This window comes from Myzus persicae, unplaced genomic scaffold, assembly GCF_001856785.1.
Source record: "Myzus persicae strain clone G006 unplaced genomic scaffold, MPER_G0061.0, whole genome shotgun sequence".
NCBI lineage: Eukaryota > Metazoa > Arthropoda > Insecta > Hemiptera > Aphididae > Myzus > Myzus persicae.
In genome coordinates, this window is record NW_019102287.1 from 262,703 (window position 1) to 334,791 (window position 72,089).

Consider the following 72,089-nt stretch of genomic DNA (forward strand, 5'->3'; position numbering starts at 1 on the left):
ATTTGTTAGAAAAAAAAAAAAATTTTAATCCTAGACGAGTCTATTATGTAAATAATAATAACGTATAAATTATGTTGAAAAATGCTATTTAAATACAATACGAAATATTAGACATTAAGTAGGCGATAAAACAATTTGGGTTAGTGTAGATGAAAGAACAGATGTTGTTTATGTATAAATATATAAATATAAATAAATATATAAATATTTATGTAGTAAATATCGTTATTGGTATCCTGGAAGCAGAAAATTTAGGAAAAATATTTTTGTTATATTCTGATGTCTTGGGAAAAACAAATCATTCAACCATTGCAAAAGCGTTCGATAAAGCCATGTTTACATTATAGCCTTAAAGAATAAAACACTATAATGTCCTCATTTTTGTATCTGATGCTGCCCCATATATGGTAAAAGCAGGAAGAGCCATTAGCACTTTTTATTCTTAAATGGTGCATGTTACTTGTGTGGCGCATGCAATTCATAGATTTGCGGAAGAAATTAGATCAAATGTTCAAGATGTCAATAAACTTATAAGTTGCGTAAAAAAAATATTTTATATACACAAATTGGTACACTAATGTTTAAAATTCTTGCTTCAGGAATTCCATTGTCACCCGAACCCACAATCACGCGATGGGGAACCTGGCTAAATGCTGTAAATTACTATTGTGAGAATTTTTCTTATGTAAAAAAAGTTTTGCTTGAATTAAATCTATACAATTTAATATATTAAGTTAATAATAGTAAATATATTTTCTTAGATGATAAATTATCATAATAATAATGTTATTTTTATATACAAATTATCTATTTAACCAAACATATTATACTAAAGAAATCAAAACGTAATTCTTATATAAACGTGTTGTAATTCACAACTGCAATATTATGCGTAGGTGTATACATATATATAATATTATGGGCACTAATTTACAATTGAAGAATATGTTATTCATTGGGTTGCAGTTTGCACACGATTTTCTGGCTGTACATTAAATTATTAAAATATAATAAATATTGTTATTTTGAGTGCAATTTACATTACATGATTATTGATTTTTGTTCGTTGGCTGCTATTGCAGTGCATGTACCTATGTAAATTACAATTATATCGTTATGTTATTATTGTAAATTATAATTAGTTTTACAAAATGAACAACAGCAACTGCATATACTCATGGCATAATTTTTAATTTTTAATATGATTGTATTTTACTAAAATTTAACGAACTCGCAGACTTAAATTACAAGGAGCTAGTATAGTGGAAGTGGCTATAGCACTGTGTAACTATATATATGCATAGGAACATTAAATACAAGTTGTATACATTACCAAGATCAATAATATATTTATATATAAGTGAAGAAAATGGAGGCATCCAAGTTAGGTCCTTAATTCATACTACGATTAAATGTCTCGTCACTCAAATGATCGGTAAGGAAGGAGGAAGGGTACAACATTTAGGGTAGGGCGCCCGGAGACTCTTAAATTAATGTGTTGAAGGAATGATGGACAATCAGTTTTACCAAAGAGGTGATATTATATCAAACGAAGGATATAATATCATAACACATAAGCAAGTAGCAATAGTTGTTGTTCCTCTAATTACTATAGGATATTCATATTATAGGGAGCGCTGTAGGTCTATTATAGTCGTTGGGAATGTGAGGGATGTTTAGCTTGAATATCAAATCTCAATAGAACTTAAAAAATATAGATTGAATACAATTTCAAATGGAAAAAAAATGTTTACTTTATGATGTTAGAATAACAAAACTCTTATACAGGTAATTTACTAAGATTAAACTATGACATCGCTATGAGAAATCAAACTCTAAAACTACAAGTACAGATACAAGATCATCATGATTCATGGAGTCACGGTTTTGCAAAGTCTGCAGTGTGAGTGAGTTGAAACCTATACTGTTTAAAGCACCCTAAATGTATTTGCAAGAAGTAACAGTAGGTATTATCCCTCTTTCCATCTACTGAACGGAATAAGCCATTGTTGTTTTTAAACTAAAATTGAATTTAAAGAGGGCATCATAATAACATTTAAAACAAGTCACTAAAATGTTATTGACTGCAGGTATTAAGTAGGATTTTTAGAAGTTCTCAGCGTTAAGTTAGTTAGTACGGATATAAATAGTAATGATATGAGTGATTTTCGAAATTTCCTAAAAAAAATTCTTCTAAGAGTTACCGAACATTTTTTTTGTAAAAAACAAAACTATTAACACTAGAGTTCAATTATGTTATTCATGTGTTAATTAATCAAATACCTAATTTCGGAAACTTGATTATTATCAACCGTTAAATTTTGATTTGTACTGAAACTTGCTTTCAAAATTTCAGATGCTAACATAATGATACAAAAACAATACTTACTGAACTCAGCACAACAACAAAAACAACATCGATCGTGTCAAAAACTGTTATTGTGTAAATATTCTCATCTATTTAGAAAATTACCAGGCATTTTTTAGTTGTAATAAAAAAACAAGATATAATATAGTTAGGTACCTAATAACAATGTTCGTATGTTTAGTGTTTAATATAACTATGGTGTAGGTGAAATTATTATATGGTTATATATATATATTTATATATTATATATTATACACCTATTATAACTAAATAATTTATCTAGTAATATTAATATAATACAATAAACATATACATAAAATAATATTAGACATTCATAAAATAATGAAGTTGATAACTATAAAGATTAATGAAACACATATCATGTTTTAATGAACTTATTATTGATATACAGGTATACTTATACCGCAGAACGCGTTTAATTCGTACCTAACGCTATAACATGCATGGTACGAGATCCGTGCTCTAACGTTGTAGACGACTGGTAATAATTATTTCAAATTACAAATCACATCAAATAGGTATAATAACAAAGCTTTAAAAACTTAAAAGATTTTCAAGGGAGGAATTTGAAGTGTATCGATACTTATCTGGTCAATTTTGAGCGTTCAATAAGTACAATATACAAGCGATACGTACCACCCCGCGTATCGGACTCAGACTTCGATAAGAGTCGGTATGTAACAAATACTAACAACTATTCTCTGTCGGTACGCCGTATCGAGTTTTTCTTATCCTAAATCTTGTTTTATAAAATATGCAAATATATATAAGCTATTCTAACTATCACTGAGTATAGGTACGGTATAGATGCATTATTATAATACTCCAGCTTTATTGAAACTATCTATTTTAATGTTAAAAGTTGAAATCAACATTTTATTACATTAAATCATTAAAAAAAAAAAAATGTAATGAGAAGAGATTTCAGACCTTCAGATTTAACAATGTTGGATGTGATATTTAGGTACAGATTTTTCCACGAGGGTTCAGGGTTGAAGGTAGAATTTAATTTTAATTTGTTTACTATTATATATTTCTTATAAGACATTCATAAGACTTTCATGTTTATTAATATACCCAATAACCGGTCAGATGTGGTGTGAGGTGTGGTGTGCTGCAGTTCGTTATTAGGACGTAAATTGCAAAATGTCCTGTCATGTTGTCAAAATATAATTTATGTAGGTCCTATACAATATAAGAGGATATAGGTTGTAGTGGTTGTACTGTGTAATAAGATATTTATGACATGTGTTTCGTATACTTTGTAGTAGGCACCTATAGGTACTAATAACCGCCAAAAAGCCATTGAAAACACTCAACAACACATATTGCCGATTATCCGTTCGGATGACAACATACACATAATATATGAATGTTAAAGTACATATTATGTAGAATTCAAAAAACTAGTCTCGTAAATATACACTTGAACAAAAATTTAGCAAAAGAAGAGTGGAGCAGGGATGTGTATTATATTTGGTCGAGAATTATTCAGTACGTTGTTTTGGTATGGACCAATTAAAATTTTCACCGGGCATCACATGCGTTATAAAGCGCGTAAAAACTCAACATGACGTGAATAATACTTATATATAAACACACGTTCAAGAGGTACACGTTTGTAGGACGAAAAGGGATTATAAATGGACGTGTCGCGCGAGTTCGCGTTAAGCCGAATTATTATGTCGGTACATAAAACACCACTCTCGCGGTCTAGTGGCGGCATCGACCAGTGGCGTTCGAGTATAGCGTCCCCTGACGCAATAATATTTACAGGCATTATTATACTATCATAGAAACCACGAGAACAAAATACAAGCATCACATTTACAATATTTAGTATATTATTAGGTACCTACTTATGTACACATATATATGATCCAAACAATTCGAGGAGAGGCGTTTTTATTGTTGGTCACAAACGATGCCTTCTCTGGATATTACAATATTATATTTAATATATAATATTTATATGTATAATATACTCGTATATAGAGAGAAAGAGATAGTGAGAGGGGAAGGGAGAGGGAGAGAGAACACCACTGCAATGCAATAATAATAATATAATAGCTGGTAATATACGTCTTGTGTAGTTGTGTTATACACCATAATATTATGCCCCCGCCTGCAGCGAAGTCGGCTGCAGCAACACGACCGGGTACAACACGATTTGAGTGTGATCGACTGTATATGTGCGACCAGAGCTATTTTGTTGCGTCGAATATTTCATTATTATTATTATGTACACACACATACACACACCGTTAGTCGCTCAGTCGCGTCGTATATAGTGCCATGTCGTGTGTGTGTGTGTGTGTGTGTGTATGTGTGTGTGGGACCAAACAATAACATCTCATTTAAACATTACACGCTAGTAAATAAATAAGAGGGACGCCACGTCGTCGTCATCGTCTCTCTACTCTCTCACTCTGTCTCACTCTCTTGCCGTTACCACACCACTACCACCACCCCGACCGCGGTGGGCCCTCGGGGGCATTTAGGGTTTTGAAAAGAACATTTATCGAATTATACCCGGAGACCCGTTGACGGCGGGGCGATAGTTAGGTGTGACGCACGGGTTGGGGTGGAGCGCGCACAAGTGGCCCGTTTATTCGAAAGCCGCGGCGGTTCGGGGTAACGACTCCGGGCGGGGAGGGGCGCCTGGTGCCTCGTCATTGGTCCGCGGTGGCCGCGCCTCCCACCCCGCCGGCGTAACGCGCTGTGGGTCTCGCGCGACCGGCACACCGCCGCTGAACAGTCGTGGGACTCCGGTTCTTGTCGTCTCGTCGTCTACACGGTTACTGCATCAGCTCCGCCCGCGAGCTCAATCTGCGCCGCACACACGCACTTAGTGACGCGGTACAACATAATATCAACAATAATAATAATATTATGCACATCTCTTCTACACGTTAAAATAATATCGTCGTTATCTCCGCGAGTGGGTTTCGTGATAACTACATCGATCGATATTGGTTTTATTTTCAACTTGTCTTTTCGTCGCGTTCTGTCCGTCAATTTTCGCTGCCCAGCCAAACGCGAGCAACGTCCCAAGAACAAAACGTAATAACAACATCTCAATATATATAGTCACAACAATATCATATTATATAAATTCACACCTGTCGAGCCGCTTCGCCGTTTCAAACACACGCCGTTGGGTGTCGGGCTTATCGTTATCGTCATCGTCGTCGACATGGAGACGGATAGCAACAGCGACGGCGAAATGATGCCGGCCGCCGCGCAGATGCCACCCTACAGCCGGGCTAACATCGAGCTACTAATTAGGAGACACCAGGCCGCTGTCACAGCGCTCGGGTTGGCATTCAACGGCCCACCTCACCATCACAGGCCGATGATGGCAAACGCGGCCACTTCAGTGCCAGCGCCCAAGCACCATACAATCGACGCCATTCTCGGACTCAAACGCAACGACCATAAAGACCAGGAGTCCGGAGGCAAGTATACATACCATATTATGTTCTATGAAGTTATTACATTGATAAAACGTGAACGCCATAACAATAATATAATAATATAATACAGTTAACCTACCTCCACATGACAATATATACTTACATTAAAATTATATAGGTATTTGTAATCTTATTTCTATTGAAATCATAATTTCTTGAATACCTATGCTTACGTTTTTTAAGCACCATAATATTATTATATATTAAATATTGATTAAAATGAATGGACATGAAGATCTTATATATATATCGATATTTCTATTATAGTCCTATAGATATTTATCGTTTAACATTTAGAATTTAATAAATTAGTAATTTAGTAATTTGTATTATTATAGACAGACTAGACAAATAAATTCAGTACCTAGCTGTATAAAGTACAAATAGTACAATATAATATATTTTATTTTATTACGATGTATACATATATCAGTAATATAATGTTCTGGGTGTACTTGTGATTCTCATTACAATATTTAATGCTAGTAAATAATTGATAATGGTCTTTCAAAATTTCAAAAACTGTGCGCTCTAAAATTTCTATGCGTGTGGGGATCGCATAAACTGCGTTTTGGAACCATTGAAATCCGAATACGATGTTCGTTAAAAAATAGAATCTAAAATTCCAAACACCCTACTTATGTCTGCAATCGTCTTATGAGTGATGTTATAATATTTAAAAAAAAATCAACCGTATATAAACAATTGTAATAATATAAATGTATAATGTTAATGTAATTACGTACAGCAAATATCCCATACTAGCGTTTCCCATGACCAATTAAACGACTGTATATTTACCTTTTCTTAAACTACTTTTAATGTAAGTTATATAGATTTCAACACAGTGATTTGATCGAGTTGAACAATAAGTATAAGTAAAAGTAAAATAAAAAAAGAAGAATAAAAGTAAAGTACAGGTCTAAAATAGTATATATACAATTATAATAACTATTTTATTTTCTGCAACAAATGGCAACCCTACACCTATAATCAAAAAAATATTTAATTTTCGTGATCTGACAGATTTCTGTATAAGCTCCTGTTTAAAGTGCAAAAATTACAAATTTGGCTTCGAAGTACACATCCTTAGTTATTTATTATCTATATGTACCAAATTTCAGAATCATGAGTCACACACAAACTTAACCTTTTATTAGTTCAGCATAATATACATCTATTCTACAACATAATGTTTTATATAGTTGTATATTATCATAAAATTGGTCTTGAGATGATGATTCCTCCGTATGTATTATAACTGTTTACATTATGTTTATTTACCTATCAACTACATACAATATAAATTTATTGTTTTTGTGTCATACAATACATAAATAGTATATAGGTTTATATATGCAACTCTAATATAATATACACATATTATTTATTGGTCTTATAGGTATATCCATATCAGCCTTCTCATATTTATTTATTTTTTTATATATAAGGGCCTTTAGATAACATATTATTATAGTATACAGTATTCAGTATATAGTCACATAATAAATAATTATTCATTATACATAGACTCAATAAGTGAAAGAATAAGAAAATAGTTATTAGAGGTAAATATTTAAAATTTTAAAACGAGATCGAAGGATCCAGATTGACTTTAATAGACGCATTTGACTATATTAACTCGTGTATAAAGGTTCATTGGACATATTATATAGTTGGTTGAGCATATCAGATTGAAGAAATATCGGGAGGAACTTAAAAGTTAATTATAGATAAAAGCTTTAGGGAGTCAATAGATCCATTAAGAAATCCAGCGAGAGATTTTAATTTTGCATTATGCTTTCGATCCAGAAGGGAATATATTCTTAACAATATGTTTGTGTGTGTATAATATTGTGCTATATGCTATATAGGTACCTACACCTATGTTCGAGCTGGTGGCGCGGATATTAGCTACAAGTACATTATTCATATATATCATATGTTTATAAAATTATATATATCTGTAGCAGCCGCGTCGTATATACTCCTTCCTAACCTAACCGTCTTAGGTCGCGCGGGAAAAATCAGTCGCTGATGACGACGACCGCGACGTAGTGGTAATTGTTTCGGTAAACCGCCGGTGGGGGAAATACGTTTTCAAGCCCATTTGTTTTTAATCACTTTTCTCGTTCCACGGGCTCTCCGCTATTCCCCGGCCGCCGCGCTCGTTTTTGTTTCAATACTTTAAAAAGTTCAAATGCCGTATAAAATACGTGAAATGCTGTCCCAATTACCGCCGTTATTTCCCCTTTTTGTACGCGCTTTATAATATTATCGTACCTACGCAGTTGTTTCACTATATATAAACCCGTCTGTATAAACATGTGCAATATTTATGTATATATATTATAGTCGAACGCATTGCCGTCCCGCCGCGCGCTGTCGCTCGAGCTGCTTAATTGAGACCGAATAACGCGCTCGCGGATATAATAAATATTATATATATATATATATATGCACCTACCTATGTACGATAACTTTATGTATAATATACACGTTTATGATGTGTATATAAACTCTACAAAAATAAATTACTTTTGTCTCTCTCTCTCACCCTCTCTCCCTCCATCTTTCTTGCAAACCGTCTACGAAAGTTTCAAAGCCGATTTCGATATACGCGCGTGCCACGGACCCATAATAAGGCAATTTCAATTTCGGAATGGTAAATCGTATAAATAATTCAGACGTGTTTTTTTCCCTCCGTTTATATGATGTATATATATAATAATATAATAAATTTACTAATTTGCCTAGAATATAAAGATAAGTGGAAAACTGCATATTATTACTATATTTAGGTAGACAAACGTGTGCATCTATATAATAATTTTTTCATCCCCACCTGCAAATGCACAACGACGATATCTGTTGTCCCGGTGGAATTAATTAATCAATTATGTAGTGGACGTACATACACACACACTCACACATTGGGTGATGTGCCGATGTGCGTCATTTTTTCGTGATGTCATATACGATGTCTATATATTATACGTACCTATACATACATATAAATGTATATATACCTACCTACCCTATGTGTAGATATTATAGGTTTATGTACAAAAAAAGTTAAAAAATATAACAAATATAGGGAAAACGAAAGTGTGTGCATGCGTGCGTGTGTGTGTGTGTGTGTGTGTCTCTGCACGCGTTTGTATTATTAAAGGGGAGAAAAAAATACGAATATATAATACCTATACCACGCATTATATATGTATATATGTCTGTGTGTAGCGAAAAGCCTAATTCGTGCGCTATCAACGCTGTTATCGGCTCGCGTGTCGTTTACTCATAATAATATTATAATTACAAACAATTAAATTGATTAAAACATAATATTTTAATCAGACGTCTTATCGCCGCCGTTCCAATTATTAATTAAAATATCAAATGAATGCGCAATTTTTTTCCAGTACCTGCAGCTTACTTCTGCTGTTGCTGTTGCAAATGATATGGCACGTATAACGATGTATATAATATTACATAATAGTAAAATACATATTATACTAACTGTTCTGACTGTGCAGCGTCTGCCCCATGTGATTATCGCATCAAGTGTCATATTTAATATATTCTGTTTTGCGTAATAGTACCTATTTTAATATACCTATTTAGGTACCACATTTCATACCGGTACACGTGGGTATATTTATATTATATAGTTTATGCTTTACACTTGTAGCTACCTCTCATAATATATTATAAACCAAATAATAATCACAATAATGATGACGTCTCATCGTGGTATCGTTTATACTTTATACAATAAACCTAGTAACAACTTATGACGAGAATACGAGATAAATAAAACCTAATTAAATGCATTAAAATGCAGAAACATATAAATAAGCAGATTTAGAAGTCAAAATATGAAATAATATATAACAAGTGTGCTTTTTAAACAGATTGGTGTCACTGATCACAGATTTTAGGTATATATGCTATTAATTATTATATTTATTATATACCTCTATATAATAGCTTTTAAATATGATATAGGCAAAAAGATGATACTATATTGAATAAATAAAAACTTTTAATCAATCATGGAATGAATATAATGTAATTCGATATGTATGAGTATTGAGTATACCTCCTAAAAATCATTTTGTTGATTTGGTATAATTATAAAATGAAACTCTTTCGGAGTGGTGTATATAAAGTACAACATCTAGTACAAATGCAGCATTTGATGTTTAAAATTGAAAAACGACACAGTTTATTATTTATACATATTACATAACAGAACAAGACCAATTATTGATTTAGATATACCTACATAATTATAGTTAACAACGCATGAATATATAACACAGATCCACAATGTATTGATCTGCTCCTACAATATTCTAGATTATTTTTTTTTAATTACAAACTTTGTAGATAAGATAATGTTTTATAAGAAATATTTGTAGACATAATAGTCTCATTGTTGATGTTATAAATTAAGACTCGTGAAATTGTTTTCCAAATTAAACTTAATATGTCTTTCTCAAAAAAAAATGTATTTACATATATAGGTATCTATTGAGTTTCACTATCTTGAATACATACCGTAGGTATATTATTGTCTGCACAGTTCCGATGACTATTCGTTAAAAAAAAAAAAACAATTATAATCAATAACCTTATAAATTATAATTATCGGCGTCACACGATGCACCGCGTGAATTTATAATAACTTGAAAAGTTTGAAATTATTTCAGCTGCTAACAGTTGCCTTGGATTCATCGATCACTCGCATGAAGTAGTGAGTCGTGGGGTACGTGTCAATGTTCCCACTTCCCATGTATAAGTGTAGAACCTTATTATATGTATATTATGTACTATGTTTATAACGCGTCTTTTGTTCGCGTATACCTGTAATAATTAGCTGGTGTTTCACACATCAAATAATGCCATAGTCCATAATATCATTATAAGTTGCAAATCCTGCAAAGTGGCTATATAGAATATTATACTATAGTATGAGCATAAAGTTGCAGATTGATTGTTTATCAAGTGTGGGTGTGGGTTCACTGAATTTGGTACATTGTGGTACATTTCTCCTGTGGTTATTGTGGTATTAAAATGACGGGGGTTAACCACGTTTTCCAATCCCGAAGTAGGGAGCTCGTACATCGCAACTACTATGTTTGCATTAAACCAAAACTATAAGGATCGAATTATTGATGTAAATATACAAACGAACATTTAATATGTATAATACACAACTTGAACGTGAAAATGTGAAATACTATATAAATCGGCCAAAAAGCTGCCAATATATAAATAAATGTAAAATGACTAATATTATGCCAAGGTTAAATGTATAATAAGTAATAATACCTTAAAATAATATAATATATATATACATCTAAGTATTCAAATTTTTAAGTTCAATCTGTTTACTGAGCTACAGTTATAATATTATATTAAATAATAATTTATTTCATTATTATCATTATAATATCATTATTCTGAACACTTATAATATTCTAAACTATATAACTGGAAATTATGGATTTAATTTCATTGTTATGCAGTTTTTTCAAACAAACACAATCGTCAATGTAATTTATTTTATATTATATAACTCAATTAGATATCTTCAATAATTTATACTTGGAAATTATCAAACCACCTTGAATGTAGATTTATTATTTAAGTCTTTCTGCTACAAGTAGGTGTTAATAATTCGGAGTATTGAAAAATTATGAAATCATGAATTATATATTGAGTTGGTATTTGCAAATACTTAAATAATGTAACTATAATATATAATCACTATGATATAGAAATCCCTTAAACTATATATTATATTCAAAAAGTATTAATCAATATTTTAGTTAATACATTTTTACTGGTATGCCTAATAGTATAATAGGTGCCTTGCATGTTTAAATTCATATTTTAATTTTTAATGTTATTATTTTATACCTATGTAATACTTGAATTAATTAAAATAATCCTTTGTTGCTTTATGGAATAATATTTTAAATATTTCGAAGGCTATAATAAAGTGTTTACTGATTAGGTTATATACCTACTTAAACTATATAATACGTATACAGTATATAACGGGTATACCTACCTACTTGTACTTAAAGTATTAAATTATTCATAAGCAAACTAAAATATTTTTATTTAATGATCGAAGTTTCTTTTAACGTACGTAACACAAGGGAAAGAGTATAAGAGAAGTTAATTTGTTCATTAAGGTAAGTTTATAAAAAAAATTTGCGAACAATCAAAGTTTTTGTTCCTGTTTCGCTTATTTATTTTACCGTTATTATGATTAACGTTAACTAGGTTAATTAATTATTTTCTTAAACTTCATACATTCTCCTAACTAAATTGAACATTTTTAAATGTGTTGATGAATTCTTGTATACCTAACACTGTCTTTAGTAACTACCAATATTAACGAAAAATCCTAACTTAACCTAGGTAATTGGTATTTAATTTTTTTACCTATGTAATAATTGAACATATATAATTATATTTTACAATATATTTTATAATATATTCGTGATGGAGTGATTTAAGTGTTTTGAAGTGGAGATTGATATGCGAAGACGATATTATATTTTTTTTTTCATATGGGTACCAGGCATGTGCAGGAAATGCCTGGTATTGGTATATTCGCAAATTTATTGACGAATAATAATTCGCGCTAGACACGTATACTTATATAGGTACCAACTTACTTTACCCAGTCCATTATGGTCCCACGGTACCTAAATCTTTCCATAGGAGGAAGGTTTTATTTTGTAGAGTTTTATGTTAAACACGATAAATCTAATCTGGATTTGTTCTATTTATTTGGTATTCTTATTATTTATACGCATTTCAATTTCGTATTCATCCAATTGCCGTTTCTACTACGCTCCGAACCCGAACCCGGACTTAGAAAAATGTCAGCTTTTGGCCAGCTCTAGCGACCTTTATTTAATAATACACATTTATATAATATATATAATATATGGCAGTGGGCACGCATCATCCGGTCCCAAATCCAAATCCCACCGGTGAGTTCCGTACACGAGTAATGAATACAATATATATAAATAATAAGTCTGTGTGTGTGTACTCATCGCGTTTTATTCACAACAACGTTATTACTGCTGTGGCTCAAGCCGTTGTTATCGTAATTGGTCGCGTATACACACACACACACACACACACACACATATATATATATTGTATTATAAGTATAAACCACCGCCGCCGGTCGCCACTGCTCCGTAGGGGTTTGTGCGTCAGTGGCGCTAAGCCGATTTCCCAGATCCTTTTACAGCGGGTACACGCGATCGCCAATGTCATGCCATGTTCGATATATTATACTTTATATATATTATATATACTTAGGTACAGTATGTGAGCTGCCCAGAATTTATTATCGAATATATGCTTATTGTCGTATACTGCAACAGTCCGCATCACAAAACCCTTATTAAACTAACTATATAATTATAATACGTAAACCTTATTATTACTTGTATTATTATTGTTATCGTTATAATTTTTTTTTCATATAACCGCGTTACATTGGTTTTTATTAATTTCTTCGACGTAAGCTACATTATTTTATCACAATTATTTCGCCCTAACGTTAGGGGTTAGCCCGTAGGTAATAATAATAAAATATCTTAAAATCTAAACGATCATTTACAACGGTTGATAGTGATTATAATAGTAATAATAATAATTATTATTATTATTATCACGGTACACAGCTATTTGTTGTTCATACTCAATATTATACTCATTTAAAATTTTAATAATGTGAATATCTATATCATACAATCAAACTTATTTTTTAAATTAAATTTCTAATTAATTTGGTATAAATTGACTTATAAACGTAAGTGCGTTGTTGTTTGAATAATATGTGTAACAGACATTCTTTCTTTTATTTTCTCGCGTGTCACAGTACAATCTATTTTATTGCTCATTTATTAAAAACATATTTGAAGAAGTTAAACCTCGAATATAAAATGTTAACATTATAAATCTTTTGTATTTAATTTTTGAACAACAACTATTGTCCATAGTTTGTCCTCGTGCGTTGTTTTAAGCAATTTACTTACAGGCTACCAGACTGCTGCAGTCCTAAATACTACATTATAATATTATAATATTTTATTTTATTTTAAAAATCCGTTAATGATACATAAGTAAGAGGGCTCGCTTTTATATAGGTTAGTGGTGTATAGCGTATTATTAATTATTATTACTTTTTTATATACAATAATAAATCATTGTATTTGATTAATACAAAAATGTTATAAAATATTAATCAGATCACAAACATAATTTTTGCACACTATTGCACAGAGGGAATTTATCAGAACTCAAATTACTATAACTTATGATTATAAAATCAAATTTATTTAATATTCAACAATGTTACTTTTCATTGAAATTCTAAGGTATTATTTTCAAGTAATTCGAACTAGGAGTATTTATTTTATAAACTCAATTTTTTTTTTTTTTATGACAACCTACATCTTTAATTTCATGTTACTGTGTTTAAAATATTTCTAAAAATATAAATACATAAAAATCGAATTTCGATTAGTTGTAATTTTATTAATATTATAGGGTAGGTATTTCGTATTTACAAATTACAGTACCTATCTATAAAGACCAACATTTGGCCAAGGGTAACAAATTCTAGACTGTTATTGTTTAATACTGACTAATATAGTAGAGAAATTTAAATATTATTTGAAAATATAGTTTTTAAGTATGTTGAAAAATTCCAAATATCAGAATTTGAACAAATCCACTATAATAAAAAAAAATGGATATGAGCATGCTTCGTGAACCCAAAAATATATAAAATAATTTAAAAAAATTTACAATAATTTATAAACTACACACAGTTGAACATATAAAATATATACTTATAGTTGGTAGAACTGTGTATAATATTACAGAGAATTGCAGTAAATAACAATCTGTTAAATTGGGCTTATCATAATTTTAGGTATTGGGTTACATGTAATATTATCTGTTTTCATTTTTATAACCTAATTATTTATTTGTAATTATATTATTCTTAAAAGATCTCTAAAATTTAAATTCCATAGATATAATTTTTGTAAACTATAAAAAGTACTTTTCAAACAAACGAACATTTATTTTTATGCGAAAAAAGATACGATTAAAAACTAAGTTGTTTATTATAACGATGCTTATTTATCTTATTAATAATGTTTTACGAAATTCATCAAATCGAATCATTGCATTTACAGTCCGTGCTCATCTTAACTGTATGAAATCTGTGTATAATGCATATACCTAGTGATATAATGAAAACACTGGTAAACATATTTTAGTCAGACTAAAAAGCAAAATGTTATTCTTATTCATAAAACTTCCGAATACATCTCATCATTAGCTATATGAAGTTCATAAATATGAAAAGCTTTCTACCGGCATCAATATTGAGAACGGATAGAACGATTTGGCTGAATTTTTTTTTTATGCTCGTGTTACTTCAAATAAGGTTTTTATAGAAATTCAGAAAAATTATAAAGGCATTTTTTGAACGAGATTTGTTATATAAATGGTTGCCATTAGTTACATATTATAATATAACTAGTAATAGAAGTAAATTAGTAGAAATTAGTAGTTATATGGTTGCTACGGGTGACATAAAATATAATTGATCTGGTATAATAATTTTAACATATAATTTTGAAATTTGGTCACCATATTCTTAACCCGTGTTAGTTTATCCGAAGTTACTAAACTCAAAAACTATACTGGACCGTTTTAAATGAATGTTATACCAATAGATTCCTTTAGACTTCCAGGATTTGTATAGCTTTTTTTTTAACCACTACAGGTAAGTTAAAGGGTAGCTCACAATTGAATTTTCTTTAAATTTATGTGGTTGCCATTGGTTATATTATATTTTATTACTATTATAATTAGTAGAAATATGGTATATACATTTTTTTTTACAAATGAAAAAAAGAAATACTTTCCACGGGCAACGTCGGGTGAGACAACTAATATACCATACAAAATATAAATAATAAATATGAAACAATTGCAATATAGTTTGGATAATAAATATGATTATTAATCATAAATATAAAGAAATATAGAGTGCATGGTTTTATTATTTGAAATAATGCAATATTATAAGAACATCTAAATAATTTATGTTTAAAAACTGTACCAGTTTTGCTCCACAAAAATTAAAAGACTAGCATACTTTTTATCATATAGATTTATTTTGTATGTAAGTACTTATATGCATAAATATTGAATATAACGTAAGTATTAATTAAAATCAATATGTACATATCATATTAAACGCATCATTTTTTTATAGGTAAACTTGTACCGTACAAATATGCTACTACAGAACTACTTAAACACCTGTTAACATAACAATAAATAAAAATGTGCATTAAAGCAACTGTCTACAATATTTATAAACATATTGAGTATCATAAAAATAATAATAATCATTATTATCCCAACTAGGTTATTAAAATGTAATACTTTTGAAAGCTTTATAGTATAGCACCTACCTACATAATATGATAATGTATAAGTGAGCATCTCCAGATTCCATAAGTCTACTGCTTTCTGCAGAAATCTGTGTTAAATTATGACCAGAAACTATTTTCAATCTAAGTTAAAAAAGAAAAAAGAAAAGAAAAGTAGGGGGGGAATTTTGGAAATTATAATGTGATACCTATATAATATTATGTCACTATTTATGATTTATAAAAGAAACTTTAAATAGTTGCATTTTAAAAAACAATTTATAGCTGATCATGAGTTAAATTTGTTATTTATTTTGAACACTTATCATATGTTATATAATTTACTGATGAGCTCTAAAAATAACCCATACAAAATACCACCAACATTGTAAAATTATGTAAAAATATAATATGTATCTATTGGCCAGTTATTATACCTCGTAAAATTAAATATTATATTCTGTAATTCAGATAAATATAATTGCCTGTTCCCTTGTTTCCTATACATAAATATATAAGACACGTTGACGCGTTTAAACTTCAAAATAATATTGATGATTACAAATCATGAATGTTTTTTTCTGTTTTTGAAAACTCTCCGATAACACCGTAATGTAATATTATTGTATGGAAACATTGGTGATTTACTACTGTTTCGGTAGACCGTGTGAACAGAAACTCATGTCAGCGCCGACCATTTGTCACAAAAATAATAGAATGAAAAAATCACCCCACACCTCTCCCGATCTCTTCCGCCGGCACTATACATTATACCATCATAATATATATATTTATACTAAACTCGCTTGTGTGTGTATTCTCGTAATAATGATTCAACACGTTATCAGACGTCATAAAACGCCAATAACAATCGTAATAATAATGAAGATACAATGCGAGGCCGTGCAAAAGGGGATCGACGAAAATATACGCCACTGTAGCAGTGCAGCGCGGGGGTGGAAAACCGAAATAAAAACGTGTACATTTCAAACGCGTCGACCCTACCGCACTCGAGCGTAACGCATGTATATATCTGTGTTTATATTATGTTTGTGTGTGTGTGTGTGTGTGTGTGTGCGTGTGTGTGTGTGTGTGTGTGTCTATATACAATATAACATCGGGTACATACATGTACATAATATGTATAAATATATTTGTGTGGTTTTTTTAAGCCTCGCTGCAGGCGTATACGAGTGTGTACGAATAACAGTGCGGTAATCCATAATGAAGCCGTTTTATTCCGTCGTTTCAGTCCACGTAGTAAATTAACGTGACATTTATTATCGAGATTACAGATTTTGCACCCTAAATAATAAAAATAACAATAAAACAAAAATTATTATTCGTTAAAAAACCACATTCGATTATGATTTCATCCGACGGACGCGTATTCACAATCGACGTGTCTGCAGATAAGCCCGTCGGATATATTAAAATGCAATAACCTACTGTATACACACACACACACACACACACACACACACACACACACACACACACACACACACACACACACACACACACACTAACTCTGCGTACTTAGCTTTGGTTGACGTGTGCCGCAAGCGACAGTTTCTAAGGCGGTGAAATAGTTGGCTATCCATAATATTATAGGTATACCTGCCTAATATATAGTTACGCCGTCGGTCTGAAAATGTAACATTATCGTATTAAAGTACAGCGTTCGGTGTATCGCTTTCGAGTGGTTTTTCGTTTAATGTAATATTATTTTCATATTATAGTATAATAGTAGACACATTACACATTACAGACTTCAGCTGAAGGTGTGAACGATTTTTAATAACAATAGTGCAATAATTTCACTGATAAACTTGACGTATCCATAAGTACCTACTAGTTGCCAAACGCAGTTCTTATATACAGTAACACCTTTATAGGAACAATATTGGATATGATTCAGTAAATTATTGTGATTTGTTATGGTAACGATTCTATAAATGTATGAAATATCATGATGATGCGGATACTTCTCTACCAAGGTTCTAACAATAATAAAAATGTTTATACACAATATACGTTATAAGGATTTGAAAAATTCTTGGAATATTTCATCTAGGTATGTGAAAAATAAAAATAAACCTTAAATTAAAAAAAAAAAATGTTTTAATATCTCTAGATAGACATATATAATATACTTAGAGACAAGAGAATATTTTTAAAAGTTTGTATTTTTATTGTATGTTAAACAAAGGTAAACTGTTCACAACAATGTGGAACTTGCTTTATAGGTCCTACATCTATATGAAATAACAATTTATAAACATATCATACCAGATAGTTCATAGTTACTACATAATCTCATATAGATATTAGATATACAGTCATAACTCATCACAAGTCATAAATTCATATTCAAAAGTTATAACTCATAACATGTTTAAACCAAAAAAGAATACTGTTTGACGTTATTATAAAATAATTTCAAAAATGTATTTTATATGTTTGCAATGTAATGCATATAAGGTAATCATATCGAGGTCCTACATTTTTGGGTGCCAAGAGCTTGTGGGACATTGCACTTTCTTAAATCTTAAAGACTGGCGATGAACGGTTGTAATATTAGTTAACAATATTATTATTCTACAATAATATTATACATACTACTCAAATATAGTCACCACGGTTGAGCCGCCTACAAGGCCTGTTATACAAGTATTTGGCGCTTTAAGTTTTCAAAATCCGACAACTACCTCACCACCACCGATATCCTGTATTTTACGCCTGTACGAGTGTGTCGTATATGTGCAGTAATAACTTAAAACACATATGTATTTATATAATTTATATAATTGTTGAACCGATATAAAACAAAAGCCACCTAAAAAAATAATAATATCGCAATAATAATAGTACTTTTTATAGTATAGGTAATATTTATACCGGTGGTGGTCGTTATAATATATAAACCATAAATTATGTTATATTATAATGTGATCGCGTTACCGCGCGCACAAACAGCACACACACTAACTGCGTTCGAATTGAATTAGTAGAAAATCAGCTATCTGTCAGCGAATCTGCCGATAAGGGCACGAACTAAAAAAAAACGGGGTGAAAAAAAATTATAATAAACATAGACCAATTTTGCCGTCGTGCTGCACGGGGGCGCCGTCCAATTAAACGTAATTCGGATTATTATTAAAACGAGATCGCGTGTCGAATTATATGTCTGCGCAGCAGTAGTCTGTATATAAAATAATAATAATAATAATAACGACGACGACGACGACGACGACGGTTTATTATGAAAAAAAGTTTTCGGTCTACGGCGAGAGGGTGAAAATTAAACTGTACATGCGTATACATTGTAGTCACAGCCTTCGTAGCATATTCGTGTGCTAGACGCGAGTAGTGCTGACTGCTGAGTACACGCTGCAAGCGTTATAGGTGCATTATAATGTTATAATATGGGTAGGTAACAGTTTTAATACAGTCGCTCCGCATATATATATATATATAGGGCAACAGTTGCGGCATACTGCATATACTGTGCGACATAGGTGTATTGTATAATATGTGTGTATACGGAATGATTTATTTTTACACTCGTACCCATACGTTTTATGATTTTTAACAATAGCAACAATGATTTTTTTTTTTTTTTTATTTGTATTTTAGCTCAAAGATTTGTTTACCCAATTTTAAATGTAATTTCTAGTCTTTTTTAATTGCTTTATCTACATTTTTGATTTGTAACTCATAATTTGTTGTAATTATAAGCATTTAATGTGGGCATATAAAATATTATTGTTTATAGATATAAATGTGGAATATCAGAAGACATCCTGAAAAATATCGTGGTGCACTACTATGATAACTTATACTTTAAATACTTATAAATAATAAACAATTATTACCTATAGTCCAATGTATCGTAGCATAATAATATGATGCTTATAAAAATAAGGGACATGTTAATTTAAAAACTTGAATAAAGTAGTACTCCATTATAAGAAACTACATTATATTGTTATTTTTTCAAACATATTAACATATTATGTACCTACTTAAAATTGTGTAAAACAGATTACAGATTTACTGCAGATTTATCAATAATATTATTATGGTGTTAAAAAATATCACCCTGTATACCGATACATACAATAGCTATTAACTTTATTTAATGTGTATATAATATAATATTATACCAGGTATGTATTATTATCATTATTATTATTATTATTATTATTATGGTGTGTATAATATACCGGCGGTGGTGGCGGTGGCGTCTGATTCCGCTAACGAGGGTATCGCGTGCCTAGTCCGGATATATGCCAGGTTTATAGGTATACCTAGGTATATATAGGTAAATGTTGTTTTTTTGACAAACAGGCGGGAAGGCAGTGGTGGTGGTAGTGGTGGCGGCAGCGGCACCGCCGGAACGTTAATCTGATTAGTGCAAAAGAATTTAAAAAAAAAAATTAAAAACTTTCGTATTTTTTTCTTTTACGACGATAATGTGTAAGTATATATACACGATGCTCAAGGCAATAAAAAATGTTCGTTTCAGAATCGTTAAGCTCTCTCACGAGCGAAAAACAATATATATATATATATATTATATTTGCATCATACGCTTGGTTAAGGGCGTTTAAACTTATATATAATACGTATCATATACTTTTACCCAGACTGGAACAATAAAGGTAACTGGCGAAACGTTTAATTATACCGCGGTGGTGAACCGACGTCGGTCGTTATAATAATTTAATACATATATATAAATTGGTTAAAGTATACCTACTAAAGTAATTTAAAAAGGAAAACTGGAAAAATGACTACAGTCGTCCGGTTTAGATAATCGGTATAATAAAGGTATATTGTTGTGTAGATGTGTAGCACATACTATGTACATTTCAGTAGAAAAAAAAATAGAGGGTTGATTTTTCTTCTAATTCGCCAATTGCACATCTCGGCAGTTAATTAATGCGGTCCAATATTGAAAAAATACTATTTGTTTAACGTGTACTGCGCAATAAATTAGAATGTTGTGATATTGTTTCATTTCCATACAACCACAGAACAATAGCATAACTGTCGAGTGTTGATTATAGTGCATGAAAAGCGCAGATAAAGTAATTATTGTAAAACAATTGATTTCTAATTTTATAATCTGTAAATTAATGTTTAAAATAATATAATTCATCCATGCATTAATGTAACTTCATAGTTCATGATGTGAGAAATCAGTCTATTATACAATATTCTCTATTCTGCAGATATCAGATCTCTAAGCATAAGTTTATTTTTTTTAGTAGTTTGTTATTTGTTTGACATTTTTAATGTTTGGACCCTTTAAGTTAGTAGTTAATTGTTTTTTCGTATCAAAATCACAAAATAAATTCTGATGAATTTTGATTGTACAGTTTCTGAGATTTTAAATTATTTTTTTTATCCATCACACTTTATTTTATACGACTTCAACTCTTATTGGCCTCAAAATCACTGCCTTAAGAAATATTATTCCCATACGATAACTATAATAATAAGAGTAATTCAAAAATATGTTGTATAAAGAAAAATGTTAACTGCGAACACAGAATACGTATCAAAATTTAATGAATTTGATGATCTTGACAAATTATTCGTTCATTCAAGTAAATAATGTATTATATTTATGCTTGCCAGATATTGAACTATTTCGTTTTACTTACCATTCAACCTGCTACGGCATGGTGTCAATAGAAGTATCTTAAAAACTTACTTCATCTTCGGACGCTCGATCTTGTGTTTTTTACATGACCGGTATTTTATTTTCCTTTCGCCTGTATAACATTTTTTTTTGCCGTATTAAATTATGTTTTAATGATATTATTAAAGATACTATCTATACAATAATATATACACATACCTGTACGGCTATATCATTTTTATAAACCTCGCTGCAGCACAGTCGCATGATATAATATATACAGACAACAGCGAGTCTCTGTCGATCTCGTCCATCCGGCTGTTGTATATCTTGACTCATATTATATATAATATATATACACACATATAAGTACGGTTAACTCGGGTCCTCTAAACACACCGGTCCGTTCATAAAAATATAATGTTTTCGATTTAATCGACCGACTATAGTTCTCGTTATGTGCGATTAGTGGCGACAGTCAGAAGCCGCTTCCACATTTACGCCCAGCCTAGGCTATCGATTAACTTGTCAAAATCGTCAAAATGAAACTAAAATATTACCATGCACGACAATGGCATGTATTGAACAGTAATTATATACATTTATATAAAAAAAAAAAAATACAAAGTCATTGGTCCATTTACAAAACACTTTTACTACAACAAAACGATAATATCAAGCAATATTCTACGCACGCACACACATTACATATACCTATATAGGTATTTTATAATATTAACACCGGTCTCAGGTCTGTGTGCCTCGCTCTTCGATCAAAATCCTTCTTCTTCTTTCCACCGTTTGATTTATACATTATAATTTATTATTATTATTATTATTATTATCACTATTTTAGTTACCGCTGTGTGTTTCTCAATCGTGATATTATTATTATTATTATTATTATTATTATATGCTACTGCCACCGCCGACTGCGACGTGACGTTCGGTCGTTATCTTCGAGTGCACCTACATAATAATATTATATGTATACGTTCGGCGGTAGCGTTTTTTGACGGCCGATTATTATGGTAATATTTTTTTTTTTATGCTCGTCAGTGTGGGGATAATATTATAACATTATAACATTTGCCTATACCTACCGTGGCCGATAAACATCTGGTTAATGCGATGCGGTCCGAATTAAAAGGTTTCCGAATGAAATCACTTTATGCGTGATGGAATTTTTATTTCGTGGGTGGAGTCCGCGTAAATTAAGTGGTTATTTAAATCCAATACGACTGTCGATTATATTTTTTATTTTTATTCTCAGTAGGAGTATATGTGTATCTATTGTGTGTACACGTCGTGTGTATGACCTCCCGTGTTAGGTTTTATTAAATTAAAATAGAGCGAAAAAATGCGGTTGAAAACTTGTACTGTTGGGCGTGTTAATTCAATAAAAGTTCGATTGTTTTGCATGATGTCATGTTCTTATGATACATATATTCGAATATACGAACGTTATATGCAGGTAGGTATTTTAATAATATATTTTAATCTGTTTTGATTTAATTTATTATTCATTTAATACATTTAAACAGGAAATATGGTAGAATAAAAAAACAGTTTGAGTCAACATGTGTCTGTTACACAAGAAAACGTTTACTTGCCAGAGGGTTCTTGACTACTTGTATAATAATATGGTTGTACTCAAAAAAACACTTAGGAGACAACAACAATCGAAATCCTATAAAAACTTCGTTTTTATATTTGCAATTTCAACAAAAAGAGTAAAATACCTACTACATTCTATTTTGTAGGAAACGTAATACACTTTCCCCCTTACAAATGTACAATTAATTTGTTGAAAATGTAAAATTCAACAATTAGGTGACTAAATCGTATACATTAATAATTATCTTATTAGTATGTGCGCACATCCTATAATGTATTATACACAAGTTCTCATCTTGTTTATTGTTGTTTCATACTTTTATTATTAACTATTAAAAGTCGTTTGATGACTTTTAAAATAAACATAATTATATTTCCTCTAAATACATTAAATCCTCAATTTTAAAAGCGAAATAACAGGAACAAAGTATAATTGTAATAGTATCTACTTTTTAATTAAATTCCCTTTTTATTGCGTGTTATAATTGTACTATGACATTCAAAAGATCACTTTAAAAACATTGATAATACTTTAATTCATAAATGAATACTTAGATTTTCATGATTATTTATTAACTTCTTTCATTTAAAATGCACATTTATTTAAATGTACCTATATTACTGCGAAAAGTAGAAAACTTTTCAGTTTGATTAAGTAGATAGTATTAATGTATATAATATAATAATGGGTAGTGAACGATTAATAAATAATGCTAAAGAATGTTCTCTTCAATGTCGACAAAAAACATTGAAAAATTAAAACACTTACACTAAATTCAACAATTTTGAGTAAACAAAAATATTATTATATATTTTCATTTAGCCACTGAAAATATGTCTCAGTAGTGGATGATTTATTTTTTTCCTGATTTTCGAAGCAAGAGAGCAATATTTCTTTATGGCAGTATATTTATTTTAATTTATCCAATTAATCGCCAGAGTCAAAATTCATGACTGCTTTATTTTGCTTTGTGGCGTTCTTTCACTGAATACAAATTAATTATAGTGTGATATGTTGAGTGTCAAAACGCAATATTTAGAAATTCAATATTGTTATATTTTAGTATATTATATGGCTGTCTTAAAATCAATTTTGTATGCAATCAGGTTTTGCATTTACTTAAAAAATTGTGAAAGGCCAAAAGTCTAACTTTTCGGGTTTAAAGGAGTGTTTTATAATATTTGAAAATGTTATATTATAACCTATAGTATGTTTGCAAGTATTTAAGTTTTTAGTTTAGGTAAAAACTCTTTAAAATATCTCAAGTTCAAACTTAAAATCGATTTTTTTTTTAACTTTACATTTTAACAGTTTCTATTCTAAGGGCTCGAGTTTTATATAGCTATATTCATGTATACATTATTATTTATTATACTATGTACCATATACACGTCTTATCAAATATAGATTTATTAATTATTAATGTTAACGAGTTAATACGTATACCACGTAATTGTGTAATAATAGGTACTTGTGGCACAATATCCGTTCAAATATAGACTTGTTTGAGCGATTATTGATTATACCTAGTAATAAAATTAACTTAGAGCATACTTTTTTTTAGGAGAAAACAGCTGCAATTCTAGTGACACTGAACAAAACCGTCATCAGCTCTTGACGTCCGACCAACATAACATAATGCGCAGTGGCGGCTGCGGAGGGGTTGGTGGTGGTTGTGGTGGAGGAAGCGCCGGCGGAGATGGAGGAGTAGGAGGTGGAATAGGAGGTGGTGGTGGAGGAGGAGGCCCGCCACAACAGCGTCGGTCAGCCGACATGGACGACATGAGCGGCGGTGGGTGCGGCGACAGCAGCGACGGCGAACCGGACGATGAACAACTATCCGGCGGCCGGGCGAGCGCGTCACCCGCGGCAGCGGCCGGTGGTATGTCACCCCCCGACAAGAAAAAACACCGCCGGAATCGCACCACGTTCACCACCTATCAGCTGCACGAGCTGGAGCGAGCGTTCGAGAAGTCGCACTACCCGGACGTGTACAGCCGAGAAGAGTTGGCCATGAAGGTCAACTTGCCGGAAGTCAGGGTCCAGGTGAGTTATCCTTTTATTTTGGTTTACACTGCAACCGTACTATATTCACAGCCAATTATAGTGTAACTATTATAGTGTACGTAACCCCCGACCCCGATGCGCCTGTTTGAAATCTTCCTATACCTAGGCTAAATAAGAGGCAAAGAAATCCCGATTCTAAGGGCCATCTAACCTAATCTATTTTCTATGCAGTATGCCATAATATTATTTATTATTATATAACTGTTTATACCACAATACCTACACTCTGTATAGGCATTTCTTAGTTCCCCAAAGTTCGAAAACGACTGCAATTCGTAAATTATTTTCAGGGTTTTTTTTTTTATTATTATTAGTTTCGGTTGGACTTTCAAAAGGTTAACGTCGGAAATGTCAATATGGTAAAGTCGTCGTTATCTGCGTATTATATTGTAACATTTGTTATTAAGGATATTGTTGACAGAATGCTTATCTGAAATGCGTGGATCCATGAGTAGCAAACATTCTTAAACTTTTTGTCGCGTGTGTGTGCAGTTTAACTACTTATAAGTTACATCCAACATTTCCAGCATCACTATGACACTATATTATTATAATAATTTATGAACATTTTGTACCGTGGTATACATCCTCTACTAGTGCATCGATACCTGGTATACCGATATAATTTTACTATGAGTACTTGAGTACCTACTACACTATCTAGTATCTACACTACAACTATATTACTGTTTATAAATATATATATATTACTACAACATAGTTTTACGTATAATGTCCTAGAACTTAGAAATAATTAATAAAACAACAAATGCTATGATTTTTAGTTCCCAAAACGTATTCACAGTGAAATAAATTGTCAAAATTGTTATGCATTATGATTTACAAAGATTGGTTTGGTATTGAAATACGATTAATGTGAGAAATGCATTGCCAATATTGGTGCAATTTGGTTTAACATTTTAATATGAAGAAGGTGAACGTGGTATGTATATATATAATGTATTATACAAATAATAAATTAATAACAGTTAGTCGTTTTATGTTTCACTTGGCTTTATGTTGTGCAAACACTAAACAATGTATACGTTTTAATACGAGTAATTAATAAATAATAATTATGATTATTACGCGACTCCCTTTTATTTTTTTCATAAATTCTTATTGTAATTCCATAATCGTCAATAATATGACTATAGAGTATAGACAATAGACTTTTATATTAACTTACTACTGACAATATTAAATTATTTTTTTATCATTATCTTCGTTATCAAAAAAGTATTAAATACCACTTAATTGAATAGTTACAATACGTCTTGTAATGATACTGTTAGATTACTATTAAACTATTTACATTTCTATTCGTGTATGTAATAGTACAATTTTCTGACGTTATTCTCTGTAACATTCAATGTTTAACTAAATTAATTATGTACGATTGGACGAAATTCTATGAAAATTCTATTCTGTTATAACTCTTAATTATTAAACGAATTCTATGAATTATTTGAACCAAGTGAGTAGAAGAGTATTCATAATATCTAATAATTTACATATAAAATATATTTTATACAGTAATTTATTGTTAAGTGTATTTTGATGAATCAAGAGATCCAATTTTCATCATGAAATCCCTATTTATTTTTAGCCAAATAATGCAATTAATAAGGTTAGTTTCACCTAAAAAAATTATACTTATGAAATTATTCGGTAAACTTTGGTATCCACATAAATGTATTTATTTAGGGTTAATAATGTTTTAATCCTAATATATATGGGCATATTTCTATTATCTAATTCAATACTACAATATGTTTGTAAACTGTAACACAAATTGTATTAAAATAATACAAAAAATAACATCATCATATAATTTAAATAATTTAGAGATATTTAATTATAATATTTTATAACTATAAAAAACCTTTTTAAAACAATTTTTAAGCTTTTTGAATCATTTAATTTGTGTTAAATTGTTAGACATCATTATAAGACTAACAGGAGTCAAAAGTATTGAGATTATAGTAAACAATAAGCATGATTGTCACAATACAAAATATCAGGTTCCACATTTATTGAATTTCTATATTTTATAATTTAAAAACAAACATAATATAGGTAGTAGATACATAAATATATTTTAGTATGTTCTAATAATTCACTTGCAATAAATTATTATTAGTATTTTAATATCACAGAATCATGGTAGGTAAATCAATTACAAATTATAGATAGGTACCATACTACAATTTAATAAATTTGATTTTCTTATCCTACGAATTATAAAGAATTATACAAGATGATCCATTTAAGTGTTTACTTATAACTGTATAAGTAATAACTAAATAGTTATAAGTATTTATCTATTTGTTTAAAACTGTGTGTTCGATGTTAGATAAATTGAAAACTTAATAGGTACTCCGAAAAACATTGTGTCGTTAAAAATAAGAATTAAAAAAGACACGTAACGGTAAAAAAATACAATTTTTTCAAAAACATTGTTGTGCAAACTCATTAAATTATGTGTAAATAATATTTTCAAAAAACTTAAACCTTTTAGAAATAATGAGTGTAGACATACTTACGTGGACCGACCTGTATCATTCTCATCATAATGTAAAAAAAACAAAAAAGTCGATTCTATAGACGAAAACAGGTGTATCCAATTTATATTCATTGAAATACAAAATAACTAATAAATTACAGTCAACAAAAGATCATATTTTTAAGTTAAAAAATAAGTAGGTATAAAAGTGCGTTGGCAAGTGCGCCTATTCAGTTTTGTTTTATAATGAATATAACTGCTAACCAAATAACAAGTTATAAACTGCAGTGATTTGAATGAACCATAAAATGTTTCTGATTGCTATCTAAAATCGAATTTTGTTATTCAATTATCTCTGCTTAATTGGTACTGTGATTAAATTATAGTTTGATTAGTTGAATATAGTTAACGTAGATTCAGAATTTCCACTGAGTAGACAAATATATGTTATATGTGTGTGCGTATGCGCAAACATATACGTGTGTGCGTGTGTGCGCGATACCTCCTCAAGAGTCTTTAGTTAAATTATATAATGGATGTGACTATACGTTTGTCATTTAAATGCATCCACAAATAATATTCCTACTCTCTCTATTTACGTTCATCGTACGAAATTAGTATCGTAACCAAGTTTTTTGTTCTGATACTGCTACAACCAAGTATACAATTTTTATTTTTATAAGTTGTATTATGTGTGCATTAGCTAATATATAATTGAATAAAAAATTAAAAACAGTAGGTACCGTGCCGGTTCTTGTAGCTAAGTGAGAAAGAAATCATTATATAAATAAAAATACGTGCCACTATTACGTGTACCTTTCGGCATCAGTGTTGTATCTTGTATAGTGTTCGTATAAAAAAGAAAACCGCGGGCTGCAATATTTACATCACATAAATTAATTTTAGAACGCAGTTTTAACTAATTCCGTTTTCACTCGAGGATCAACAATAAAACTTTTAAACGACAAAGACAATCTAATTAATTTTATAATGTTTTAATAAAATATGATGATATTATTATAGAAAAGTTCAATTAATAGTATTGAGATGAATAATGTAATAATCACTGTTTGAATTAAATGCAAATATAGCGTTTAATTTTAATCTCAGTACTCAACCGTTATTACTTAATAAAAACCAAAATTTTAATTATAATAACGTTTAAATTAAAAATCTTTTTATCGCGTTTTTACATTATCCTGATCACACAAAACCTGTGCTTAATGTATACATAAAGACCTACACCAACAAAATATTAAACAGGTGTCTCCGGATCGCATATTATGCAAAACATTGAGAATCAGTTCTAATCTATAGGTTATAACTTATAATAGCTTATTATAGCTAGACGTCTGGAATGATCAGTAATCACATAAATAGCAATATCAAATTCGGAGGAGAGCTTGTGGATTAAGCAGTTTCGCAGATGAATTAAATATTGTGTGATGTGTGTAACATCATAGAATATAAACTCAACATTTTGAATTAGACAACCCACCCAAAATAGATTTTTGATTTCACTTAATGACACCTCAAGTTCTCATTCCCAAAGTTTAATCAAACAATCCGGGAAGCCTTTACAATTCCCATGTGGCTTGCAGTTAGTCTTCATAAAAAACTAGGCATTATACACAGGTACTTCATTGTCTGCGGTGTAGGTAGGAAATTGTTTTGAAAAAATGTAATATTACCCGGTTGAGTGAGTAAAAGGGATTTCGACTACGGTGCATGACCTATACATTGCATTATATTTATAGGTATAAGTTGAGGTGAGTTAGTTAGGTTAAAGTAGGTAAGTTAGGTTATATAGACGAGTATATATTGTTTTCGAAAAGATCTTTTCTTGCTCGGCGTTTTTCCAGGTCGCGTATCGTTATTGTCTCTGAGGGAGAGGAAGGGTGGTTATAGAGGGTGCGGGTTTAGTGTGATGACGATGGCGGGGTGGGGAGTGAAAATTGCCGTTAATCGTATCATATTTACTCGGCCGCGTCGACGCGTTCGCTCGAGACGGGCGGGGGAAAAAAACAATCGCATTTTCCGGTGCGCCGCACCGCCGTCGCCGCCACCGCTGCCACACCGTATGTATAATATGTATCCATTATATATCCTGCTGCCCGGCACACTTGACTCGTTTCCCACAAGAATGTTTTCAGTCCGCCGCCGCTCCACTACTATTTGTTACGACCAACATTATATTCGCAGGCAGTTTGTGTGTGTGTGTGTGTGTGTGTGTGTGTGAGCTATGTTGTGTATATGTACTAAACCTACAAGGTTGTTGTTTTTCCCGGTGTAATAAACGTGATATGGCGGTCGCTGAGAGATCGGCAAATGAAACGAGACAACGTCTCTTTATATAATATATTATAATCGCTTGCGGCCGGGCTTCATTCTCATATTTTAATAGAGTGATTCGTGTGATACACAACGTCATTATACGGGAAATTTATAATTTTGAAAATATTTTTTCCTATAATATAAAATCGGTCATTTCAAACAACGTAAAAAATAGGATTTTACCATTTTTTAAATTACTCACTTTTTAATGGTAACATATATACTTACATTTTTAATTTAAAATTCCAAAGCAGAATATTTCTTACAAAGATTTAATAGCAATAACTGATTAACAATTTTTAGTTAGGTGAGGACGCACATAAATGTAAGAGAGATAGTGAGACAGCAGCTACCAGCACACCACCTGCTAACTATAGAAAAAAATACATCTCTATCCATGATGATAATATTATTTTTCGATTCCTGGAGATTAAGGCTTTGTGCTGCCCTTCGTAAAAACACTTTAGAGGATTTTCAGTCTTCACGTAAAATGTCTATCAAGTTTTTTCTCAATTTTCCACGAATTTTGTGATGGCAATCGCCGCAAAATCGGAAAAATAATATTCGACAACGAGAGATGCATCCTCCCGAAGTAATCGCTATAAAGGGCTGAATCGATTGGGAATCACGTGCTTCCATACCTTATAAGTTTTAATATATAATATTGTATATACCTAATAGTTTATTATTACATTATTTTTTATGTATTTTGTGATTTGTGTTTCATAAAAATAGCCCAAAAACGTTTGTGGTACAAATTATTGTACAGTGCGCATGTTTTAGAGCAGTCAAAATGAAGGTTATTCAACTTTAAGTGTGGTTTCTGGTTAAAAGCTATATATATCTAATTGGTGTTTTATAGTTCTAAAAGAAAAAATTCCAAGTACTTTTAAAAACAGCCCAGGGGAAAATTAAAAAAATTGACTATCAATTATCTACTTCAAAACTTACTATACAGCAGGGTGACTCCCCGGTTTTTTACATTATATTTCATAATATTCATAAGAAATTATTATGCAATATTCTTATTCTATCATTACTCATCAAAAAATAGTGTATGTAATATGTATGTATATTAAATTAAAATTAGATCAACATACCTACATTGTAAGATTTTTCTAAAGCCTAAATCACTAATAGTAAGTTAATAATTATTTATAGACTGTGGGGCCTTGAATTAATAAGGGTACTTACTTACAATTCAGTTACAACAATATGAATATGAAATACATGTCAAACATTTCATTTTCAATTTTATCGTTCTTTCAAAGGTTCGTTCATACTATTTTAATTTAGTTAATATTTAACCCCATTCTTTAAAAAAATTGATCTGTAAAAAGTATTTACCATTATTTTTAATTTTATTTCGTTTGAAAAATGGAAAAGTGTGTTCAGTTAATATATTTATTATGTTATTATGTCTGATAAAATTTCTATGTTTTTGTATATAAAATCATTGAATAAATAGTATTTATTTATTTTTGTTTTTTTTTCTTTAGTATTTATTATCAATGATAATATATACCGAGAGTCTCGACACAAATTAAAATGTTAATGTTTGGATTACCTATATTATTATGTTTTATATTATAATCATTTTATTAACGATATTATCTTTTGACACTGAAGCTATTACAATATTATACCATTACAAACTGTTACGCCATGCAAATGGAACTTTTCTCTATGTTTTTAATAATTATTTCGTGGAACCCAAAACAATATTGTGTTTATAAACGCATAATATAGAGAGAGAAATAATTATCATGAAAATTCGAGCTCTTTACATTTCACTCGCGGCACGTTTAAAACCTCCCTTAAAATAGTCTTACTTCATCACCTCCGGTCGTAGACTGTAAGTTAATTAAGTTCCCCTTCAAAACCTACACCACAGGGTGATTTTGAAAGGTCTTTAAACCTGAAACGTGCAAAAACTGTATCGAATGTTGCAGCTCATTGCCGTTATATTCTTCGTCGCGATATAATATTATTGCTTTGTGATTGTCGAACTATAATATTGTACGCTGAAAATTCTAAAATAAAATAAAAATTATTATTGCTTCTTCAGTTCTTCATAATATAACCACTCGTTATTACTATTTATTAGATATACAAATCATTGCAGGTGCCCATATATACCGACATAGTAATATTATACAACACTGAATAACGTAAGCCTTTATGCATACTATAGGCTTAATAATACATGGGAATATGGCAGACTTCTATGATGGGTAGGTCGTATAGATATTAGAAAATATATAGTACAGATATCTGTGTTTACTGCTTACACTTGGTGAATATAGTGATGCATAATGTCTATGACGAATTAAATCATTATGTTAAAGTCACGTAATAATTGAAATGGACGGCAACAATGATCAAAAGCTAGTTCGAAAATGCATTTTCCGCGTTTGAAAGTCGATTTGTTGTTAATAATAAATATTATAAAAAGGTATATTATAAAACCCGGGGTAATTCAAAATACTTCCCTCTAATCGAATGGCGAATATTTTATAACCAGCTATTAAAGTGATGTTAAATAATTCATAAAAGGAAATCACAATAAACTTTTATCAACCAAATAATAATCTTATATTATAGTCATAAACTCAATAGGTATTTGTTTTGTATATTAAATATAAAGCAATGAACTTGATAAAATGTAAAATATTTAAAGTTGGATCTACACGTGGGGCATTCTTATAGAAAGTGTATAATATAATATAAAAAGAACTGTTTTGATTCGATTCATATTATATTATGGATCATGATTTATTTGAATTTCATATAGTATATATTAAACACAGAGCAAAAAATCCAGTTTAACTGTATAAGTATTCATTAATATATATACTAAACAGTAAACAGGTTGAATAAACAAACTGTTAAAATTAAACCATATTTGAATTTTGTTTGTTGAATAAATACTTGCCTATATTATATGCCATATAATATTTTAACAAACCGATTGTTTAAAATTATTTTGACGATTTTTCAGAATTTAAACCTTAAAATATGGTGTTTTGTGGAAAAAAACAATAAAATATTTTATACCAATATGGTCGAAAGACATTTAACACAATATAGTGGGTATAGACTATATATAGTATATAGGCAGTAAATGAAGTATAAATATTTATTATTATTTAGTTTAAAAAAAGCCTATTTTCAATCTATCTTATTATAGCTGTTTGGTAACGCTGGGTCGTTCAATACTTCAATCCCAAGTATAATAATACCTGTTTTAAATTTATCAGTCATATTTCATTTATGAAATCAATTAGATATTAGGTTTCGTTTTGTAATTTTGGAAAGATTGTCTTAGTCCGCTTAAACCTATTATAATAATTTATTGATCTATACTCAACTGCAACCAAAGCGCATTGTAGAATTATTTAAAACCAATCGAGATTAATGTACCTATAATATATTTATAGTTAAGTTATAACCGATTAAATAGATTACGGATCTGACCAAATGAGTGCAGTCTGTGAGTGGTGAGTGGTCCTTAATGCAATTATACCCCGCATACGACCATGCACTTTGTATGTATAATATATACACTGCGATGATGACGTAACGGAATTCTATTTATTCGCGAAAAGCGATTTACCGATTTCGAGACGACTATAAATTATAATAATAATAGTCATGCACCGCTATATAGTTATACAAAAGGACAGCAGCAGGAAGTCTACTCCGGACCGTTTGACGCCGAGGTAGGACGCTCCTATATATACCTACCCTATAAAATATATATATGTGGACTGCGCGAAATGCCGAGAGATGCGGAAACGGAGCGGCAGCGGCGGCGGCGGCGACGATGCTGAAAATGGCGACTCAAAGCACCCCCCCGATCGACCGCCATTACATTCGCTCCTGCGCCTGCACAGTGTTTATACCGCTCTTCTCGCAGCGGCGGGAGCGGTGTATGTCCTGCTCTTTCGCGCGCACCGGAGATGTTCTCCTCTCGCCTATACCTCTTTGCGAGCGTGTGCACACACACACACACACACACACACACACACACACACACACACACACCCAACGCACGCGCACGCGTAGCCACCCTTACTCGCCGACGCCGCGGGTGGACTTTGCGAAATTTAATGAATTTAACACTCGATTTAGCCATCATTAATCCAAGGTTTATAATTAAGCTCAGTTTATAATGTAGGCGGAACTAACGCGTATACATTCGCAGCCGCGGCTGAGTCTCGATCCCGTTCGGGTGGTTTGGGGTTGTTGGCGGGGCAGGGGTTAGGTAAGAGTGATGGTCTTCGTACGATGGAGGGGAGGTGTACGCAAAAGGGTTTGCATGCGATGAATTGCTGCGAGCTGGCTGGCGGGGAAGGGGGTATTGAAACGGCCGTTGGTCGATAATTAAGTTTGTCTTGGCGCATATACCAATAATATATTAAATACACTATATCTGCAGCAGTATATAATAATTAATAAACATGTCACGTTATTTATATTTGTGACCCTCGTCTAAGGCTGCATAGTGCACATGTATAATATAATTTATTTTATATATTGTAGAATAATAACAGTAATATTAAATATTAAATTAGGTCCTAATAGTACTTATAGTTTTTTGCAAACATTTAATACCTACCTGATTAGTTTAAAATGAATCGCCCTTATTCAGAATTTGTTTGATATACCGGTTCGCCGGAGAAATCGATTTTCAGTGTAATGGTCTGGAGAAACGTATACTAATAAGTAATAATATGTATGTATACCTTGTATTGAACTGAATAACATAGATCCGTCTACACATCCGTTTATTAAGGGGTCTGATATAGGCAATTTTAATGACATTTTAAATCTTAAGTATATGTGTTTAAGTATTTAATTCAAAGTAACTTACAAGTGGTGATGGTTCTGTGTCAGTATACCTTAATTGCATAATAATTTATAACGAGATGGTTTGAAAAATCGGTTTTGCGTTGGAAAAATTGAGAACGCTCTCTAAAGTTGTAGGTACCTACATAGTTAAATGAAATCAAATTTTCTCAATCAAAAAAAAAAAAATAAAAACTGTGTGTGCAATACTGTTTTTCTATTTATGGTATCACTTTTCAAAAAAATAAAATAGGTATTTGTATATGTTACATACAATACGTATAAAATACTACATTTTACGAACTTCTATCAAAATTACTGTGTATGGTCGTATAGATAAATTAAGTATATTATGATATAATTATCCATATCATTGGTGGACGAATATTTTTAATTTTTGAAGGATTTTGGGTTAAAACTTCTAAATATTTCACTAATTTTACCTTACTAATTTTGTTTAGTTTTTCAATTTAGTCTTGACCATCCAAGAAAAGAAATTTTACCAATATAAGACCAACATTTTACTGATGAATTATGATTAAGTAACAATTATATCTAGATAATTGGGGTTTTAATGCCCCTATGTTCACCCTAATGACCACTTATGCCTGTATACTATCGATCAGTAGGTCCCCTTTGTTTTGATACGTGCGACAAATATTTTATTATATTATTTAACTATATACCTAACAATAACAAATAAAATAGTATTTAGACATTTATAAGCATCGATTTATTTATGATAGATATATTTATTATATATTGTAAAGTGTAATATAACTATACGGAGATTTGTTCTTACGCAAGAAACGTGTACAATAAATGTGTGTGTGCCATATGCTCGCGAGGTGTATTGTACGGTCAGGGCTGCTTTTAAGTTTAAACTAACCGTGCAGTGCAAATAAAATACTTATACCTACCTATACTAATACATAGCTAATATACTATATAGGTTGTAGATTGTACAACCATTTGATTACGTTCGTTTTTAAAACGATATATTACTACACCTATAATAAAATGTACCCATTATAAACAAAGAGGGGAGACGGGGAACGACAGAACCGGAAAGCGACCGAAGTATAGAACATAATTCAAAAAAAAAAAATTCCGAAAAGTGCTTGCATGTATCTATTATATTTATATACACAATAATAACAACGATGACAACAACTGCCATAATATATAAACGCACATATTATTTGTGTGTGTGTGTGTGTGTGTGTGTGTGTGTGTGTGTGTGTGTGTGTGAGCAGTGAGTAGTATAACTGTCGTCGCGCGCGTTGAATGGGAATCGTTATACGCGGACGTTAAACTCGTACGATAGAGCTGTTGACGACGCGGGGTGCAGGTCGAGGGATGACGGGGGTAAGGGGTTTAAGAGCGGGGAGGGAGTTCGGAGACTGAGATGAGGGATGGATATATCCTGGGGGAGGATCCGAATTGCATTTCCCGGGACATGAATGGCAGATTAACAAGCAATTTGCGTTTGTGGGCAACGGGCGGCAGTGGGGGAAAAACAACCTCCGGCGCGCACACAGACGCCCCGCGGGGACCCGAGTGAAAACTGTGGAGCAGCACCCCTACCACGTTCGATCTACCCCCTCTCAAACACACACACACACACTAACCCGTCCGTCCACCCACCCCTCCCGGGCATACACCCCTTCCCCTTGGTTTGTTGAGACACACACGCTGGATCATAATATTATATAATATATTATGTACCAGGTAACTACTGAATTTCGTGTAGTTTTTCTTCATCCCGTCTCTATCATCCCCATCACTTCCCCATACAGCACTACCACTGTCTACACGGATATACAATTTTATATAGGTATAATACATATATACGTATAAATATTTTACATCGTTAGTCGTTACGTTACATGTTAATTCGATTTTGCGTATGTTATAATTGCCTTTGTTCGTAGGCCGCAATCGTTGTATATATTAATTATGTGTATGGTTTTTGTTGTAATAGCGTTGTGACCATTTTTTAAAAATATAATATATAGGTACATTTTCAGAAATTCGTTTATCGCCTATAAACAGTAAAATGGATTTATTGACCCTTTTTGACTGGCATAAATTGAATTTACATTTTACTCCGTTATTATAACACGTAACGAGTGTATTTATAGGCATACCTATACAACCGTATATATTTTATACAATATGAAAGCTCGTTTGTAGTGTTATTAAATTGTATTAGTATTCGGTCAACACAATTTAACATCAATATACCCAAATATAATATGCAATGTGTATTTTAATGAAATGTTCATTTCTCCGAAGGAGTAACAATTATTATTAATTAGAAATAATTTATCAATTCAACCGAACAAACTACCATTTATTTTATGACAATATCTAATAAAATTTAATTTTGAAATACTATATTATACAACAATACGTCATGTATAGTATAATATATACGCCTTATTAACTTTTTTTAAATATAATTAATTTAAACATAAAAAATCCAAGAATTTATTAATATGGTTTATTTGATTATGTATATGGTATAGACAATTATGATAAGCTAAAGCGATAATAATCAAATGGTTGGTCATCCATCACATTAGTGATTACTAGTTTATAGTCATTTTATCTTATAGATAGACGATAGTGCACGATTTTAAACAGAAGCAATAAATATTAAATTGTGCTTCAAAGAAATACTGAATAGTGAATTATAATAATAATAACCCATTTTTTTATTACCGACATATTATCTTTGTTCTGGAGTAGCTTGAAATGTATATATGCATTGTACTAACATCAGTAATACGGATTGTTCAAACCAAAATGCAATTAAAATGACAACGATTTGAATAGGTACCTAATCTTTTATAGCAAAGATTTTTTTTCTGTCAAATAAAACTATACACCAGACAAATTAATTTGCTTATATTTTTGGTATACATATTATACATACGTGAGTACTTACTTTTACAAATAAATATAAGGGTGCATGGACACTTACAAAATGCTTAAATATTTAATATAAAATAATCAATAATAATAATTTGCACTTTCACAATGATACATTGATAGATGTTATAAAAAACACAAAATTTAATTTAATATAGCCAACAATTATTGCAATATACTATATTCATTATGATACATAAATATATCTTAGTATTTAATCTAAAACTGCGATTGTTTGTCTTCTCTTTTTTATATTTTAAGTAATTTGTATACAAATGTAAATATGTAATGCTAATAAGTAATAACCTTAGCTTAAGTATAGTCGACGCAAATATTTTTTTTAAATTTCAAGACCTATACATTAAAAAAATAAAACAACAACAAAGAAGAATTTAAACTATGACAACTTACTTTAATACGTCCATAATAATAATATATTACGGCATGATGTTTATTGTGCATAATATAATGACATAATAATAATAATAATAATAATAATAATAATAATATGATTATCAAAAGTAAACACGACGTACGGCGTTTGATCGAAATCAAATAACGTTCGCTCGAGTAATATAATTCCAACTTAATTTATATAATATAAACACGCGTCTCGGCGGATACAATATTACGTTAATTAAACGCACTGCAGTCCACAATAATAATTGCGCGTGGCCCTATAGTAGGGCGGCGGTGGGGCTTCGGCGTAAAAACGATATAATATTATTATATTAAAACGGACGGCGGTCGGTCGCAGTGATTTTCGTCCGGCGGCTGACTGTATACATCATATTCTATAAGTACACCCATTATACCTACCCAATATCATTGACTATATATATAATATATGTAGTATACGAAGCAACTATGTCTGCAATCAATGGAAATACTTTGTACACTCGCGTATCGCGTCTACATTATATTAGTTATAATGCATATATATATATATATATGTATACATTGTTTTGGTGTTTATTTTACGCGTGTGACGAAGGGGGACGTGAACGAGAAAAAAAAACAGAAAACATCTGACGTACTCGTGTGACAGTACACATATTATATGTTGTATGTATACTATACGTTTATATATATTAAATTGAGTCCCGGTGTCGGATAAATCGGTGGGGTGAGTGAAAGATTTGTCGTATGATGTATGGGGATCAGTCTCATACTCTTTTCGAGTGGAATATTCGGGGTATATTACATACCAACTCCAAGTGTTGTACTATTTAAGCAATATATACTAAATGTATAGGTAGTAAAATTAAATACTACTCTAATGACCTATTCCTTTTTTTAGTATTCCAAATATTTTAAAATACCCCTAGTATGCATATGTATATAATATGTATATGCATATATTATAAAGTTATAATTTATATTTTGAATAATATTTCTTTAAATCGTATCTTGTAAAAATGTTCGAATTGCAAACGTCAATAGACATAGTCGTCAACGAGTTATTACAAATCATTATAAAAATATAATATTATAGATGTTATTATTGGATGTTTGATACCTATATGATATTGAACTATTGTTTCGGTCAGTGGTATTTAGGGTGTGCCAACGAGAGGCCATTGCACTCAAATCTTTAAGATGCCGATATCTCATTGCTTGAACACTCTACCATGCTGTCCAGGAGCTTCCATTTTAAGCCCCCCCCTCCTGTACTAATTCGCTTTGGGCGGTTTCAAAAACGATAGTCTTTCCTATTCTGTTCGGGACCGTTGGTCTACGCGCAGACAACGTTTTAAACTGTATATTAGGTTTAATTTACAATGGGTATTTACTTTCGATTATTATTCACAAACTTCAAGCGAAATTATTACACAATATAATTAATATGCATTATGAGAGTTTGGAAAATCAAATTTGAAAAATATTAATCATCGCGTAAAACCTCATCGACTGGGACGCCCTGCAGCCGTGTAATATACTATGCGAATACGATGCAGCGACGACGAGGGACATCATAATAGGCGACGCCAAAATAATAATAATAATAATAATAACGCTGCAGCGGAGCCGTTTTCGACGTCGTCGGCCAAAATCGCCTCGGGGCTGCTGGCGCGCGCGCGCGACAAACATCACAGCCATTGCCCCTGGCGTCCATGGGATTTGACATTATTATTATATTACTACTTTATACTGCGTGCTTGTACCATTATATTATATATATATATATAAAACATTATTTCGTGCTATTTGTCACTCGCCAACGTCACCGCTCTCGCCCACTATTTGGGTCGCGGGTGTGTGCGAATGGGCGAGTGTGTGCGAACGGCACGTGCGGCGGCGGCGGCGGCTCCGCTCTTATTGCAGTTATTAAGTTGACATAAACAAACAAGAAACAAACTAATTCCCATTATATTAGACTGGTCCGCCGCCACCGCGGGGGGGTCGCAGCGTGGCGGTTGTAGATTATAATATATTATTATTATTATTATTATTAGGTACATAGTATAATATTATAATTTAGTATTATATAGGAAGTAGTAGTCGCCGGGCGGAAGTGGGCTCAGCGATCTCTCAGCTGAACTTTGACGGCGGCGTTCGCGTTTGTATACAAATATTATACTACAGTATCATATACCCACATAATATTATGAAATATGCTGAACGTAGAGTTGTAAGAACTAAGAAATAACACAACTATAAGATTTTCGATAAAAATCTGAAATCGTTTATTTTAAAATAATAAATAATCCGCTTAATCGAACGCTTGATATCGTGCAAACTCATAATTATTATACGACTCATTAGTTACTAAGCCATATAGTTATGCAATTATTAATTTGTACTTTATATTATATTGTTATTCATTATTTTATTATACATAATATATGCATATGTGAGAACCAGTCACTTTGTATTACTACATAAATTTGGTCTACCTCTTTTTGTTTCTCTTGGATCGTGCTATGAGAACTATGACTTATTTGAAACTAATTTATTTGTGTAATACAATATATTTACGGTATAATTAATAATATTCAAAAATGAAAACTCAATTCATCGTGAGTCTTCGATCCGCTCGTGTAAAAAGCTTATATTTTAATAACCGATGTTGCTTTAATAATATCTATTAATAGATATTGACAAATTTAAACTGACTAAACCTAAGATCGATTTTATTATTTATTTTAGTTTAATTGTGACATGTCTATTTTAAAACACCGAGCATAACGTTTAAGACAAAGAAGATAAAATTCAATTTTTTTGTAATAATTATTAAATTGTTATGTGTTCAAATTCTGGCGCTTAAATATTATACACAAAGAACCAATGAATTTAATTGCAGTAAAAGCATAAATAATTATAAATCATAATATATTTACAGTATAGGCTATTTCTTCGGCGCCCAAGTCCGTAAATCGTTTTTTTTTTTTTAGACTATTATCCCCCAAATTCGTTTCCGTTCTTATATATTATTATATAAATTGTGTGGCGTACATTAGAATGATTATTGCATATTATAAATCACTGTTTTTTTTTAAATGTTAACAGTTGTTTGTCTCCGTTATACAGGACCAAACTCTGTTATATTTTTTAGCAGTTATTTATTGTGCCGAGTTGACATTCCAATTTTTCGATCAAATTCTCTGATAGATGTCAGCTGTGTCCCGTTGAATGCTGCGAACTTTATACAGGGACACCAGGGTCAATATCGAATATAATTCATAAGCGTATGCAAAACTTCATATTATATCTGCAGTCGTTTTAATATATAGTTCATTAGTTCAATATACGTAAGCAACTGCCTATATATGTTTACATATATATTATATATTTACCAACCTATATAGTCCGTGGAATACAGTTCGTGTGTAGGTACAAAGACAAACGTAAAAGTTTGCTCGTAAAATAAATTAAATATGCCTTTAATATTGTGTGTAATATGCATTTTCACTATATACTATATCATCATAATACTGTAACTAAAACAATATATACAGGAATAAAATAATGAACAAATGCTCCGACGTTAAATTAATATTTTATTATTATTACTATTTTTCCCCTCGGCTTTATTGCATTATAAATGAAAATTACACAATAATATAATAACATTCTGAAAATTATTTTTATTTACAGTAAATAGACATTACAAATTTAATAATTTTGTGAAAAAGTTTTTGATAACATTGCAATCAAAACTAAATTCAATTAATGTTAGTTTCAAAACTTTAATGTTATTTATATTTTTGGGAAAAAGTTTACTTTTCATTTCTATACAACCATGTATGAATTCAACTAGGTTATATCTATACAATATCGTCATCTACGATGAATGTCATAATACTATTTTACGGAAATGTTGAAAAATATAAATTAAACTAAAGGAAAACCAATATTAAAAGGTTCCAAAAATGTTTTTATTTTTTAGCAGGTATCAGTTAAATTTTTTATGCACACATAAAATAATAATATACTTATATATATTATTCTATGTACCAAAACAAAATATAAATAATATTAAAATTTATTAAAATGTAATGATTTGCAAGGAATTTAAAAAAATGTATATTTGTTTGATAAGAGGCTCTTTGCACTAGAAAAAGATCATCATGGTGGTAAAAACAAAATGAATAATCATCGTAAAATCTGATATTTTTTGTAAAAAATTATGGGTTTTGATTCCTAATATTAGGTTTATTGGCAGGGATTTAAGTTCCAATTTGTTTTGCTTTTATTCCAGCCCATGATAAAATAATAAAGGCTGCAGTAGTCTTGTAGAAAGCCACTAGAAAGTGTGTCATATGTTTAATATGTCCTCGCAACATACAAGTACCTATTACCTATATACTACATGAGTAAATATGTTGTAAAAAGTTCAACTAGTGATATTCTGAGTAAGTTTCCACACAGATGTTTTATTAATTTAAATTACATAAAAATATATGTTTATTTACCAAGGTTAAGTTACCACACACATAAACATTTTAAAATTACTTCATATAGTTAAAATATTTCATATTATTTTGTTAAATATCAACCTTTCAAATAAGTACATTAACTTTTAAATTATAGATTTTAAATTTCATATCATATACAAATATATGATATTGTACCATTATAATAATATATGTAGAGAGTAGATATACCCATAGGTAGATAAACAATATTTCAATACATCAAACACACAATTCATCTTTTGAAAATGTAAATTTATTGTTTTTACAAAGTTGTAATAAGTACTACAACACAATAGTATTATATTATATTACTATCATACTGAGTGCATCAGAAAGAGCTGACTACAGAATATATAATTAACTAACTATCTCAGTTATGGCATACCTAATATTCTTAAGGATAAATTTTTTTTTTAAATTTAGATATTATGTGGTTATTGTCAATTATTTATAAATGTATAAAAACAATGCTAATATTGATAACAACGATTTGGTAGTTGCATTTAGAAGCTATTTCTTTTGCACTCTGTATAATATGATAACCATACCTAACCTAACCTATACATGTATATATATTGTTTAGCACCACTGTTTGGAGGGTATAACTTTAGGTGTAACTATGTATAAATAAAGTACACCCGTTTACTAGTTTTTGAAACGACTCGAAATTAGCTGTCTGTCAACGTGAGTGAAATCAATTGGATGAAAATTGGAAAAAGGGTTTAAGACCATTTACTCGTCTGTGAGACAGCTTGTTTTTCTCTCACGGCCGGCAAATTGTTTTGTCCGAAAACTCGATTAGCCGTTACATTTAACCCCAGACGTTTATTGATGAATGCGTTTAACATGTCAATCAAATTGAAACACTTGATAATTCGTAGTGCTATAATTGGGTACACAATTATATACAAGATATTAGCTTTGAAGTGCGAATTTGCACGAGCTGTTGTAAATTTGTAATTAAACCGTGTGTGACATTTTTATATACATTTTCACATAAGCAAATAAAATAGTACACTCTTCATCATCAATAATCATTTTAGGAAAACCAATGTCTATATTGATTAAGAAGTCTTTAAAACCATTAGGTATCATTAAATATATTAAACATTTTGCTGTAGTGTAGCCGGATGCCTTTATAACAGTCAGTGTAATAATGTCATGGTGCCTGCGTGTACCTATATCCTATAGAATATATATAGGACATTGTATATACAGTTGTGAAAAACACTTCCCAATAAAATTTAATTAAATTACTGGTGGAAAAAAAATTTTATATTTAAAAGCGTAATTATTTTTAACTTCTAAAAAAATAAGTGCATTTTATAATGGACTTTTATTCGCATTATAAAAAATAATAAAAACCACGGTTGACTATTATCAAACTACCGCCAGTTTTTCCGCTTCGCATTTACCTCGGGTATCCGTAAATAATATGAAAAGAATTACATTAATCTAGACTTTTTCATCCGGTTATCGGTTAATAATTTTTTTCCATCGTTCTTATATGATTAAATCCGAATCGACATAAATTGAATTTTAAAAAGTACATTAACTATGCTGCGGGTGGACCATCGAACACATTTAACGTAACGAGAGCGCAATATTTATTGCGCCTGTCATTTCTTGTCCCGGTTTCTCTGCAAACAGAAATAGTTATTTTCCCTCATTTTTTTTTCCGCGTTCTCTTCAATGTCAGTAAGATCGCCTCTTATATAATAATATATTGTGTAGTGTGTACATACTAATTTTACCGATATTACTTGCATTACTATTGTAATAATAGTGATGTCTACAATAATTTTACCATCGCGTATATACGAGGCAATGTTTGGTACCTATGCGATAAATGACGTACCTATTTTATTATTACGATGCAGGTATAGGTGGGTATAGTTATGGAGAGTATAGTCGTACGATTCTAAGAGAAGGCCGACGGGAGAGAGCAAAGAGATACCTAGTCGGAATGGGAGAACGCGGAATCGTCTTACAACAATAACAAATAGATATTCGTATCCATATTCTATACAGTTACAGCCTACAACGGGTATTACTTACGGTTATAATAATATAATGTAACAAACGTAGCGCTGCAACCGTATTTTCGCGGTGTCGGTTTGAATTTTGCCGAACGTAAACGGGCCGTCGACGGCGTGTGTACCTATCGGCGCTAATATGGGCGTACAGGTGGTAACGTGATACGGTTGTGTTGTATTATACTGTGAAATATATAATATAATATTAGATACACGTAAGACATATAATAAGATAATATGATCAGGCCGTGAGTAATGTGAACGGCAGATCGGCGTGCTGATGATATTGTAATACACTGCACGTGGGGCTCAAATAATACATCAAATAATATCATACGCACTACGTCTTTATACGGTTGTTATTGTTACCGTGTACACCGATTACCAGGTATTAGAGGTACCTATATTATTCGACGATATAGGATACCTATATCTGTCCGGTATAATGTAAAAGACATAATGTATAATCGAACTCGACGACGAGAGTCTGTATTATTATTATTATAGCGATGAGTGACGCGGCTGTGATAGTGACGTTGTTACAGTAGTACAGTTTGGGGTTGGGATTTTGAGGGGAGCGATTGCAGGGCGCAACGATTTCGCCTGACGGAATTCGTACCGATGTGTTTTTAGGAAAAAAAATTTTGTTTTTGCATCGGTTGGTACTCACAGTTAATAGTTTTGAATTTCCGAATATTTTCGAGATCGTGTCGGCGCTGAAGAGGTACCTATACACTCGAAAATACATTTGAACGAGCGCGTGTGTGAGCTGTTGCAATGTGTGCGTCAGCGTTGTGCTTGTGTTGTACCTCATCCGTATATTCGAGTACCGCCGCCGCCGCCGACGACTCTTGAACCCTCCGCGCGCCCATTAATAGTAGACTCGATACATAAAAAAAAAAAAAACACAATTTTTCACCCTCCACCCTACGTTGCCCAAAAACCGGTGTTCGTATTTACTCGGCGACGGGCTATTATAAAATAATATTATATTATATTGTCGCGCGTTTTATTCCATTATATTGAAGCTCGTTTAATAAAAACTCTTGGCCGACCCTAATCGCGACAGACCCTTTTAACGTGACATTATATTCTGTTATTATAACGAAATCAGATAACGAAAGAGAGAAAAACACACATAATCAAATGCCCCTCGCTGAGATGAACCCTTTCCGACCAACTGCCGTCGACGTATACCTATTATATAGTATACCCACGCACATATATATTGTAATATGCGGTATAGTAAAATGTATTACATCGGTGTACATGTTTGCGACAATTTTTTTGGTAAAAAAAAAACATATAATAATTATTATTCGCTAGCGCTCGTTGTTATCGTATACCACGAATAGTCGGAGAATGAATTTCCGTAATAATTAATCGATCGCCGTTGATTACATTACGAAATTACGAAATGACACACTGTTATTGAACGTTTATTTCCTTTTTAGTATTTATCATATTATTATAGCACTACCAAAGGTTCGTATACTTGTCTTCTTAATTAGGTAACTCTACACAATTTCGTATGGAAATTGTAGCAATAGTGCCGTTTGTTAATTTATTTCAAAATTGTAATTTATTGTGTCAAAACTTAAAAGTAAAAACAAGTGTTTTGAAAAAAGTGTCCAAAATATATATTATAGGTATCATAAACGTAAATCAAATAATCAATCAAACAAAATATTTTTAACTTAATATCATAACCAAAGACATGTCTTTATTTTTTCAGAGATAATTGAAATAATTGAGTAGGTATAGTATATGATTCATAGTTTCTTACTCAATAAATAAATCACTTATAAATATATAATTAAATATATAATACCTAATATTGAAAATTAAAGAATTTAAGCGACATCGTATATACTACCTATGTTAAAGTTAATAGATACTTCCATATTATTTCCATACTCTGGGTCCGTCGTGCCTGATCTATTGAAAGATTCTAAATCGTGTACTTACGTAGGGAAAAGCTTAGTAGCTGATTACTTTATAATGAGAACAAATACCATAAAAAAATTAATTTTTTCTCTAAATTAGTTAATCATTTGAGTTATCAGTTCATTAATTACTAATTACTATATTTTGTGTTATGTTTAATTAATTAGCACTGCACCCATGTTTTTATTCAACAACTGCAGTTAGTGCGTTATTAACTTTTGTCACGTCTTATTCATTATTACTACGCTTGAGCCTTATGGCGTTTATCTCAATAAAATAAATAAATAACACTGCAGCGTGCAGGGCAGAATCGTGAGTAGCCAATAACGCCCTAAGCCCCCCTAATCGAATATGATTGCACGCAGATACGATGCAACGCACTTAACAAAATATATACCGAGGGCGGCTGCGAGGGGAATATCGTGATTACCTATGTCTACCTAATCATTGTTGTCGTCGAATCCTTAAAAAATCGTTAAATTTACTGTGATACTAAAACGTTGTGCAAACTACTTAAATCGTGGTATTTAAAATCACATATTATTGTGCACGGCTAATCGTTTTTTTTTGGTCACGCAGACTACCGCAGCATTCTACCACAGAAAAATCTTTAATCTAATACTATATTATATTACTTAAAAGTTGAAACGCTATTGTAGGTTGCCTGGAGATACGTCAGCGTTGTGAACAGACGAAACGAAAACGCATCCCCTAACCAAATAACCTTTCATTATGTAAATCCTAAATACCGATTATACCTCACTAGCCACTTTTTTCCGTATATACCTATAAATATATAAATACAATTACCGGTATATTTATACAAAATTGTATTAAATCTGCGGTCGTCGTAATGACGTGAGAGAAAACTTAATATTTTTTTTCCCCAAGACTATTATAATTTGTTTTCGTCGTCTTGTGCAACGCCCGTGATTGAATAAAACCTATATAGGTACAATGTACATTAAGTATATTCCCAGTCTCTATGAAAAAAAGCTATTTGATTAATAAATCACGAAATGGCAATGTTTTTTTTTTTATGAAATTTGAATTGAATAATGAGAAAAATGTTGTGCACCGAGTTTACCTATATATAGTATATACGGTACACGTGAAACATCAAAGACTTTTCGCCCTTATTGTAAACGTCAATTTTCTTCTCAACCTTAAAAATAAAAACGGGTAAAAGTATATAATATTTACGCTGGTCGCATTGAGAACGTTTTACGTCCCAGTAATCGGTAAATCGAGTTACGCTCTAGAAAAATGGATATAAATTGAGTTACCGAAGGTATTTTGTATTTCTCTTCATTCCTGGTTGTTCATATAATATATATATACACGTATACACATTTTGTTTATTTTTTCCATGCGACGGTCATGCTGGTTTTTCTTGCCGTGCTTTATTAAGTTTACTTTCATTTTTATGTTATTTTTCCTTCACCTCGTCCTAACCTGCACGTTCACGACAATAATAATAATAAAAATCATTTTCTTTCGAACCCCATGGGCTGTCGGCAAGGTGCGAGACATGTTTTTATCCTGATTTTTCCGCTTCCTCTACTCCACTGATCTTATCGCTATTCCCAGAGACCAGCTTATTGCTACGAGTCAAGAAATTCATTATATAATATTACATACTTTGTATATTGTATTATACGTATTATGTGTGCATATAAACATGCAGTAGATATATTTATAACAACGTTATACCCGCGTCTTTTCTACCAAATATGTCTTTGCCAGACTCTTTGCAATCCTTTTTATAAATATTAATTTATTATTTTTTGCTATTCACGTCTGTACTATACACGACGTAATGTGTTGTAAGTACCTATATTGAATAGTGAATACCTACATTATACTAATAACGCTTTTTCGCTTCGCGTTTTTCTTTGAATCCATCCCGACGAAAACGGCGCCGCTCCAGACGATTTCATACACGGGAAATCCAATATTAAAAAATATATTATAGGGTCGCATTGGACTAAGTCGATGACATGCGATTTTACGCAGAATCCAATTCAATCGTGCCTCATCCAATCACCGTTAGATAGGTTGATATGCATCGCAATCTGTGTTATATTTTCTGTAGGTCGTACAAAAATAATAGTGTCATACTGTCGTACTATGTTTTAAGTGTCCTTGATTAAATATTTAGCAATAGCCGTACACCCCGTACCTATAATTGGCTATATTGGCTACTGCACGACAAATAAAAGTATGGTTCCAATATAATATATTATATGTACTACATTTGCATATTATGATTCTCAATTTTCTCGTATACATTATGGTACATGTACGCAGCGGCACAGTATTCTAACCGTAGAGCTACTAAAGCTACTTGGAATAAAATGGGAATAATATTATACAACTAATAATTAATCCATCATCCATGCCATTATCGCAGATTATATAAACTGTGCTATTATGTTAACTGTCTAATGATAGCCAATAATAACTATTATTTACGGACTCAACGTTATCCTATACACAAAGTTACTCTTATTATAAGTATAACTAAATGCAAACATGCGGGTCCCCTCCAGATAGTGTACAAGAGATAACTACACAACATTAATACCTCAATCTTTAACTCAAAGTACTTGCCCTTGTGTTATAACTATAATAATGTCTGAAAAACCAACTCGAATTCAAAATACTAAATTGTCCGTCGTTTGTGTGCGTGTTCGCAGGTGTGGTTCCAGAACCGGAGGGCCAAGTGGCGCAGACAGGAGAAGATGGAGGCGGCTAGACTGGGCCTGAACGACTACGTGCACTCGACGATGACCGGCTCGCTCAGCCGGATGCCCGGGTCCAGCCTGGCGCTGCCCGTCGACCCGTGGCTGTCGCCGCCGCTGCTGTCCGCGCTACCGGGTTTCCTGTCGCACCCGCAGACGGGCTACCCGAGCTACCTGACGCCACCGGTGGTGCACTGTGGCCCGCCGTCGTCCGCACAGAAGTCACCGCCGTCACCGCAACAACAGATCACCATCGCCACGCCACCGTCGTCGTCATCGCTGTCCACGTCTTCATCGTCAGCGGTGTCCACTGCCGATCCCAGGACATCGTCCATAGCTGTGCTTAGGCTCAAGGCCAAGGAGCACGTCGAGTCCATCACGAAAGGCATGCAAATGGTCTAGAGCCCCCCCGATACTTCTTATGTACCTATAGGTATACCACCGTAACAAGAATAGCAATAATAATAATAATAATAATTTCATTAAGTCACATGCAAAATAAATTATTAAATATGCACTTATTTATGCGTATGTACAGAATATCAAAAACAAACAAGATAAAAAACTACAACGATGGTTAATGTCAAAATATACATACATATTTTATATTATACCTAACACGAATTTAAATAATATTATTGAAAAAAATACCAATCGAAATAGGTATAAGCGGTTCGTTTTCAGATCCAAAACATCTGCAGCCTTGTATTTTGAACAATTCTGTTTAGTGTTTTCTTTATATTCCACGATACGCAACTCCGAATCGATTATATTATATTTTTTTGTTCTAATTCTCGAAAATACATCATGTAAGCCCTAGAATTATACAGTGTGTAACACGTATATAAAGTATAAATTAATCAGAGTTGTTTTTCATAATTAATTCGAGTATTCCTACATGAAAATATAAAATTTGTATTGGTTTAAGTCTGGAACCCTAATTATTATTATGCACCCATAAGAACGCCATGTGAGTATGTGATTATGTATGACTATCGTTGTCGCGGACCTTAGTTTTATAGGTACTTATAATTGTAAATCTTAATAACGAATACTAAATACTAATCGTCATCGTTAAGACTTGATCACAATGTCTATAGTGCGATGAACAATTTATTTCCGGGTCAGTTCTGTCCCCACCGAAGACAAACACGCCCTCTTTCGCATTTCTCACACTATATGTATACAAAATATCACCAGAAATAATATCATATTGTAAAATATGAATATTATTATTATTATTGTTATTATTCGTAAAATTTACGGTTTCCAAATAATTGGTAATGTTTATGAAAATATATTGTAATCATAAATAAGTACATACCTATTATTAATTTTATTATTATTTCAAAATGTACAGTATTATACACTGAAAACCAGTGCATTCGAAATTCGCTCTTATATTTACATATATATTTATGCGTATAAACATATTATTATACATAATTGGATATTGTACATAAATCGTATATATTATAATATATAATAGTATTGTAATTTATTGTGCATCTTAATATATTATAACCATAAGAATTATTAGAAAATAGATATTAGAGGTTTTGTTGTTCTATATTATTGTATAAAATTATTGTCATTTCATAAATATTGTTTTAGATTATATTGAGCTAGTCATTTGAATTTTTCTTTTCTATCATTAAAATAAACGTTGCTGACAACTGATCAGTGACCACCGGCATCGGCACCCTCGCATATATGCTGACGTCCAACAAAGAAAACATGACGTAAATCATCATTGTTCAAACTGTTGTTTATCTGCTGAGGTTATCACCATCAATATTTCAGTGCATTAAATAGGTACTTACTCTCAAACTGAAGTAAACGAAAAAACCATTATTGTACAGCGTTTATTAAAAAAAATTATAAATAATACGTTGAGAAATATCTTTTATACGACCACTTATATCAATATTTGGAATTTTAAACAATATATATAATGGAAATCGGGTGTTTTGAATGCGGTAAGCTCGCAAGTCAAAATAATCATAGATATTATTTCAATTCGTCTCGTTATGTACTCAGAGTAGTACAACGATGTAACGTTTGTGCGAATTTTTGTCATCTGGTGCCATCTTATATTTTTTCTCTACTCGAAACCTGGATGTGTATAACGTTATAATTTATTACATTTACCTAAAATTAATGAATCCTACCTTGCTTATCAGCAAAATAAACACACAAGCTCCCGTATTACGGCTTTTGCGGAACTCTACTACAGTGCAGCTAGTGCACCTATATGTATGCGTTTCGACCGAAAATCGTTGGTGCTCAAACAGAATCCACTTTATTTATCCGGGGACGTTGCCATATTTAAATCCATTTGTTAGATACTGTGGCAAGAGAATTTCCCAACTAAACATTATACTGGAGCTAAAGGCGTGGGCGTGTATAATATAAACAGCACCAAACCCAATTAATTAAAATCATTTGGTCTATAGCAAAGGGCTGTGTTCAGAGATTCTTAATTTAGCACATTTTGCACTGTTCTACCCAGTACCCACACCCCCATTCGGCACGACGTCTGTCCCCTGCGTCCAATCATCCACCCACCCTATAAGTACGTGAAAATATATATAGATCCGAAAGGAAAACTGGCAGTAGCACCGCCACTGCCGGTTGGCCCGCTTAAAACTTCTTCATTACTGGGCGGCAAACACTGAATTAGCATTTTATTAGCTTTTCCCAGAACCGGAAAAACAACCAGCGCACAGGACACCGGCCTTTGATCGACCTTTGAGGGGATCCCCAAAACCAAGTCATCTGGATGAAAAAGCTTCTAGAAGCAGCCAGCCTATCTAGTCTCCAGGCCATAAAACCATCACCCTCCCCATCCCACCACAGTCACTGATGTGCTGCAGGGTAAACTCTGTTTTCATTTCACCACCGCTTTTGCTGTACCTCCTCCTCCGCAGAACTAAAATGACAGTTTACCGTCTCCACGCACACAACCATTTACAGGGTTGTATTTTATTAAATCCTTAAGGATTAAATTAAAACTATAGCTCCCCTCTTATAGGTATATACAGAACGATTACGCCGATGAGTAACCAAAACCATTGGAATTTAATTTAATGAAAAGTAAAATCAGATACCTATTAAACAATTCAACGCAATTTCACTCACAATGACTGACTGTTTATAATAAAATATATAATTAGTTTTATAATGACAGAAAGGCATTCACGCAGTATAATACTTCTAAATAACATTTATGCATACCTAATTATATACCTACATTTTTAATTAAATTACCTATTTTTGGTTTATTATTAATTTTAATATCATGTATTTATTTTTATTATTTGAAGCATGTTTATTTATGATTATGATAAACTATTATCTAAATTGTATAAACAATTGAAACTATATTTCATCGATATATTCTAAAAGTTTGCAATTATAATCAATTTATCATTTTATCCGTTATAAAATTTAATTTCTATATTTTACAATTAACTTTTTATAAAGTAAAATATGTCTTTCCCGAATTATGAATACAACATTCATGCAACTGCATTCACCCTGTAGGTATGTGGTACACGATTTAATGCACCAATCAATTAATTATACCTACGCCGTTTTATTTGCCTTTAGAAATGTAAATTTTGGCTGAAATACTACTGGAACAAAACAATAGAACAGTGTAACAACTAAACGAAGGGTAAATGACCCTTATAAACTTAGTTTTAATCCGAGATTACTGTCGAGAGGTTCAACCATAAAGATAAAGGACGTAAATAAGAATTAAAGAATCTGTTTAAAATGTCAAAAACAATTCTTATACATAATGGAATACTTATAACATTGCCCAATTTGTCATTGGATTATAATATTCTTATGACGTTTATTATATACTATATTAACTTGAATTTAATATCGAATAGTTGGTAGTTTTTAAGATTGCGCCCTTTCTAAAATTATATGCAACCTAAATTTTATCTAATTTTTTCGTTGCCAAATTATGTATATTACTTGATATATTTTATAACCCTACTATTTAATACGTCATCGTTGTCGTCCGATAGAAATAATTGGATTGGCACTTTCTAATATACACCCCTATCAATGTATTATGTCGAAGCCAATATTATAATATACGTGCATGTTGTGCAGTCTATACTCGATTATAATAGAGGCACTTCAGGTACTTGCGTCTTGCAACTGCTAAGATAATAATAAAAACACATCGTTTATTCTTAAACCATAGAGTTTTTTTATAGAGTTCTATAATAATTGGCGTTAGGCTTCAATAATTATTGTTTGAAAGTCAGTGCATTAAGCAAATTACTGTGAGTCATTGTGGACGATTGTGTTAAACTCAACCCATATGATGAGTCCGATCACGAATAATATACCCTCTCGTTTTATGACTATTATGGTTGGCGTTTGATTTTACTTTTGTTTAAAATTATCAAGCAGATTATATTTGTATTATTTAAACGCCAATACTATAGTAGCCAGTAGGTAACGTAACATCATTGTCAATGCCGCCATATTACATCTTAAAAAAATATGCGTAAACTAAGAGTTTATAATTATTATAACCACAGATGACATGCATAATGTAATATGTATAACAAGTTTTTTTATCACTTAATCTTTTTATTTTATATAAAAGAGAGCGTACAATGTATCTATACATTTCCGAAACGGTTGCAGTTGAAAAACGAAGGAAATACAAAAGTACAAGGGTGAAATCATGATTTGTCGTTTTTTCAATCTTAACCAGCCGCATGTTTACTTAACCGGGTCGGAGCGCATTGGAGTTCATTTTATTAAAAATCACCCATTTGACGTTTACGTCTCAAGTTTCTTTTGATTACAGCTGTGAGTAAAGAGTACCTATATTATATTATATAGTAGTCGTAGCTACGGAATAAGATGCATCCGTCTCCGTTTCCACCAGCTGCGGTCAGCCATTTTGTTTTAATAACAATGTTTATCTCAAACTCTGAAACCCCATTATTATAGGGTTTTGAATGAAAAGAAACCAAAAGTTAAACTGCTGAAGGATTGGGTTTAATTTATTTTGAAAAGATGTCTATAGAAGGCTATGTGTACACAAACTAGTTGGACTAATATTTGTAAATGATACGCACAAAAAAAAATCAACCACGTTCATTTAGATTACTTTGTATCCAAACCCTAAATTTTCACTCCAAATAAAATAGTTCAATTCCAAAATATTACATAATGCGTATTATGTCGTATATGTTGCATTATTGTTAGCTCGCACGAGTTCCTTGAATACGGTTTCATTGGAACCCAAGTACTACCTACCTACTTATAACAGTTCATCGAATTTCACTACCTTGTAGACTTATAGTACCAGCTACTATACTTACGTCTTATGTCCTACTTTAATTTCATATTTTTCGTAAGTGTGATACATTATTACCGATAAATAATTATTAATAAACAATCTGACTAATTACGATTTGATTGGCATGTAATAATTAATATATTGGTTCGGTGCAAAATTATAAATTGAAACAAAAACAAGCGGATAACATGGCTGTAGTAAATGTTTTTAATAAAATATTTCACACAATTTTAAAACAATATAATACAACACTATAATATGCATCTATATTATACACACAATATCATTTATAGAGGCTATGATAGTTATTTCACGATTTTTTTGTATAAAAAAAAACAATCTAAATTTAAAAACGATTTAGAGCGTAAACCGACTGTCAGCCTAAACATTTTATTATATATTTAAATAATTGCTATTATTTATATGATAGGTTGAATTATATAAAAGAATTTTCACAAAAAACAGAACGAACGCATATATTATAAAATTACTATCTATTATTTACAGTTATAACTTATAAGTTAAAAGTCATTACCGGCACACCGTGGGATGTTCTGGATAGGTTCCGTGCTGTATAAATAGCTTAAAATTAATCAAAATATTTTTAAAATTGAATTGTAAAGTAAATAATATTCAAAATTACAAAGTAACGAAATGTTCCATGTCCCATCGAATAATATTTCCTAAATTACAAGTTACAACAAAACATGTAAAAACATGTCAAGTCAGAGGTAATGTATCTCCTACCCATATATTTTATTACTCATTAGTGTATTGTATCATAGTGCACAGGATTTAATTTTTATAACAGTTTTTGTTTGATATCTCATTATTCTAACTTCTAAACAATCTAAACAATCATCTCACGAATACTCCAGGGACTCCCTCGTCCTCAATCCACTAAAAATGATTTTATCTTGCCTTGATCTGTTTCCATGTTTCTTCAACACAGAAGCTACTAACTATTTTACTACCCATCCGACTTCTTATGGTAAAAAACGTCCCATTCATACAATTCTACTCTTAACGAACCATTATAATGTATAATATAATGAATATAAACTTAATTTGGTTCTATGATTTTTATTTATATTGACCTTAATTCATATATAATATCGATCATTGCCTGCAAGATGTATCAAATTTAACTTTAATTTAATGACTGTTATCCTGTTATTTTTTCTATATAACTTATTTTTTGCCGTTTTCAATCAATCTAAAAGTTAAGTTTCAGACTTTCAGTTAAACCTTAATACTGACGAAACAGTAAATAATTGCACTATGCCCATTCAATCAGCTCTTTTGTCAGGTTATTCAACTTGTAAGGAATGAGCTACAAAAACAAAATTCAAACATTCAAAAATATCAAATTTCACAATATTTTAACCTTTTTGGTCTCTATTCAGTATCCTGACAAATATCTAGGCAGTAAAATAATATTGAGGAAGAAGCAGCAATCTTTTGTAAACGAAAGGGAAACACCAAAATCCATTGCATTAAGGGGCTATCATATACTTATCCTTTCAGTTTCTGGAAATCCGTGTCATGGTTTTAAAAGTCCCATGCAAGTATCACTTATGTGTGGCTTCTTAATCACGCAACCCCAATAATGTTTTTTTTGTACCCTATCTTACATATATACTTATTGTGCTTGTATAGGTTGTATATTTCTTATTAAAAAAAATTTTATCTGTGTATTTATACAGCTGGTGCGATATGCTTAATAATATTTAGTTTATTTGTGTATACAACAGTAAAATTAGTTTTATAGCGTGAGTAGGTATTAGGTAGGTACTTAAAAATCTTTATGCGCATAATGTTCATTATTGGCATAACATTTTTATACGACGTGCGCTTAAGCAATTAATTTAAGGGTTATAAATGCTACTATTTTTAAAGAATAAAAACTTGGTAATATTATTTGCCTACCTACATAATACGTTGCATTTAATAAAGCCATTGATTATTATTAAAGTTGTTTAATAGTGTTTATGACCTGCAACGTTAGTGACCCGCTTTTTAAAATTGTATTTTTTGTTATTTATTATTAATGCACATTTAAATGCTCAATAATTAGCAAACAGTTTGCGTGTTAGAATTAACTCGAAACCTATGTATATACTGCAACTTACCTATACCATGTCGCGTGATCACAATCCATCAACGAACGCGAGGTTACAAAATCCCCGCGAATTTACCAACTGCGTTTTTGTATTGGCTTAACACGTAGGTAATTCTTATTTTTAATGTTTTATAATTTATAATTGCATTAATAAAAACATTACATTCATTGCAGACTACAGTAGTAATATAAATTACAAATTTAAGTAGTGCGCAATATCTAGATTATTTATACGGCATTATCCAAATTAATTGTTCGTGTGTGATGTACTAGACGCGAATATAGACGTTTTAATGCGAAACTTAAAATGTTAGATGGATAATGAAGTTTTTTTATTGCAATAGCTAGGGTTTTTATTGAAACTAGATATTTGGTGTAAAGACTGTATGGTTAATATTTTGAATCTATAGAACACTAGCTACTTACACAATATATATTAAATATTTGGGAATAAAATCGTTTTTAACTATATCTAGCTCCGATAATATATTATTGAAAGTATATCATATTTTTCATTGGGTATAGCTACAACTATTTATTAAACTAATTAATCTACAGTAGTGATGGGACTTCTTGTTCAGCATCTGTTTATACTGTCACTCTGCACTAATATAATATTTACATATTACATTACTCACAGACACGTTTGCATATTTAATTTTTTAATTAAAATAATTATTATGTTTGTTACTCATGATATACGATTACTCACAATTACAATCTTGTGGCATATGATAAATGTTAATATCTATTATCACGACATTTATGTTTTTTTCCTAAAATTAAATTAATTAAAATGTTGTTCAACCCTCTAAATCAGGGGTGGGCAACCAGTGGCCCACTAATACCATTTTTATCCGTCCAACGCTTCGTTTTTAAATTAACCACCGAAAAAGGGTCACCTAAACTCTAGAGGATATTCCAACCAATAGAAAATGAATAAGTTTGAGTTGTCATTCTTGCTCTAAGTCTAAAAAATGGCCATTATTAGCCACAATTATTGTAGGTACCAATTTTTTTTGAAGTGGCTTTGTTATAATATGTTATTATTGGTATATAGTTGATTTTTTCTGCTCTAAAACAATAGGATATGTAAAGTTCATAGGTGTACTAACATAGTGCAAATCTAAACGATACTTAAACATAACCATAATTCCAACGTCGTAACTAGGATTATTTTCGGTTAGGGTTAAATGATCAAAAAAAGGTTATTTAGGTTATTAATAAAACTGTTAATTTTGATTTACTCTGAAAAATTATGGCCGTACTTGTTCTCTCCCCTATCTACTGCATTCGATAAATTAGACGTAATTTGAATATGGTTTGAACAAAATTAAATAATATATTTAAAAATTAAACATTATGCTGACAATGTAACTAGAATATTATGTATTACTTTTAATTGAAAAAAAACCTATATTTTAAACATATTATTTTATTTTAAGTTGACACTGTTCGCAGCAGATGCATTTTTTAAATAATAAGAGTTCTAAAAATTAATTATAATCTCAACTCTCTATTTGCTCTGTATTGTATTGTAATCGAAATAAATTCTATGAATTCCATAGAAAAAATATATGCTTGGTATTATATAGGAAAATAGCTGTCACTTCAATGAAAATTAAAAATATTGCGTGCAAGTGATATGAATCTCAGCTGCTGTATACGTTGATTACTTACGCCAGATTTTACTGATTTTAGTTGATAAAAGAAAAAATATCATATTTCTAGACAAGATACATGCAGAGACATGCACAGTTGGAAAGTGGAAATTCGTCTTGTTTGTATACTCGCCTCTGTGGAGGACTTATTGATGAATTGAAAATTGAAATTGTATACAATATATAATATGTAAAATTAATTAAACATTCGAAAAACCTCAAAGGGATCAAAATTGAATTTTGTTTACTGCATCAGTAGGTATATATAATAATTTATTTATATGATAATTTTAAAATTGTTATGATCATAATAATTGAACTTAAAATTTAAAAAAAAATTATTTGTGTGTAAGTACGTAATTTCGTTAATAACTTTTGTATTTTTCAAATGATTATCATTGTACAAAATATATTTGTAGGATATATAAAATAATAATTATAGACGGATGTCGTCTGTACAGTGTATACGGCCTATGCGAAGGCCAATATTATAATATATTTACCAATTATAATATACTTATAAAAATTGAATAAACTAATTATAAAGTTTTATACCTATTTATATCATATTTTTTTGTGTTATAATAAAAAGAAATATATCTATTAATATTAAATTAACATCATTATATCAGTCTATTGTTATAAATCATAATATAATACATAACCATATGTTGAATACATATTATTAATATATTATGACAATTTAATTAATACATCCATATATGATTATGTGATCTGCAATAAAATATTAGAAATACGTTTAATGAATATATTACATGAAGTAGTAAAGTAGTATGTTTTAGTACTTATAACTATAGTTTAGGAGTACCAGCTATAGATAAATATAATTTTTACAATGAAGTTGTATTATCTACAGTATTTTCTTTAATTTTTTTTATCATTGTTGTAGTTAGTTAAAAAAAAATATATATTAAATAATTGTTATCCGTATTGTTATTTTTGGCATTCAAATTATAAACTTTACATTAACTAGTCATACTAATCATTGAAATCTAAAAAAAATAGATACAATAACAAATCTTGATGCTCCATTTGAAGACTTTTAACATGGTTTGGCACTTGTGTGGATTGCACTTATAAACATTATTTGGTGCCTATCGATAAAGAGTGAACATCGATCTAATAATATTGTTTATTTTTATTTTTCATACCTAAAATAAAGTTTAATTCAGCCATAAAACTCTGAACATTGGACTCGTATTTAATAATTCATTATATTTGGAATAAATATTACGGTATATTATTAAATTTAAGCTGTTCGCAATAACTGTTGGGAAAAAAAATGAATTCGGATTTTAAAAATAACTAACTAATTTAACTAACTAATTTCACGAGCATTTGGATTTCAACCCCGTGCTCAGTTCTATATTGAAACCCTCTCAAGAAAGGACGCGCGCGCGTGACGATCGAACGACGGAGGTGAATGCAGTGGCAGTGGCAATATGGCAGTGGCGGCGGTGGCGGTGGCGTCGTCGTTGTTACGATCGAGTTAATCTAATAAAGCCAAACACGCCACGGTAATTACCGGTGCTTACTTCGTGAAAAGTTTCCGTGCGAGAATATAATATATATATATATATATATATATATTGTGTGTGACATGTGACGGCGATTGCATTACCGTGGCTAATCGTGAAGGGTGTGGATCGGACGTCGTACACTGCACCGGGTTAGAGGTGCGGGCAGAGCGTCGCAGTTTATGTACGTACTTACAATTTGTAATAATATTATTAATCGGTTTCATTGTTTACGAGTATATGCATAATACCGCCAGTGTCGATACAGCTGCTGCACTATTGAAATAATTGTTTATGTGCAGAGTATGGCCCACCGCGGGCACGGATCCAGAGCAAAGATCTGTGAGGGGGGGGGGCACAATTTTTTTGTAAATGTAAAATTAAAATATTGGAATTACTGTCCACCATAAAATTAAGATAGTACTACCTTATTTTGTGCACCCCAGAATGATACGTATGATTCTATATTTTATTATCAGAATTACATGTAATTCATGTAATTTGAAATATAGCAATATCAGGATCTGTAGAATTACTAAAAAATTTGGGAAATAATATGTCTAGGGAGGGGGCTAGGCCCCTAGACCCCCCTTAGATCCATGATGTTGGATGTATAGTCTGTGACTAATAAGTAGATCGTAGATGTCGAATACCAAAAAATAAGACGAATAAATTTTAACGAGCTCATTGATGTGTTTACTACAACCATTGACATGAAAAAAACTGATTTAAAATATCACTGCTATAATCTATACAATTGGTTGCGTTATTTCCGATCGGTTGGCTGCGTCGGCGGCTACGTAGAAAATATTATTATAACAATTATATTTAATAAAGCGCATTCCTGCATCGGCTGCATCATGCATCGTTGTCGATGTTTTAGTTGCTATAGGAAATACTATACTTCTACGTATTATAATTTATAACCATAATATTATACCAAATACCACCAAATTATCGACCATAAAATCATCCATGAAAACATAGAGATATCGTGTCATATAATATACTTTTATAAATTATAATAAATTCAAATTAAGTATTAACATTATTTTATCTTTGTAAAACTTATATTTTATTCTTATGCCCCAGCACTGGTAAACACATGCTAATTAATTATGTAGGTTACGTTTTTCGACGACGACCACTGCAGTGTGCAGAAGGTACCTAGTTAGAATAGAACTGTATGAGCCACATAATAATTAATATTTTGTATCATATTACAAATATATACAATATAGTCAATATGGCCACATATACTATTAGGTATTACATTGCGACGTATAAGATGGTAGTATTATGTTCGTCACTCCTGTCATTTATGTTCCCAGTACGATATTGATTTTATTATTTATGTGCTCTCAAATCCTTTTCACCCCTTTCTAATGTGATATAAACGAGTTTAAGGCAAGTGACACCGATCTCAAAACAAATCTACCACACGCAATATAATTTTGTACTAATAAATAATACAAATTAAACAATTTTTCGACTTCTTGTTTCTAAATAGTTGTGGTGTTCTACTGCAGATCTACCTACTTACATACTTACGATGACTAGACATAAAACTGCATTAATACTTTTTAAATTTTTGTCTCTCTATCGTAAAAAAATGTCTGTTTTATATTATGCATTAACATTAAAATATGACGTTCAATGTAGGTACTACTGTTTAACTGTAGTAAAGGTGCATTCATATTACCTACCTACTTATAAGGTTAGGTGAAAAAATATAATGTGGTGCTAATAGTAATATCCTAATATGTATATTCTATACTTACTAACACTGAACACAAAACGATAGAAATTACAGTATTGCCTATTATTAATTATTGTAAATCTTACGTGTAACACAATAACATGTAAAACATCACTGAGGAATTAAGAGATCAAATATTTAATCATAGGATAAAAAACTTAAAAACGTCCTTTCTACCTACCTATTATTAATTGATTTGAACGAAAAACATCTGATGTATAAAATTAAAGTGTTTCTACTGGCTCATTGCCTTCATAATTAGGAATTAGAGACTGAGGTCTGAAAGTGACGAATGACAATCCAGACATTTAGATTTCCGATATACTTTGAAGCGTCAATTTCGTTATTTTTTTAAGGTTTATATAGACTAGTTTTGTTACTTGATTTAACTCACAAAATTCTTTGAAGAATTATTACCGTTTGTTATTTTTGTTTTTTACATTCTAATTTGAAGCCTTGAAGGATATCTCTAGAAATTATGAACATGCATTTTGTAATGTAGAAGTATAAGAAAAAAACAGCAAAAGCGGATTAATCGTATTTTATACAATAAAATAAGCCCACATCATCCAAAAAAAAACTTGTGGTACACAAATATTATTCAGTGAGTGTTAAAATTAGTTGAGACAATGATACTAAACTTGAAATAAACAATTCAACAGACATTAATTGAATATGTATTGTGATATTTACGTAAATCATAATATTGTACAAGTATTGGAGCGCGCTCTATGCTTTTGCACAATAACTATAATACTGCAGTATTATATCAAGCAGTTTTACATTTCGAAACGCAAACATAATAAAGTAGGTAATATATTTTATATAATTATTCAAAGTAGATTATATGTTTTAAATTCAGTTATTGATATGTTTATGACAAATTATTTATCATAAAAATGGGTCAGTAATTACACATTATACAATACTATTCTCAAACTATCTGTTTATTTGGAAATATCTATTAAGCATTAATTAATCATAGTGTGCAATTTTTATTAATCAGCGAATAGATCTTGTATTTATTTATCATTAAAACATTATTCTAATTTGCATTGATTCGAATTTTAGTTGATAAACAGTTAGGTACGTAATAGCATGTCAATGTATATAAACATAGCTGGTGCCTAAACCTAATTACTGATAATATTATTTTTCATTAATATAACGTTTTACTAATGCAGAATACTCACTACTCAGTGCCTGATTTATCCGATGCAGGGGTTGCAATACAGGGGGACCTCAAAACTGAGTTTATAGTTTTAAAGTCTCAGATTGATGACCTAGATTTTCTAACTTTGTAAAGTGATAATGTATTAAGAATATTTCTGATGGTTCAGAAAAAAAAAAATTTAATTAATTATCCACACCCGTTTATTTTCAACTTTTAAGGATTCAGCTTTATCCCTACTTGTGACTCATTTTAAAGAAACTCGATATGAGCATTAGGAGGTATCTACTAATTTATTATGTTTTTATTTTTAGATCCATCTTCACTTTTATAGAATGCTAAAAAAAGCATAATTAATGCAACAAAGAACTTATAAAAATGTAGTTTGTTTTAGAGGTCTCCGATATTAGTACCTAGGGTCATCCGAGACAGATGTGGCACTGAGAATGCTGCATGATAAAATATTAAGTTGGGCACCAACTTAATAATTATTTATTATAAAAGTATTGATTATAAATATAATAATGTTGTATTCATATGAAAAACAGAAATTGAATTAAAACCATTTGTTCTAGTAGTCAATTATTATAAGCTGGGTTCGGATTTTATAGCATTTGCTACTTATTATAGGATAGAGATACAAATAGCAGAGTGTGCTATAAATTTGTTTTATGCACCAGCGACTCTAAATATGAAATTTTATTTTGCTATATTTTGCATATTTGAAGAATTTTAGAATTGTATTGTTATTTTTAATGTTTTGGTGCTATGTTTTGCTAATAGTCTTAATTCAACGATTTATAATATTTTACATAAATCTCGTTTATATTGAATGAAAAATAGTATAAGTTTATGCGAATCAATAAGAAAAATCCCCTTGTCGAATATATTTATACATTTATACCTTCTTATCTGTTATTGCTCCACATAATTGTAGATTCTATAATATACCGTCGACTGCCGACACGTATTTCAGCGTCAGTCGGTTCTCCGCAGTGGCGTAGCCAGGGGGGTGGCTGAGGGGGCTGCAGCCCCCCCTCCCCCCCGAAATGTTAATAAAATTTAAAAATTATTTTAATGGTCTATGGTATTCGATCACAAAATAAACCACCGCTGTGTAAAAAATTGATCAGCCCCCCCCCCCCCCCCCCCGAAAAAAAATCCTGGCTACGCCACTGGTTCTCCGTATCCTTTGATTTCGTTTCATATCCGTTCATTACTCGATTGTGTATTATTTGTTTTTCTGTTTTGATATTAAACGTAAAATGTTGAAGGATAAAAGTATAAAACGTCGAACTATTCAAGACTAAGATATTTTGTGCCCGAGTTTGGCGATGAGGTTTTTTCGGTTGACGCCAGTATTCTGTTTTGCAAATTTGGTGAATGTAAGGTTATTAGTGACAAAAAGTTTAACGTTACTCAACACTCAAAAACGGATAAACATTTAAAAGATATTAATCGAAAGTAAAATAAAATCGAAAAGAAACAGCAGTTACTTACAAATATTCCACAAAAATGTACTTATAATATCGATCTATGCAAGACTCTTATTTCTGCAAATATACCATTAAACAAATTAACCAATGCAAAATTTCGATAATTTGTAGAAAAGTATACTAAAAATCATATTCCAGACAAATCAACACTGAGAAAATTGTACGTTGATGATTTTACAATGAAATTATCGAAAAAATTAAAACTCAAGTAGTTAATAACCGCATCTGGGTGAGTATCGATGAAACAACGGACGGATTTATTTTTAATGTTGCCTTTTTTAATGTTTTCAGGGCCTAATTATGGTGCATATTTTACGGTTTTTTTGGTCTTATTATAGCGCATATTTTTGAATTTTTGGTGCTATAAAATCTGAACCCTGAATTTATAAGTAATCTCTATTATACAATATTATGATGTTCTGTTACGCGTTTCATAACGTTTGAACATTTGTCGAACAGATGGCGCCAAATCATATACAAACTGCTTGGTACACGTAACAATGTGAAGATTGTAAGTACTCGCCAACTATAATTTTTCATCAAAATAAAAGTCAAATAAAATATTCTTGACTTGTTTTAGAATCTAAATATTTTTAAGCTTATGAATAAAATAAAATAAAATTAATTAATTTTCAACTTAATTATTATAATATGTTTTTGAGTTGAATGACTCTTAAATTATTAAAAAAAAACTATTTAGTAAAAATGTTCAAAACAAATACTACTTAGTACTCACTATCTTGGTTTCGCCATATTAATTCTATATTTTTGTTTAATTCAGTTGTTTTTTTATATCATTGAATAGTATAGTTTTTTATTAACAATTTAAAATTTTAGTTATTATTATTTTTTTTTTTTTAAAGGCCAAATAATAGCAAACGGAGGTACACATTACATAATATATAATAACATGTCATAATTACCTACTGATTTAGAAAATTTGCTCTGATCCTCAAACAATCTTTCATTTATATGGACATTAAAAGGAAAACCCTACGTTTTAAATGTCTCGCTGCAACTATATAACTGTTAAATCATTAGCTGTGGCCTGTAAAATTAAATATTTATATTTTCGCCATGAACAATTTTTTAATAAGCGCATAGAACATGTCGAATACATAATTGCACACAATAATTGAGCATACATAATACATTACCTACCTATAACGAAAATACATTTAAATTGTATGGCTCATAATGGACGTTTGACGTTCATTTATACCACTTTGAGCTTTAGGTACTAACAATAACATTTTTAATTACAAATTTTCATCTAGAGCGTTATGAATTTAAACAGCTTTATGAACATGTTCGCATTCACAAAACAAATATTATACTCTTAACGAAAATTAAACTATCTGTATTCTGCTTACAACAAAACTTTTTAAAGACAATGCGCAAAATAATATGTGAAACTGTGAAAGTATTTAGTTTATAATGGATGGCGACAAAGAGATTCCAAAATAATTCATCACGCATTACTTCCGTAACAGAATACAATAATTTAACCTCCCTTTGGGCTGGCACACAAGACCTTCATATAATATGTGTAGTGTGTACCTTAGTACCAACTTTAAGTTATATTTTCATATATGATATAACTAATATATTAATCCTCATGTCACAAAATTTTGCTTTGCAACTTTTATAATTATTAAAGAGAATCGGAGGATGCAGGATATTAAATTTGAATATTCATATAAACTCTATCATATAGGTATAGTTTTATGTATTATAGTGCATGCCTGTAGAATAATTGTTGACGTTCTCTCTTTGATCGTTTTTGTGACTAATGATTTATATTTTAATGACTTGTGAGTTCAGAATGTTAGTCTCAAAAAAAAAATTTTTTTTTTCATTAAACTTTATTCAATTGATAATATTATATTATACACTATCAACTTTTGTATCATTATTATTTATTCATAAGCTCAAAAAATAAGTCGAGTATATTATTATCCTCTGTAATTAGATTATTTTGTATTATGTTATGCATTTATGCGTATATAATTGTATATTTATATACAGCGATGTGCTTTTATGTGACTGCTGAATCTTAAATAATAATTTATTGTATTACTGTGCAATGTGTAAAACGTTGTTGACTATTGAATATTGTACAGTCTGTTGTATAATTAATAGCAATAATGGAAATAAAGTGTTCTTGATACAAATACCGTTTAATTACAGTCTATAATTTCCCAAAATCACACATAATATTATATCAGTAATTTATTAACAATAATTTAACAATACATTTTCTAGTTGTAAGATTTGACATAATGGAAACTATTTGGCAACTTTAAGACTGTCTGTCAAGGAAATTATATGGCAATAAAGAAGTGAAGTATATCTATTTTCATCATGAGTATTATTAAAATATATACCTACACAGATCGATCGCAATGTTAAAAAACATAAGCTTCAGTAAATGCTAGACGCTATAGTTATTGTAAAATTGTTAAAATGGTTAAGTTTAATATTTAATTATTTGTTCGTGAACTTAAATTGATTTAAAGACGGTGAATTACTTAGATGTTTAACTGCCGTTAGGGTAGCACGCAATGCTTCATTGAGTTTTAATAAAGTAAATACACGGAAGTAATGGCCTTCGACGTCCTCACTTCGAGTTACAGACGAAGATGTAAGAACAAAGGTTAGAAAATCCATATTTTATTAATTTAGTTCATTTAACATTTGAGTTGAGTCTTTGGATTTACTGATAATAGTTCTATATTCGACATTGTAATTATTTAGACTGGACAAATAAAAAATTGTAATTTCTTTGTCATAACAGCTTATAATATAATCTGCACATTTACAATATTATACTCCGTTAAAATTTAAAAACTAATCAATCGTAAAATAATAACTACTATCGCTATGTATTTTATATTAGAACAAAACAACCCAAATTATCGTTGAAAATCTATGTAGCTTATATTTGACAGGGTTTAAGATAGGATAAATCCATGAGGATTATTTAATTTGTCACGGCGGCAATGTTGTGCAAGACTGGCTAGTTTATAAAATAAAATAAGTAACAAGAAATTACAATAGTTTAATTGGTTATTATTATTATTATTATTATTATTATTTAATATTTTAATCATGGCTTAAAAAAATAGTTTTGTAAGTATTATTACAAAAAATATAAATAATTCATGGGTTGAGGTTAATTATTTTAAGCCATTGTAATGTTCTTGTGCATGATTCAAATTCTTTTTATGATTATAGGTTAACGAGAAGAGTATATTTGCAATGTGTATTTATTTATTTTCACAGACATTACTCTTTTTGTTAGTGAAATATGTAGTCTATATTGTATTTGTAATATTACGACTTGTTTCTACTAACATATTATGTTACTCCTCATTACACAAAAATATATTACCCAGTAGCGTAGCTGGAGCTCGATCAGGGGGGGGAGGGGGTATTTAAATACTATATTGTCTATATTATTTATATTATTACTTAAGTAACCCTGATTAAAACATAACCAATTAAAAATTCCAAAAGGCTTGGAAAATCCACCCATCTTCCCACCACCTCAGCTGATATAGGTTATTGTGTTGATGTGAACCTAATGGCTAATGTGAAAAAAAGATTTTTTAAAGATTGTTTTTTTCGTTTAGTACACGGGAAGAAGGTTATTTTATACCTATTGTTACCAACTCGTCCTATACATATTACATATATATCACTGCAGATTCTGAATTAAATTCATTACACTGCTGTAATGGTATCGCCGTTTATTCTATTTGAAGAATTCATAAAAATATTGTTATACCTATTTGTTCCATTGAAAATCATAATAAACCCTTTATACCACATAATTTAGTTGTATATATTTCATTATATTGTGCACAGACGTCTGCATTTTCTTATACCAGAACAGTCGTTTATAATAATTATGAATGTTTGTGTTCTATCTCTCGTTACATTATAATAAATAGTTATGCCTTTAAATATATTACCTGACATGTTATAGTTGTGGTCAATCATTTTCTTCCCCACTTGATCATTTATTCAAATTCTAATTTTCGTAATCTTTTTAATAAGCGGGTACACTTGAAGACCATATTTGTAAATACTATTTAAAAGTGTCCTGTAGTGATACAATTTTTTTATTGATTATCAAATGAGAATTTTTTTTTTTTTTGCTGTAAGTTGTTAAGCCGATGATATTTTTGGATATTGTTAAGTATAATGTATAAATCAGAATTCGGACGAGTTATTAGTGTCTAATGTTTATATTTCGTATTCTATAATGATAATAGTTAATATGTTAATAGTAGTTTCCTTTAATAATAGTTCGGTCAAATTAATGAATATGAAATATATTTATATGAGTAATATTTAGTGTAGCGCTTATTAATTATTTTACTTTGACAATAGATTAATACGAATTAACTATATTTATTTTTAAATCATTAAAGCCTGTTACAATTGGCTATTTTCCTTAGGACTTTAAGACTTAAGTTCAATACCTTAAAAATTACTTTTTAAAATTCAAATAAAAAAGCGCACTCAAAATGTCCAAAAATATAATTTTCTTAACAATTTTGAATAAAAAAGGGCTATTCTCAGTAAAAAAAAGAAGTTTGTATCACTACAAGATCCTCCTTAAATGGTATACTTCTTTTCACTAGCATCATTTTTATCATTATTGTAAACATTGTTTAACTCTCTGAATCACACGAAGGTGACGTAGGAACCTAAGACTAGCTCATATAATATACATATATATGAATGTATTAAGTGTAAGATATTTTGTATTATACAATAATATTATATTGCTCGGAATTATTAACAGCGCTCCTTGTTTGTGCTTTGATAAGTGTCATGTGAGTATTAGCTATGTATATTAATATCCGTATATTATGGTGCTCATAATTCATACCACCTATATGGTTATATTTATATATTATGTAGGTACCTATACTAGCGACGCATCGGTCCGATCTAACCGATGCGATCGGTGCCCAGCGTCTCCACGAGAAGACCGTCAAAATAGGATTAATAACGGTACATTGGGACATCGATACGGATAATATAATAATAATAATAATAATAATAATAATAATAATAATATGCGGTCGGTTCTCAATAAAGAAACGCGTATCGAAAATAAGCACACAATATAATGAACCTAACGCGCGTATGTGCGTGCGACTACAATGTATGGACATTATGTCTGAACACATATTATTATGTACATATTAGGCGTACCTCCTCGGTACACCTTTACCCGTGTTATAATGTATAATAATAATGGCAGTAATATATTATTATTGTGTTTGTGGGTAAAAACGCGGCTTTTTCTCGCCGCCAATCCGCGGTAATGGTAATAACATGATGTTTCGTCGCACCGTGTTTTCACATGAGGACACATAATCTCGGACGATTTCGCGTCCATTGTGCGTAGGTGTTGTTTGTCAGACGCAACACCTGGTGGGGTCGTATTATACGATAATAATAAATAATAATAACGACCACGACCACGACGATAATATACAGCGATTTTCTTTCCCGCCGTATATTATATACGCGCGTACCTATAATGTAGGTACATTATAATATTATTTACTCGCATATTGGAGGAGGTAATTCCATGCATATAATATGCCACTATTATAATACTTATACGTACCTTTATACAACATAAATAATATCACTGCACAAGGCCGCGTTTCTATATTATGCCGTTTCGAGTTTTTTGTCGGTCAACAACGTTTGTTCGATCCATTGCACCCGTGTAAATGCGCCCAAACACGTGTATTATACACACACACACACACACACACACACACTATATATATTATTATATTATGTTTTGTGTAACATTATGTTTTTGACGTGAGGGTCTCAAGAAAAATCGAGACCACCCTGTCTTCGCGACTTGCAGCGTGTAATATATATATATATATATAACACGTAGGGGTTGGTATATATTGTATATTTTAATATAATATAATGCGACAGCAAATACTGCAGACTTGCAGGACCGCGTGTGCTGTCACCTTGGCCAATCGTCGTACCGCCATTTGAACAAATAATATTATATTATATAGGTGCATTATTATAAGAACACGTCATAAAATGTTCTTGTCACCTCCGGATCATCGCAAAATATAAATAAAAACAAGTTATAGGAGTGCTCACTCTGCGAGCTTTCTAATTACTCGTGATTTCTAAACTTACTTAGTTTAATACGACGTAATAAACTACTAAATTCCATATTACAATTTATTAATACGCAGTGTAACGTAAGGTCTTGCAGAATGTCCGGAATCCTTTACGATACCCGGCCAGGGGACGAAGTCTGTTCTACACTTCTTCTGCTGTTGAGCTTGATCCAGACTTCTTCTCGAAGATATGAAGTACGTCTACCGTCGGCCTATACGTGCGTTTGGCCGACCGGCTATTGTTTTTGATTTTTAAGTTGAGGATTGATTTTATATTTATTTACAACCGTTTACGATTGTATCCGAAAGCGATTGTCAAACGTTTTTGGGCTACATGGACTCACTTCTTCCCCCTACCCGAACTTGTTTTTGATTAAACAGTAAAGGGAGGGGGGCGTTTAAACATTTGGGGATTGGATTTGCAATCATTTACAATTGTTTGCAATCATTTTGAAAATGTTCGCATAAAGTTAGAATGCTAACTTGGTCCGATGTCGCCGGAACTAGCTTTCTTCTAGCAGTCCGGACCCAACTTGTCTTCGGAATAATCAGCCACTGCGAGTTCCATGTTCGTGGTTACTGGTTACCGTCACCTACTCCTCCGTAGACGGTGGTATCTCCATCACAACTGGTGTTCGTGTAAACTTCAATACCACTTGGCCTGCCCCCAGTGACGTCGTGGCAGCCATGCAAGTCCCTCAAAAATGAAAAAATCTTTTTTTTTCCACTCTTATAACTATATAGGCACTCGTCCACCACGTATCCCTGGACTGTCGCTGTGACCGTCTCCACCAGGACTTTCCACCATTGCTGAGTAACATATTCATGGTTATTAGT

General features: G+C 31.0%; 1 protein-coding gene across 1 annotated transcript; it reads left to right on the forward strand.

The window, feature by feature from the left end:
- Window positions 1–5,155: 5,155 nt before the first annotated feature.
- Window positions 5,156–51,177, forward strand: LOC111031742 (retinal homeobox protein Rx1-like). Its single transcript, XM_022311811.1, has 3 exons — window positions 5,156–5,847; window positions 25,200–25,681; window positions 49,932–51,177. Exons 1-3 carry the CDS (start codon window positions 5,586–5,588, stop codon window positions 50,376–50,378), a joined length of 1,191 nt encoding a protein of 396 aa, XP_022167503.1. The 5' UTR covers window positions 5,156–5,585; the 3' UTR covers window positions 50,379–51,177.
- Window positions 51,178–72,089: the final 20,912 nt, after the last annotated feature.

Bases quoted from the DNA above. Each gene is read 5' to 3' on its own strand.
- LOC111031742 (XM_022311811.1), top strand. From the start codon at position 5,586: ATGGAGACGGATAGCAACAGCGACGGCGAAATGATGCCGGCCGCCGCG. The intron at 5,848-25,199 runs GCAAGTATACAT...ACTTTTTTTTAG, and splicing joins TAAAGACCAGGAGTCCGGAG to GAGAAAACAGCTGCAATTCT. The intron at 25,682-49,931 runs GTGAGTTATCCT...GCGTGTTCGCAG, and splicing joins TGCCGGAAGTCAGGGTCCAG to GTGTGGTTCCAGAACCGGAG.